This window comes from Gigantopelta aegis, chromosome 8 (assembly GCF_016097555.1).
Source record: "Gigantopelta aegis isolate Gae_Host chromosome 8, Gae_host_genome, whole genome shotgun sequence".
NCBI lineage: Eukaryota > Metazoa > Mollusca > Gastropoda > Neomphalida > Peltospiridae > Gigantopelta > Gigantopelta aegis.
In genome coordinates this window covers 67983815-68044961 of record NC_054706.1, presented here as the reverse complement: position 1 = coordinate 68044961, position 61147 = coordinate 67983815, and the positions used below count along the sequence as shown (strand labels likewise).

The window sequence follows — 61147 nt, the reverse complement described above, 5'->3', positions numbered from 1 at the left end:
TTATTGTGATACCATCTCGTATCCTCCGGAGTCGGGCCCGTCCGCACCACTATATCAACCCATGACGACTGGACTATACCCTAGTCTGATTCTCTCTCTCGTTCAGACGGATTCGGCTTCTCAAGATCTGTATTTCAGCACAGCACTACACCTTCAACGTCTATTGACTGTCAATCTAGGTGTTTTCTTGACGGGATGCAACCCATCTCGTCTCTAGAAGCTGTACACCCTAACGGCCTTAACGAGGCCACTCACGTGGACATATAGATCGGACTTTAAACTTTTAGACCTTCGTTCAAAAGTTTATGTCAAAATTACTCTCTTTTTTTAATATTATTAAATAGTCCGATCCTCTCTTCTTTCTCTCATTTATTTTTGGACTGTCCTTCTAAAATGCTCCAAATTATATAAACATTCGCCCGACCAGTCAATTCTTTTTATTTTTGGCTTGTAACTTTTCTTTCTTTTTTTTTAAATTCTATTAACTTTTATACTAATTGCTATTTTCAAAATTCTGCCCATTTTCAACAAATGTTAATATAAAATTTTATATAAATTTCGTTTCAAGACGAAAAAACCCAGTGATGAAATCTGTTTATACTAGTATACAATCCAGAGTTTATTACTGCACTGTTCCCCGTTTTTTAATGTTGAAATAGACCAACAAGTTCGCCTATTGCATAAAGAGTCTCGCCCGATATTTTTAGAATTTGTATGCTCCAGAATAACCTATAAAAGGCGAAGTGCAATTGGTCGATATTTAAATTATTATTTATAGATGAAATATCACCTGGACATGGGAGTCCACGCAATGCTGATAGATCTATTGATAGACCAGTAGAGCTAATTTTAATCAGATTGCCCGGGAAATAGAAGGGTCCAATTGATTTGCATGTTCTTCATTGCTGTATTATCCATGTTTTCTTTAACAACGAAATGAGGAAGCGTACTCGCATATTATTAGTAGCTACGGTTGTTTTTGTTTGTTTGTTTGTTTGTTTGTCATTGCTTTTTAGAATTACATTCGTGGTATCATTTGTGCTTGTGTCTGTGTTTTATTTTCTTTAGTTGTTGTTTTATTTACATTGCTCGTATTAGGCTCTGCAATTTGAATGTGAAATGTGGGTGCATTTACCATACAGTGTTACGTAGCCGTCATGGAACAAATATTCGAACAACTGCTGCATAAAGAAGCAACCTTACTCGATGTTACAAGGAGGATGAAAGTGACGAGGCTGAATATATGAAATGTAAATCATGAAAATTCTACTTTTAGAAAACGTATCGGTTTACCGTTAAAACTTAGCAGTTGCTTTCAAAGTGACTGTTTTAGATGACGCTAAATATAACGTTGTAATTTCTTTGTTTTAGCAGCCATTTTGGAATCTTGGATTCATGCATTTCTCTTCCCATAAAAAGGCCTGTATTTGAAGCAAAAAAATATTGTTTGTGGGAAATATTGCTATTTCTGACTCTTGACGGCCATTGTTCTTGTCACATTGGATCTAAAAGATGATACAATATCTCAGTTAGTTATTACCCCTTTCCCACTTATGCGGTTCAGACCGCGGTTTGACGCGGTTTGAAAACCGCAGGGAACCTCGAAGATGTTTCCGCAAGCTTCCGCAGGTTCCGTGAGTATCCGCGGGCACCGCCGAAAAAAATTAAACATGTTTAATTTTTCCGCCGAAATGCTGCGGAAAGCTCTAAAACGTAAGAAATCCGCGCGAACCGTGAATGCACCGTACTGACCGCAAGCAAACCGTTAACCTTCCGCGACCTTCCGCGAGACAACCGCAGCCTTCCGCCACAATTAACATTTACGGTCGCTACGGTTTCTTTGCGGAAGCTATACGGTTCCCTGGAATGCATTGGCGGTTTGCATGCGGTTTCTTGACGGTAACTACGGTTGTTACGTTATCCACACGGCTAATACGTTTAATTACGTTCTTCTCACGATCTGTAGCGGTTCTGGAGAAATATATAAAGCAGCCCATGACAAAGCTCCTCATTCCACGAAAAGCGACTGTCTTGAGAAAACCTATTACAAGACTGTACTGTCCATCATCTGATAACCAGGGACGAGGAAAGGGCAAACAGAAAAGACATAGGTCTGTCACTCCTCCTGTTGCACCTTCTCCACAACATGATCCTGCTACGGTAGAATCCGATGAAGAACAACAAACACATGAGACAATTGACATAGAAGTACAAACAAAAGACGCAGCTGCAACAACCGCAGCAATGAAAAACAACGAGAGCTGTTCCATTGACCTTGCAGCCAGAACAAGAACAAGAATTGGCTGACTGGTATAAAGAAAATGAATTCTTATACAACTTCAGGATGGCTGATTATAAAACCAGCACTCCAACCCATGGTCAGATACAATCTCCTAACAATTCCTTCTCCAGTCTTTTGGCGGCTCTTGGTACGATCGATGGCAATGATGACCAAAACAAAAATGGTGTTGATAGCAATGACAAGGAGTGAAAAAGCATTGGTGATTATGTTGCAAGTTTTTGGACATTAAAAACTCTATTTCTTTGTATTTTTTTACTTTTTAATTTCCAGCTGAAGGACTGGGTTTGTTGTTGTTGTTGTTGGACTTTTAACATGTATGTTTGTGATTATCCTAGACTTGTAAAACTTGATAAAGAATTTCTTTGAAGTTTAAAAGTGAGAATTTGAACTTTAATCACCTAAAAGCATAATTCTTGTTTTATACGCACTTTTAAAATAAAGTTCATACTAAAAACAAATCTTTAAAAAGTTAAACAAAACTTAATTTTTTAGTTTATATTTTTTATGAAGTATGAACTTTATGATTTCTTCATCATCCATAATTTTTTTATGTTCTTTTGTAAAAAAAAAATGAAAAATATTCATTTTTAAAATTGTAAAATAAATAGTATTACACACAAAATGTAAGGAATTTATTATCATTAAAAGTATTTTTTTCATGTATAAATTGTCTTTTACTTTTATAAGCAAGATTGTTTGATTGATTGTTCGGTGCAACAGCGGGGCTGAAATCATCAGGTCCCTCGCCGCCCAGGTTCGAATCCTGTCAGAGACGATCTATTTGTCATAAGGTGGATTGTTCAGCCTGGTGTGAGGAAGTTGCCATTTACTTGCTGCAGGTCGGTGGTTTACTCTGGGCACTCCGGTTTCCTTCACCACTAAAACTGACATGTCCACAGATGACCGATGTTGTGTTTATCGGACAATAAAACCTTTCCCTCTCTCCCTCCTTATAATAATTGCATTTTATACTTAAATGTGTTGATTATTTAAAGTACACATTATACTTCTCTCACAATTCACTTCATTTTCACTTGTCATTAAATCATGTTTTCGTGCCAAGGAACACTTCCTGCTTCAGAGTTCACATAGTCAATAAGATATTGTCTTTGCATCATGGCTGCCCTGCTTGTGTTCCCCCTGTAGAACTCTGCCATATCAGGGAGATTAGCATTTTGTCTCCATATGCCTGGGATGAGATCGTGAGTCTCTGGGGTTTCCTGGTCTACTGGGATGTCTGCATTAGGATGCCTCAATCTCAACAGGTTGTGAAGGATACAACAAGCCAAGGCAATGGTGCTAACCGTTGTTGGTTGCTGTGGCATTGTAGTAAGGAGGCATCGGAATCTGGAAGCCAAAATGCCAAAGGCATTAGGCATTTTCCACAACCCTCCTGACTCTGGAGAGTCTGTAGTTGTAGATTCGTTGCCCGACAGTCATGTTCCTCGGGGGTAGTGGCTTCATCATCCAGGGCTTTAATGCAAAGGCATCATCGCCAACAAGGAAGTATCCAATGGGCTGGTTATCATTTGGTAGAGGCTCAGGTGGTGGTAATCCAATTCTGCCATCTTCCAGTGCTCTTTTTAAGTCAGTGTCATTGAAGATTCCTGCACCAGAGCCAGCACCATTGGCTCCAATGTCCACATAAAGGAATTTGTAGTCTGCATCAACAACTGCAAGCAGAACTGTGGAGAAGAATCCCTTGTAGTTGTAGTAATACGATACACCTTGGATTGGTTTCCTGATTGCTATGTGCTTGCCATCAATCGCCCCTACACAATGTGGGAAGTTCCATGCGGTCTTGAATCCTTTCGCAACTTCCTTCCAGGCTTCAGGTGTGGTAGGACAAATCATGACCTCAGCAGTGTACTCATTAATGATGGCTTGGCAGATTTCAGGTATGAACTTACAGATGGTGTTGTGTGCAACTCTGAAGGAGTACTGAAGGGACTTGTAACTATTTCCAGTAGCCAAATATCTCAGGGTTATTGCTAATTTTAGACCTGGCTCCAAAGCTTTCCTAAAGAAAGTGTCTTTCTTCTGAATTCTGTGCGAAACACATTGCAGGATTTCTCTCAAGATATCTGGCTCCATTCTGAAATAGAAATGCAGAAATTTATATACATTATTGTAATGTGTAAAAAGTAACAAATTACTAGTAATTGGAATGATGACAGAAATGTGAAGTTACCTCAGAAAGAACTTGAAACTTACTTGCCGCAGGTCGGTGGTTTACTCCGGTTTCTCCCACCACTAAAACTGGCATGTGCGTAAATGTCCTATATTGTGCTAATCGGACTATAAGCCCTTTCCCTCCGTTCTCTTGAAAAACTTACATTTTAATTGGAATAATGACAGAAATGTGAAGTTACCTCAGAACGTTCTTGAAACTTGACTGGTCTTCTGCTCCCAATTCAACCATGAGTTGCTCATACTGTCCAAACCTGACCCTTCTCAGCAACCACTGTTTGACCCATACTCTTCTCTGTCTTTTCATTCTCCTTCTTTCTCTTGCAGCAACAATTTCAGCTTCTTTTTGCCTCCTCATTATTATAATGACCATAGCAGCTTCTGCAGTCAGAACCAGGAGCTCCATAGCACATTGTTGCAGTAATTTAGCTCTATTGTCTGGTGGAAAAAGCGTGTCTTCTTCAGACAGCATGTTATCTTCTTGAAATCAGCAGATGAAATGGCAGACAGCAGCATTGGAGGGACTTTTTATACCAAAACTTCTGCGGTTCTGCGCGGTTGCCCATTCCGCAGAGTCTCGCTGTTTTCCGCAGTTCCAGAACCGTCTACACACCGTGAGGAATCCGTGGTGTACGTATTCATCGTAGTTCTTCCGTGATTATCCGCAAAGCCACCGCGAACATCCGTGCATGTCCGCGAGCCCACCGCTTATATTCGTGAAGACAACGCACACATCCGCGAAACCACCGCGTATATCCGTGAGGACACCGTGTACATCCGTGAGAACACCGTGCATATCCATGTAAACAACGTGATCACCGTCTGCCATCCCCGGCGATCCGCTGAAAGACGACCTTCGACAAACCTACGCGAGCCGAAACGCATCGAACCGCAGGAATCGCTACACCGCCGTGATCAACCCGTGAGCACACCGCCTAGGTAATGAAATGTGCGCGTTGGTCATAAAAAAAAATGGCGGAAAACCGTACACTCCAGAACCGCGCGCACCGTACGATAACCGCATAAGTGGGAAAGGGATTGGATGACCCATAAACTTAAATCACTAACACAAATATCTCGTCCTTGTTGATGTAAACCGCGAATAAATTGTGATTTTCCTGTTCTAGCTGCTACAGAGGCGGCCGTCTTGGATTAAAATGATGTTGTAATGCATTAATAAGCTGGGAATGGTTCAAAATGAATTCCTGGTGCATTTCAGTTTTTATATTTAAAATTATAAAAAAAGCATAGTTATGTTTGGTGCCCTCGGATGGTACCAATTGGTCAAATTATGTGTCTCAGCTCATGGACTAATTATTTTATTTTATTTTATTTTATCTATTTTTTATTATTATTTTATTTATTATTAATACCCGCAGTGTAACCAGCCATATGAATTCATAGTATTAATATTTGTACTGTGATACAGCATAGTCTTGTGAACTGACGTTTCCCCGCACAGTTTAGCTATTTTGATTGCATATCTTGTGTTCTATGTTAACTATAGATACTTCTATGTTGACGCCTGTTCTTGTCGTATATTTTAATTATGTCACACATTCTAATGAGTGTTGTTAATCAATCTTGAAATCTACAACATGTCCACAAAGCAGTCGTAAGGTAATGATAAGTACCCCTCTCACAATTAAAATCTGCTGTACAAAGAAGGTAAATGACTCCTTATTTAATGGGGCCCAGGGGCCCGCTCCCTCACTAAATTTCGCGACAGTTCTTTTTTTTCTTCACAGTTCGTGAACATTTTCAGTAACAATAAAGTTCAGACAAGTAAGTGTCTCAATACAAAACGTTACAAACACTTAAAACCAATAATTTTGCTAAGTCTTACGATATCTGGAGAGGGGATACAAACAGGACAGAACAGTTGGAACTTGTCCAGGAGAGGTGAAAGGAACGCACCCCAAGTCTGTGCGCACTCTGTGAAATTTGTCGTGACGTAGACATTGTTGTGCTTCGAGCGACATCTACCGGTGACATCAGAATACTAACTTTCAAAATTATTTCAAGCAATTGGGACATGGGGATTCCCATGGTATTTATCGATATAAAACCTGCTTTATCACTCCATTTGATAAAAACGTGATCTAAGTGTGTTACAGGTTTGTAGATTAACCAAATTATAATTTATTTTCGCTGGATGGAACTAGGGCGTGCGGCTTTAAGGACCACACATATATAGAGAGAGGAAACCTGCTGTCGCCACTTCATGAGCGATTATATGCACCATCCCACAGACAGGATAGTACATACCACGGCCTTCGTTACACCAGTTGTGGAGCACTGGCTGGAACGAGAAATAGCCCAATGGGTCCACCGACGGGGATCGATCCCAGACCGACCACGCATCAAGCGAACGCTTTACCACTGGGCTACGTCCCGCTTCAGTAGTATAATATTGCAAAATGTAATCAGCACGTAACCCAATAATGCATATAACGTTAATATGCATGTAAGAACAGTATTGTTTTAAATCCATACCAACTCGCATAACACTTTTTTGTAAAATATATTGAGTAAATAAAAATATATTTCGTAACAAATTGCTATTAAATTGCATAGGTTAAATATATCTCTTTTTGACACAGGGGTGAACGCAACTAATAGAACAGCCAAGGTTTAGCTTTAGTCTCTGCACTGCATTATCGATAAAAGTAACAATCCAGGTGAAACTGCGTATTTTGGCTGTGCTTGTGTTTAAAAAATGAGATTTAATCTATACCACTTGCGTGTTTGGTAAAACATGTTATGAGAGTTGATAAGGGTTTAACGTTTAATAACGTTTTTATATGAGTTTTATCGATATTGAGTATATAGTTATCTATCAATTCATCTGTTTCATACAGATTTTTTTTTCAAATAAACGTTAAAAGGTTTTACCAAGTCTCTCTCAATGCAATAACGATTAATAGATTAAACAAAAAACACAACATGTTTGCATTGACTGACAGTGCCTGGCAATAACCAACATTGACGTACAAGAAATTATATTTTCCCAAAACAGTATAATTTGCGTATGGCACCTACCTTTAACTCAGGATCCCAAGCCAACCAGTGCTCCATGACTGATATATCAACGGTCGTGGTATGTATTGTTCTATTTGTGGAAAGGTGTATATACAGGTTTCTTTGCTGCTAATGAAAAGCATGTAGCGGGTTTACTTCGACTATTATATGTCATAATTATCACAAGTTTTACATCCAATCGCCGATGATTAATAAATCAATGTGCTCTACTGGTGTCTTTGAACAAAACACATTTTAACTTTAGAATTACTGCCCCATACTTACCACAGCCTTATTAATCCACTATCCACGTACAAATATTATCATTCTATAATACGATCATAGATTTGGAAGCAGGGGAAGGAGGGAGTGATGTTGTTTGTTTTTGTTTAACGACACCACTAGAGCACATTGATGTATTAATCATCGGATATTGGATGTAAAAACATTTGGTAATTTTGACTCGTAGTCTTCAGAGGAAATCCGCTACATTTTTTAATTAGCAACATTTGTTTTTAAATCTGAAATTTAAAACCTCTCCCTGTTCAAACGAAAATTTACTTTTTCTCAATATAATTTCCTGGGGAGTATGACTCGACACCCCCCTCCCATAAACTTCCGTCTCCACAGTCTAGAGCCACCTCCACCCCCCGATAATATTCCTGCACACACGTCGTCATAACTATAATTTCGGCTTATGCTACGAACATTTCGTATCTATCAATCCAATCTACTTCAAAGATTTATATATATCTTTCTGTTAGTAAGATGTTTAACATCAACAGCGCACGTAATCCGGCAGCTGCTGTTAGCGATTCCCGGGCTTAACTAGTCGTAACTATAACTTCAGCCTTGCAGTCACTGACAGCGAGCGAAGCTAAGAGCCGCGATCATTGTAACTGGTTCCAAGTGTGGTCATTCAGTTTCAGTCAACACGAAGCGCAAAAACCAGTTCAGCAAACATTTGCTTGCTTCTTCAGGTTGAACGCAGATATGGTTTCTAGTCCATGAGCCAGACCTCAAAATGTTTAGTTGGAGTACCAAATTGGTGAACAGATCCAATATGGATTTTCAGTTAGTCTGATATCTGAAGTGTCCAAAATCACTTGACGGACATTCTGGATCGATAGCTAAGTGCTATTTTGGCAGCCATCTTTAAAGACTACCGGGCTTAACTAGTCGTAACTATAACTTCAGCCTTGCGGTCACTGACAGCGAGCGAAGCTAAGAGCCGCGATCATTGTAACTGGTTCCAAGATGGCTGCCGCATTTTGGCCAAAATCCCACAAATCAGCAAAATGATGATAACTCACTAGTACAATTACCAATGGATATACAATTTGGCTCATTTTATTCGGTTTACAATTCTGTATTAGGTAATATATAGCTTTTAATATTAATTTTATAACGTCTTTACCAAAATCAAGGAAATATATGGAGAAAAAGCCATTTTTCTGAATTTCTAATCATAAACCAAGATGCTAACCATCTCACAACTATACGTAATAATCAGCAAAACCATACAAGCATTGGCATAGTCAGGATTTTGTATTGAGAGCAGGCAAGCATAAAAGGTGGTGGGTGAAAAGGTGCGATTGGGAAGGCCCATTCACCCCCTTATGCACCTCTGGCTTCGCCAGTGAAGACATCATGTAATTCACCAAATATGCTCAACCATTCTATAATTTTTGATTTTGGTAGCGAAAATGTTATGGCATCCCATTAGGGTAGTACCTAATGGGATACAGTTACCCCCCCCCCCCCCCACACACACACACACATACACACACACACACAATAAAAATAATAATAAAATAAAATAACAACACAAACAAACAAATGCCATTATAGTATTATGTTGTGGTGGTGTTTTTTGTTTTGGGGGGTGTTGGTTTGTTAGGGGTTTTTTTTGTGATGGTTATGTCGGCTGTTGTTTTTTGTTGTTGTTTGTTTTGTTTTTGTTTTTTGTAGTGTTTTTTGGTAGTGGGTTTTTTTTTTCGGGGAGGGGGGGGGTAGGTGGGTCTAGTTAGAGAAGACACTATATTATTGTGCTATATTTGTTTTTACTGCCCCTCTCCCCCCCCCCCCCTTCCTCTTCGTTGTTTTATGCTAGGCATGGCTCCGCCAACAACTGTAATTCTGATCACAGATTCACCTTTTGATTGCAAATGTAGCTAAATGGCAAAGCCTCCCAAGTGGACACCAGCGGGTTTCTGATCTAGCCACGGACGAGTCTCCACCCAGCCAGCACGACACGACTCGCCTGTAAATGTTTGGTATGACGTGGGTTGTTACGCAAATGCTTCTTCCCATGCCAATTCCACGGAAATAACCGAAATGCATGAATGATGAAATCACTTGTTTTTGTGTGCCGGCTATCTGCTTTTTATAAAGTAAACACGATCATGTTTAATAGGACTACCCTGAGTTTGTAGACAGTTAAACATAACGTTAATCTACTTCCACGTAATTGTAATAACTGAAATACAGGGGTCGAAAGACTGCTGAACCGACCGGTTTTTGCCGGTCAGCATCACCACGGGTAGGGGGATTTTTCGGCCTGTCGTCCCGTGGTACCGGTGTAATAGCCCAAACTATACCCGGGGTATAAACTGGACTAGCCCAGAATATACCCCGGGGTATAAAACAGGCTAGCCTAGAATATATCTCTCTAGTCCAGATTATATCCCCCTCCCCCCCCCCCCCCTTTTGTGGTTTTCATAAATAAGTTTGTATTTCAGTGATTTTTTCCATCATAATTTATATATTTTGGGCTAGAGAATATCGAAATATCTTCTAAAATGACTAATCTGTGATAGTTTTATTTTTATGAAAGCAATAGTTGCTTTTCTTTTAAAGCGTTTATTATTATTATTATTAATTATTATTATTATTATTATTATTATTATTATTATTATTATTATTATTATTATTATTTATTTATTTATTTATTTATTTTGTATACAGGTTACTAATTTAAAAAAACGAGGGTTAGGGTTAGGGGTATAAAATAGGCTAGCCCACTTTAACCCCGGGTATAGTTTGACGGGGGTATATTTTGGACTGTTACACCGGCAACTATTTGACTTTTATATTAAGACATTAGGTTTAGTCAATCGTGTTGTTGTTTTTTTATCTAGTAGGTTTTGATACGGGCCGGCAGATTTTCATCCAATTTCGACCCCTGTAATGCATGTAGATAATAAAAAAGAAACAATTTTTAAACTTTTAAATATTAATATTTGTATCGTCTAGCAGACTAATTGATTATTCATTTCAAATGTTCTCTGGTAATAAAATAGATTATTACGTACGGAATTAGTGCAGGCAAAAATCGATAATCGGTGATGAAATACTGGTAATATTAGGATGACCAGGAATGCATTAAGTATAATATGTAAAGATATTCATATTCTAGGCAAGACAAGAAGGAAGGACATGTTTTATTTAACGACGCACTCAACACATTTTATTTACGGTTATATGGCGTCGGACATACGGTTAAGGACCACAAAGATATTGAGGGAGGAAACCCGCTGTCGCCACTTCATGGGCTACTCTTTTCGATTAGCAGCAAGGGATCTTTTATATGCACCATCCCATAGACAGGATAGCACATACCACGGCCTTTGATGTACCAGTTGTGGTGCACTGGCTGGAGCGACAAATAATCCAATGGGCTCGCTGACGGGGATCGATCACAAACGGACCGCGCATCAAGAGAGCACTTTACCACTGGGCTACGTATCGCCCTTCTCGGCAAGACAAACCAGAGCCAGTTTATCCTAGTAGCACATGTAGCACGTGCTACGGGTCCCGCACTTCAGTGGGCCCGGCGGTGATATGTACATTTATTTTCCCCAGGCCATTTTTACCCTCTTCCCGAGGGGGTTGAAAAATATATATCCTGGGAATGGGGCCCCGCTGTTATTTGTGCTACAAGCCCCGCGGATCCTTAAACCGGCTCTAGACAAAGCAAGTATATTGTAATTTTAATAATTAACAAGCTTTCTGGGATTGCATATCCCATACAGGGCCCAACACCGTTTCGGTATCTCCTAAGTTCAAGGGCCAAAACTCTGTGAAAAAAATGGGTAAATCGCTATGATAGTCAACCTTAATCTGTAATAGTACATGTTAAACGTTATACACAAATATTAAATTCAATACCTTGGGGCATTGCGAAAAACAAAATCCGAAAACCAAATTTTGATATTTCCTAAGTTCAAGGGTCATAACTCTATGAAAAATGGGTAAATCTGTAACAGTAAATTGTAAAGTTATCTACACTTTTCAGCTCAATACCTTGAGGCATTGCAAAAAAACAAATCCGGTAAACAACTTTTACTATCTCCTAAGTTCGACGGCGATAACTATCAAAATGGGCAAATCGCTATGAAAGTCGAACTTGATCTGTAAGAGTAAATGATAAAGCAATACACAAAATTTCAGCTCAGTATCTTTAGACACTGCGAAGAGAGAAAAAAAAGTCCGGAAAGATATATGTGGGACAGACAGACAGAAAGACAGACAGACAGATGGACAGAAGGACGGTACAAACCTATAGTCTCCTCCGGTTGAACTGGTAGGGGATTAAAATGGCTTAATAAAAGCCGCTATATTGGAAGAACAGAATAGAACAGAACTTTATTCAATTCAGAACACCTACGGTGTTACATTTGAGGTGGTTTACAAACATTTTGGTGTACTGCTTAAAAGAATAATGCAATCGAAGACGAAATGGCAAGAATGTGAATTGAGAACCTATTAATGTGTCTTTACTTTCAAACTGTTCAGACACGACCCTCCAGGGCCAGCAAATGGGTGTGATGATGGTGGAAGAGGGGGATGAAATGGCCAGAATTTGCAATCATTATTAGAAAAAAGGGCAAGAAAAAAACTTCTCTTTTGTTAATTTTGTCACCAAAGATCGTCAGTTAGAGACCGTTTAGCGTGCAAATTAACTGACAAAATGCAATACTTTTACGAACACAATTACGAGAGCATTGACCATATGCCTAGGCTTAGTGTGTCGACTGGTTTAGTTGACGAACGAAATGAGTGTTACGACATGCCAGAAAACATTCTTACAACACTGAACGCTCATTAACACCTGTTTGTGGTTCGTGTGAGGATTTATACTTTTTATCTACAGTTCATTGAACTGGCAAAACAATAAGCATACTGTGAATCGTATTCCTGAACAAAATAAAATAACAGTTTCACACATTTATATAGGTAATTATAAGTATTTTTAAAAATATTTTTACACAATCGTTGTACAGAACATATTGTGGCATGTTTTTGGTATCATACGACGATTTTCCGTGTATGTGGGATATCAATTTAAAGAAATCTGATTGGTTGCTCCACGATGATGACCCGCACGCAAATGTCAGAGAATCCTATGCAATTAGTTCCACCGAAATTTATTGTTTTGTGACTAATAAATTAACATTGCATGTGCAATTTAGGCGTAAACACATTTTATTGGAAACGACATTTAAATATATTTATACTTGGTTGTTGTTGTGTGGTTGGGGTGGGTTTTTTGGTATTTCTTTGGTGGGGGGGGGGGGGGTTGGGGGGAAGGGGGTTAGTATATCTACACTCGAGTCTCTTCTATACTATTTATCTTGTAACTCGTAGTCTGAAAATTCGATTTCGCTCGTTGGATACCGTGGCAAAAATAATAATAATAACAATAAAAATAAAAAAACCTCGTTTTAAGATAAAGCCTAGAAAAAAATATGTTTCTGGGAACATACCGAAAAACAATTAGGCAGTGTCCATCGGCTTTTTTTAACTACATTTTCAATATTTTCATCTACATATATTTTTTTTGGGACTTATTATTATTTTTATTTTTTTTAAATATCGAACAAATAATACAATCAAAACAAAATAGGGTCGGCCCTTTTTAGGTAGGGTTGGGTTCCAGAAAACTCCCCATTTTGTGTTTACGCCTAAATGGTATCTAACAACCACCCATGTACTATTCTCTGTACCACGAGCTCCTGTAACCAAACTGATTTCTGTTTAAAGGGACTGTCCTGAGTTTGCAGCATTGTAAGATGTTTTGTAGCAACTAGCATTACATATTAAATGCATTCTCTTGTTTAGAATATCAGTGTCTGTATATTCAGTGTTTGTAATCGTCCTAATATTCTAAGTTTCCCAAACTGGATTTGGTATCCCGATGATTTCGTACGACAACACAATTTATTAGGAAATAAAAATGAACTTTGACCTAGTGCAAATACGAGGACGATTACAAACATGTTTAATATACCACTACTAATATTTTATTTCGAAAAATATATTTAATATGTAATTACAGTCGTTAAAACGTCTCTGTTGGTCGACATCATCCTAACAATCGCCGAAAAATCGGATAATCCCGTACGCCTTTAAAGATAATTTAGCATATTTTGAAAGAATGGTTATGAAGTGTCGTCGTGTGTTAAATCAAATTGCTACGGCATAGTTGGAGATGAACATTCAGTTTTTAACGGTGTAAATGCAGTTACAGTTCAGAAACCTAATTTACTAAACTCTCGCAGTTTTGCAATTTCACAGTGCAATTCAAAAACACATGGAAAGAAAATGCGATGTTTTGGGTGGGTTTTTTTAAGAGAGCCCTAAAGAGAGCTTTGTGAATTAGGCCCCCGATTGGTAGTGGAGAGGAACAGTCACTGGTGGACAGCCAGCAACTCTAACGTAATGCTAGGTTCAGAATACCAACTACTAGCACGAAGTTGGCCAACTTTCCGGTCGACATGCATTTGGGTCCAGGTCATCATCAGCAGTCGATCTAACTGCAAACAGTATCAAATGGGTAAAGGTTTCCCCAGTCGACCCTAGTAAAGGCGCATATAGATTGGATGCGGCGCGTGCGTGCGTGCGGTCCTACTGTTGCGTTTGCGGCTTGCGTTTGAGATACATACATACACCATATACGATTATTTCATTGCGGCTGACGCATGCGTGTTATAGGAGCACGCATCTAGTCTAGACGCTCTCATTGAAGCTATGTATTTCTATTTTTTTTTTTTTTTTTTTTTTTTTTTTTTTGCCGAAACGCACGCACGCGCCGCATCCTGTTTTCATGAAAAAAGATGTTTATGAAAGAAAGAAATGTTTTATTTAACGATGCACTAAATATTTTATTTACGCTTATTTGGCGTCAGACATATGGTTAAGGATCATACAGATATTGAGAGGAATAACCCGCTGTCGCCACTTCATGGGCTACTCTTTTCGATTAGCAGCAAGGGATCTTTTATATGCATTATCGTACAGACAGGATAGCACATACCACGGCCTTTGTTACACTAGTTGTGGAGCACTGGCTGGAACGAGAAATAGCCCAATGGGCCCACCGACGGGAATCGATCCTAGATCGATCGCGCATCAGCCGAGCGCTGTACCACTAAGCTAAGTCCCTGTCTACACGAGGCTCAATCTGATTAAAATTAGCTCCTCTGGTTAATAACTATTACCTGTGGATCTAACAGCACCCCGTTGGATCTCATGTCCAGCTGACCTTTCATGCCAGTGATTTAAAAAGAATTTGTAAACATTGGGAATTATGCTGAGGGTATACGAAATGCTTAGGGTGAATTACGATTTACACATTTTTACTGAATTATGGTCCTTGAACATAGGGGCTACGGAAATTTGTTTTCGGACCCCCCCCCCCCCCCCCCCCCCCTCCAATGCCTCAACATACTGAGCTGAAATTTTGCGTATAGCTTTATAATGTACCATACAGATCAAGTTTGACTTTCTTGACAATTTACCTATTTTTGACAGATATATGGTCTTTAAATTTAGGAGATACGGAAATTTGTTTTCCGGACTTTGTTCTTGCAATGCCTCAAGATTTTGAGCTGAAATTTTCTATATAGCTTTACAATATAATATTACAGATCAAGTTTGACTTTCATAACGATTTACCCATTTTCGACAGAGTTATATCTAAAATTCGCTTTTTTTTCTTTGTCTACAACTGTCTAGATCGTCTATAACTTCCTTTACATATAACAAACTATAAATGTTTTAAACAAACAATGGTTGTCAATATCGGATCCCTGACATGAAAAAAAAATGCAGGCGGCACTTAATTGGGGTAGGGTGGGTCTGAAGTAATGAATTGGTGGTTCTAAAATATGAACTTGTTTAAGACCAAGCTTTGAAATGTTATATACACAAAATTCCTTTCATATTAACTGGACACAAGTGATGGGTGAAGAGATTATGGGATCCATCCGATCCTTACATATGATGAATTATTATTTTTCTTCTGCAAGGGCGGATCCAGGAATGTTTTGACCTCCTTGGCTCCGCCCCTGGTTCACATAGCCATCTAGATTCGCCACTGATATTTATATCAACTTTTACAAAGTGCACTGGCCATACAAACATCAAAGAACGCTAAAAAAAATATCATTATGTAAATGATTAAAAAATTATTATAACTTACATGTAATATAAACTGGGGGAGTGCATATTATTCAGAGGGAGTGCATATTATACATATAATATAGACTGGGGGAGTGTATATTACATGTATAATATGCACTGGGAAGTGCTTATTCTACGTATAATCTTGACTGGGGAGTGCAAATCCAGGGGAGTGCAAATTATATGTGACATCGGAAACTGATTTCAATATAATATTTTAATGTTGAACTTCGTTTCAGGACGGAAAAAAACCGTAATAGTATTGTCATAAAATCTATTTATTCTAGTACACAATCCAGAGTATATTACTGCACTCCCCCACCCCCAATGTTTTTTTTAATGTTGAAACAGGCCAACGTGTTCGCCTTGAGCGACAATCTAACTGAATTGAAGTGGTTATATGAACTACGGCCGTAAACAGCCGGGGACTGCGTATATGAATTTAATTTAAAATGGTGACGATTATTATTTAATGTCTTTGCCACTGAAATGATGAACGTTCGGCCATACAGTGTCAAAATAACTATAATTATGTTAAACACCAGCAATTTAAAATGTACTGAGGCCTCAAACTTTCTTTTCATACAATCTACAAAATAAAAACACACCAAAAAATAAATAATCTGGTGGTATATTTAGGATACACCTTTTTTTTCTTACTTTTAAAGATACTGAACTTCGAGATAATTCTTTTTCAGTAGCAGCAAAAGATCTTTTATATGCACTTTGATAGGCCTTTGATATACCAGCCATGGGGTATTGGTTGGGACGGGGAAAACATTAAGAAAATGGAGATTCGTTCTGTTCACTCTATAACAGAGAGAGGCAACATATCTGGTCTGTGAGTACTACAATGGATGCCAAGCCGTGGGGCTCTGCAAAAGATCTACGCCTGACAGCCCTGTTTGCGGCTCTCACGGGACAAAGTATATAATACAACCAATCGAACACTGAAGAAGAAGAAGAAGAAGAAGAAGAAGAAGAAAAAGAAGAAGAAGGAGATTCGTTCACATAACCAAAGAACCTAAGGTGAGCAATCTACCAACAGCTAGATCCCGCTCCCTGGAGATAATAAGTCAAAACCAAGATAATAAGTCGAGAGTTTGAGATCTTAAAGTAACTATAGGGTTGTGTCATAAATATACCACCACTGTTGCGGGTAATCTGTAAACAAAAATATATGTCTTTGTAGTCGCTTTGTATCTCACTAGACCGATCTCGCCAATGCATGTATATTAAACGTGTTTCTGATCGTTCTAATATGTGTACGAGGTTAAATTTCATTTTATTTCCTAAAATATTTTCTTTCGTACGTATGAAATTATTTGAAGACAAAATCCAGTTTGGGCTTCTTGCAAATATTAAAACGACCAGAAACACATTGAATATACAGACAATGATATTCTATACAAGAAAATATATTTAATATGTAAGTTCTATCGTAGAAAAATCGGAAACATCTCAGGGGTCTACAATGCAGCAAACTCAGGAATGTCACTTTAAAACATGTTTTATTTTATAAAATAAATAATTTGTAATGTAAAAAAGAAGATTGATTTAGTTCAATTAAACACCTGGAGTTATATATGTCTATAATGTAATATATTGCAGTTCCCGTACGTACTGGTATGAATCGCGGTACGGCGGCCGCATAAATAGTCTAGCCCGATATTTTTAGAAACCGTATGTTCCCAAATAACGTTATAAAATGCGAAGTGTGATTGGTCGATATTTAAATTATTATTTACAGACGAAAGGTTGCCTGGACATGGGAGTCCACGCAATGCTGTCAGATCTACTGGTAGACAGTCAAATGTCACCTGGACATGGGAGTCCACGCAATGCTGTCAGATCTACTGGTACAGTCAAATGTCACCTGGACATTGGAGTCCACGCAATGCTGTCAGATCTACTGGTAGACAGTGAAATAACACCTGGATATGGGAGTGCACGCAATGCTGTCAGATCTACTGGTAGACAGTGAAATGACACCTGGATATGGGAGTGCATGCAATGCTGTCAGATCTACTGGTAGACAGTGAAATGTCACCTGGACATGGGAGTCCACGCAATGCTGTCAGATCTACTGGTAGACAGTGAAATGTCACCTGGACATGGGAGTCCACTCAATGCTGTCAAATATACTGGTAGATCAGTGAAATGACACCTGGACATGGGAGTCTACACAATGCTGTTAGATCTACTGGTAGACAGTGAAACGTCACCTGGACATGGCAGTCCACGCAATGCTGTCGGATCTACTAGTAGACAGTGAAACGTCACCTGGACATGGGAATCCACGCAATGCTGTCAGATACACTGGTAGACAGTGAAATGTCACCTGGACATGGGAGTCCACACAATGCTGTCAGATCTGCTGGTAGACAGTGAAATGTCACCTGGACATGGGAATCTACGCAATGCTCTCAGATCTACTGGTAGATCAGTGAAATGTCACCTGGACATGGGAGTCCACGCAATGCTGTCAGATCTGCTGGTAGACAGTGAAATGTCACCTGGACATGGGAGTCCACGCAATGCTGTCGGATCTACTAGTAGAGAGTGAAACGTCACCTGGACATGGGAGTCCACGCAATGCTGTCAGATCTGCGGGTAGACATTGAAATGTCACCTGGACATGGGAGTCCACGCAATGCTGTCAGATCTGTTGGTAGACAGTGAAATGTCACCTGGACATGGGAGTCCACGCAATGCTGTCGGATCTACTAGTAGAGAGTGAAACGTCACCTGGACATGGGAGTCCACGCAATGCTGTCGGATCTACTAGTAGAGAGTGAAACGTCACCTGGACATGGGAGTCCACGCAATGCTGTCAGATCTAGTGGTAGACAGTGAAATGACACCTGGATATGGGAGTGCACGCATGCTGTGAGATCTACTGGTAGACAGTGAAATGATACCTGGACATGGGAGTGCACGCAATGCTGTAAGATCTACTGGTAGACAGTGAAACGTCACCTGGACATGGCAGTCCACGCAATGCTGTCGGATCTACTAGTAGACAGTGAAACGTCACCTGGACATGGGAATCCACGCAATGCTGTCAGATATACTGGTAGACAGTGAAATGCCACCTGGACATGGGAATCCGCGCAATGCTGTCAGATCTGCTGGTAGACCAGTGAAATGTCACCTGGACATGGGAATGCATGCAATGCTGTCAGGTCTGTTGGTAGACCAGTTGAGCTGATTTTAATCAGACCAGTGTAAGTAGAGCTGTTTTTAATTACAGTGTTTGAGACTTATGCCCGGCCCAGACGAGCGTTTTTTAACGCATGCGTCTGCGTTCAAAAACGCAGACGGATGCGTCTCGTGTGCGCCTACCTGCGATGCGTTCCTGCGATCCACTGACGATTTCTTTTATTTATTAATTTATTTATACTTCACTCTAGGAAAAATAACAAAGATTAAATGTAATTTATTAATACATTTTAAAACATAATAAACTTTATTTAAAACATTATGTACAATATACTACTACGATATAAATCTTTCTTATTTCACAATTGTTTGTTTTAATTATTATTATTATTAGGCATAGTACAATGAATGCAATAATTTATATTTTTTAATTTCATCTATTTAGAAATGTCATTAATTACACATGCCTAGTCTTTGTTTCAAAGATGAGCAGTTGGAAATTATTTGTGTTGAAACATTTACATGTTAGTCATTTTTAATGGTCGGGTCTGTTTTCACAGTTCATCACTGAAACCAGTAATTGCTAATTGTTAAACTGTCAGTTGGAGAGGCCATTTCGAAAGGCATGATTGGTCAGTATAAAAAATTTGAACGCAACGCAGACGCAAGTAGGCGCACACGTGCGTTTTTAGACGGATGCGGCAGGAGACGGATGCGTTTGTGCGTCTAAAATCAAACATGTTTGATATTTGAAAAATCGACGCAGCGCTAAAAAACGCAACGCAGAGGGGGTCGCACACGGTGCGTTTTTACTGCGTTAGTACGGGTGCGTTTTTTAACGCAAGACGAATGCGTTAAAAAACGCTCGTCTGCGCCGGGCATTAAGTTTCTGGTCCACCCATAGATGTACGTCTACCTGATTTGCGCGACACAACTCATTTATAAAGGTACGACATGATACATGTTTATAAGGAAGAAGAAGGAAATGTTTTATTTAACGACGCACTCGACACATTTTATTTACGGTTATAGGGCGTCGGAAATATGGTTACGGACCACACAGATACTGAGGGAGGAAGCCCGCTGTCGCCACTCCATGGGCTACTCTTTTCCATTAGCAGCAAGGAATAGACAGGATAGCACATACCACGGCCTTTGATGTACCAGTCGTGGTGCACTGGCTGGAGCGAAAAATAGCCCTATGGGCCCACTGACAGGGATCGATCCAAAACCGACCGTGCATCAAGCAAGCGCTTTACCACTGATACATGTTTATAATGAACTGCACATGCTTACAATGTATTTCAAGCGAGTGACTGCGGTCTTTCGCAGGGCCGTACCTAGCGGGGGGGGGGGGGGGGGGGGGGGGCAAAAACACATACGGAAATAATTATAGAAACTTAAAGAAAATTCTCTTCTTAACCGTTTAAGGTATTTTAGACTATTAACTACTTTGTTACCCCACACACCCCAAACAAAAAATCCTAGCTACGGCCCTGTATCGGGTATAATGTTTCTTGGTACCTCATTTGTCTGTGTGGATGTTTTTCATCTACCATAGAATTATTTTCGGGATCAAAAGGTAAAACAAACTAATGAATGACTGACATGACCGTAGTACATATTTCATTAAAGGACAGCTGTTAGTGACAGACCAGCGTGCAAAATAGCCTAGAAGAAAAAAAAAACTATTGGGAAGAATGACTATAATCAAGCGTTGACCGTGTGTTTAGGTTTCGCGTGACAATTGGTACCACGGTCTCGGAGAAATTGTGGTCATCTGCGTGTCAAACGTCAGATCACGTCGTCTCGAGTGGAAAAAAAAATCAAGAAAAAACCTAGAAAAATACCCAAACAGCAACAGGTGATCTTCAATTTAGGTGATCTTCAATTTAAATTTATTTTAGTTTTTTAGTTGTTGGGTTTTCTGTCTTTTTTTTTTTTGGGGGAGCGGCGGGGGTCGGCTAGCTTTGTTTTTAATTCATTTAAAATTTATTTAGGTATTTTTTTTTTTTTAGTTATTTAGTTTTTTTATTTTAGGAAAGGGGGTAGGATGTTAATAGGGTTTTCTGTGGGGTTTTTCCCTTCTATTTTGTTTTTGGGGGAGCGGCGGGGGGGGGGGGGGTGTTTTGTCGGCTAGCCGTTGTTGTTGTTTTTAATTCATTTTGTAAAATATATTGTTTTCATTTGTTGGGGTTTTGTTTTATTTTTTATCGTTTTGTATTTTTTTTTTTTTTTATTTATTTAGGTATTTAGTTATTTAGTTATTTTAGGAAAGGGGGTAGGATGTTAATAGGGTTTTCTGTGGGGTTTTTCCCTTCTATTTGTTGTTTTGTTTTCGGGTTGTTAGGGTTTTGGTTGTGGTTTGGGGGGGTTTCGGGGGTGTAGATTTTTTTATGCCATATGTTGTTGTTTGCGTGCAATAAACTACGAACAACGTGTATAATAGATTCTGCGAGGAATGGTCATTGTAGCCAGATCTTAAATATTACGAATATAGACCTAACCAAAACGCCTCAAATTTAACATATCTGTAAATTAATTAATAATGTTTTTCACGTAAACAAAAAACCGTTTTTTTTCTTAGAATGTCTGCTATATCCGTCTAAAACATATTTTTAAAAAGTATTATTAATCATCGGCTATTGGAAAGCAAATTTCTAGAAATTCTTTGTTGTATTTTACAAAAGAAACCCATTAAATGTTTCATTAGTAACAATGGATCTTTCCAACAAATAGGGTAGCACATAACACAGCCGTTGTTTTACTAGTATAATATCATTTGTTCGTTTTAACTTGCATATACATTTCTTCACAGACAGAACAACACATAGCATTGTCTTTGATATACCAGTCGTGGCGCACGGGTTACGACAGGGGAAAAGCCAATAAATGAGTATGTCCACAGTGGGGGTTCGATCCTGCCTTCAACACACCTCAAAGGAGTGTTCTACCGTCTAATGGAGATCACGCCCCCTGCTCTTAAACGATACTTGTATAGACGATATAATTGATACGTTTACTTCCGTCTTTTATTAATTTTGCAAGCGATGATTTTCCGTAATTAACACCGTTTTCGTATTTTCGAGAACGCTTCCGAGTTAGTAAACTAAACACATTAAGTACTATTATATTTTGACACACCATCGCTTGTATTCATCATTTTAGATAAGTGGGTTTCAGAATCAATACTTAGTTAAGCTCAGTTACTAATTATTCTTGACAGGTGTTTTCGCTTCTAGTTTTGTACACGAGGCTTTCTTGAAACGGAAATCTTGAGACAATGTATTGAAATGGTTATGACAATGTTCCATCAAATGCATCATGCAAACAGTATCGAAGAAATATCTTGTTTGGTCTTATTCGGGTGAAATAAACCATTGATAGAGTAGAAAAAAACTTCGGCAATCTCTCTCTCTCTCTCTCTCTCTCTCTCTCTCTCTCTCTCTCTCTCTCTCTCTCTCTCTCTCTCTCTCTCTCCATACCACTGGTAAATAGTTTGTGGTCAATCCTTTATAAAACTATTAAATATTCTGTGGTCAGTCCTTCATAACACCGACCGGCCTCGGTGGCGTCGTGGTTAGGCCATCGGTCAACAGGCTGGTAGGTACTGGGTTCGGATCCCAGTCGAGGCATGTTTTTTTTAATCCAGACTCCAAACCTTGAGTGAGTGCTCCGCAAGGCTCAGTGGGTAGGTGTAAACCACTTGCACCGACCAGTGATCCATAACTGTTTCAACAAAGGCCATGGTTTGTGCTATCCTGCCTGTGGGAAGCGCAAATAAAAGATCCCTTGCTGCTAATCGGAAAGAGTAGCCTATGAAGTGGGGACAGCGGGTTTCCTCTAACCGCAATATAACCGTAACTAAAATGTGTTGAGTGCTTCGTTAAATAAAACATTTCTTTCTTTCTTTCTTTCATAACACCGTAAAACATCGTTAAATAGTGTGTGTTCTGTTGAATATTGTGTGCTCAGCTATTTACAATACACTTACTGTAAGACGTTTTGTGTTCAATCCCTCATAACACGCTGTTAAATGTTTTGTGTTCCATCCCTTACAACACAGTGTTAAACATTTGTATTCAATCCCTTACAACACAATGCTAAACGTTTTATATTCAATCATTTACAACACAGTGTTAAACATTTTGTGCTCAATCCCTTACAACACAGTGTTAAACGTTTTATGTTCAATCATTTACAACACAGTGTTAAACATTTTGTGCTCAATCCCTAACAACATAATGTTAAAAATTTTGTGCTCAATCCCTAACAACATAATGTTAAACATTTTGTGCTCAATCCCTTACAACATAATGTTAAACATTTTGTGTTTAATCCCTTACAACATACTTTTAAACGTTTTTATTCCATCCCTTACAACATACTGTTAAACATTTGTGATCAATCCCTTACAACACATTGTTAAACATTTGTATTAAATCCCTTACAACGCAGTGTTAAACATTTGTATTCAATCCCTTACAAGGCAGTGTTAAACGTTTGTATTCAATTCCTTACAACGCAGTGTTAAACGTTTGTATTCAATTCCTTACAACACAGTGTTAATGGTTTGTATTCAATCGCTTACAACATACTGTTAAACATCTGTATTCAATCCCTTACAACATACTTTTAAACGTTTGTATTCCATCCGTTACAACATACTGTTAAACATTTGTGATCAATCCCTTACAACACATTGTTAAACATTTGTATTAAATCCCTTACAACGCAGTGTTAAACATTTGTATTCAATCCCTTACAACGCAGTGTTAAACGTTTGTATTCAATTCCTTACAACACAGTGTTAATGGTTTGTATTCAATCGCTTACAACATACTGTTAAACATCTGTTTTCAGTCCCTTACAAAACAGTGTTAAACGTTTTGTGTTCAATCATTTACAACACACTGTTAAACAGTTTGTGTTCAATCCCTTACAACATACTGTTAAACATTTGTGATCAATCCCTTACAACATACTGTAAAACATTTGTATTCCATCCCTTACAACATACTGTTAAACATTTGTATTTAATCCCTTACAACATATTGTTAAACATTTGTATTCAATCCCTTACAACACAGTGTTAAACATTTGTATTTAATCCCTTACAACACAGTGTTAAACGTTTCTATTCAATCCCTTACAACATACTGTTAAACGTCTGTGTTCAATCCCTTACAGCATACTGTTAACCGTCTGTATTCCATCCCTTACAACATACTGTTAAACGTCTGTATTCCATCCCTTACAACACACTGTTAAACATTTGTATTCAATCCCTTACAACATACTGTTAAACGTTTGTATTCAATCCCTTACAACATACTGTTAAACGTCTGTATTCCATCCCTTACAACATACTGTTAAACGTTTGTATTCCATCCCTTACAACATACTGTTAAACGTTTGTATTCCATCCCTTACAACATACTGTTAAACGTTTGTATTCCATCCCTTACAACATACTGTTAAACGTTTGTATTCCTTCCCTTACAACATACTGTTAAACGTCTGTATTCCATCCCTTACAACATACTGTTAAACGTCTGTATTCAATCCCTTACAACACACTGTTAAACGTTTGTATTCAATCCCTTACAACACAGTGTTAAACGTTTGTATTCAATCCCTTACAACACAGTGTTAAACGTTTGTATTCAATCCCTTACAACACAGTGTTAAACGTTTATATTCAATCCCTTACAACACAGTGTTAAACGTTTGTATTCAATCCCTTACAACGTACTGTTAAACGTTTGTATTCAATCCCTTACAACACAATGTTAAACATTTGTATTCAGTCCCTTACAACATACTGTTAAACATCTGTATTCCATCCCTTACAACATACTGTTAAACGTCTGTATTCCATCCCTTACAACATACTGTTAAACATTTGTATTCAATCCCTTACAACACACTGTTAAACGTTTGTATTCAATCCCTTACAACACAGTGTTAAACGTTTGTATTCAATCCCTTACAACACAGTGTTAAACGTTTGTATTCAATCCCTTACAACACAGTGTTAAACGTTTATATTCAATCCCTTACAACACAGTGTTAAACGTTTGTATTCAATCCCTTACAACACAATGTTAAACATTTTGTGTTCAATCCCTTACAACACAGTGTTAAACGTTTGTATTCAATCCCTTACAACACAGTGTTAAACGTTTATATTCAATCCCTTACAACATACTGTTAAACGTTTTGTGTTCAATCACTTACAACACAATGTTACAACACAATGTTAAACATTGTGTATTCAATCCCTTACAACATACTGTTAAATATTTGTATTCAATCCCTTACAACATGCTGTTAATCATTTGTATTCAATCCCTTACAACGTACTTTTAAACATTTGTATTCAATCCGTTACAACATACTGTTAAACATTTGTATTCCATCCCTTACAACATACTGTTAAATATTTGTATTCAATCCCTTACAACACAGTGTTAAACATTTGTATTCAATCCCTTACAACATACTTTTAAACATTTGTATTCAATCCGTTACAACATACTGTTAAACATTTGTATTCCATCCCTTACAACATACTGTTAAACATTTGTATTCAATCCCTTACAACATATTGTTAAACATTGTATTCAATCCCTTACAACACAGTGTTAAACATTTGTATTCAATCCCTTACAACACAGTGTTAAACGTTTGTATTCAATCCCTTACAACACAGTGTTAAACGTTTGTATTCAATCCCTTACAACGTACTGTTAAACGTTTGTATTCAATCCCTTACAACACAATGTTAAACATTTGTATTCAGTCCCTTACAACATACTGTTAAACATCTGTATTCAATCCCTTATAACATACTGTTAAACACCTGTGTTCAATCCCTTACAACATACTGTTAAACTTTTGTATTCCATCCCTTACAACATACTGTTAAACATTTGTATTCAATCCCTTACAACATACTGTTAAACATTTTTATTCAATCCCTTACAACACACTGTTAAACGTTTGTATTCAATCCTTTACAACACAGTGTTAAACGTTTGTATTCAATCACTTACAACACAGTGTTAAACGTTTGTATTCAATCCCTTACAACACAGTGTTAAACGTTTGTATTCAATCCCTTATAACACAGTGTTAAACGTTTGTATTCAATCCCTAACATACTGTTAAACGTTTGTATTCAATCCCTTACAACACAATGTTAAACATTTTGTGTTCAATCAGTTACAACATACTGTTAAACGTTTGTATTCAATCCCTTACAACACGATGTTAAACATTTTGTGTTCAATCACTTACAACATACTGTTAAACGTTTGTGTTCAATCCCTTACAACACAGTGTTAAACATTTGTATTCAATCCTTTACAACACACTGTTAAACGTTTGTATTCAATCCTTTACAACACAGTGTTAAACGTTTGTATTCAATCCCTTACAACAGTGTTAAACATTTTTATTCAATCCCTTACAACACACTGTTAAACGTTTGTATTCAATCCTTTACAACACAGTGTTAAACGTTTGTATTCAATCCCTTACAACACAGTGTTAAACGTTTGTATTCAATGCTTTACAACACAATGTTAAACGTTTGTATTCAATCCCTTACAATATACTGTTAAACATTTTGTGTTCAATCCCTTACAACATACTGTTAAACATTTGTAATGCAATCCCTTACAACATACTGTTAAACGTTTTGTGTTCAATCATTACAACACACTGTTAAACATTTTGTTTTTAGTCCCTCACAAAACACTGTAAAACATTTTGTTTTCAGTCCCTCACAACACACTGTTAAACATTTTGTTTTCAGTCCCTCACAACACACTGTTAAACATTTTGTTTTCAATCCCTCACAACACACTGTTAAACATTTTGTTTCCAGTTCCTCACAACACACTGTTAAACATTTTGTTTTCAATCCCTCACAACACACTGTTAAACATTTTGTGTTCAATCCATTGTGGGGGAAAACAAATTCAAAGGCGTGGGGGGTTTTCCATTGTATTTTATTTTAAATTTCTTCAACGTCTTGGATTTCCTTCTTTGTTCTGTTGTGTTCAAGTGCAGCATGGCAACTGAATGCCCCAGGGAGGATACGGAAATGTTATTGGGTTTTAAGTAGAACCTGTGTGTTTCTGACAAGTGAAATAAATGTGTATTCTTGGTAGCGACTTTTTTTCAGTTCAGAGAACACAGATATACAATCACTCTTCCCTTGTGGTTTGAACTTTATTTTTCTCTGTTTAGCAGTGTTTTGAGGTGAGATAAATTAGTGTGTATCTTCCGTATGCTATTTGTGTCGATTCTCTTTTGTGTAACAGTAAAAACGTCATGAATACATTACATATAATCACTAATTAGTTTGTTCTATTTTAGATCCAACTTTCGGAACTAATTAAAAGGAAACTGGTGCGGAAGTAGTACACTCGTACTGGAAAGATCTGAAAAGCAAAAAAGGAAAGGAAAGTTTGTTTGGTGACATCGCAACATATTTTAAAGTGACATAGGCACTCTGTTTTAGAAACACTAATAGAAGAAGGAAATGTTTTATTTAACGACGCACTCAACACATTTTATTTACGATTATATGGTTAAGGACCACACATATATTGAGAGAGGAAACCCGCTGTCGCCACTTCATGGGCTACTCTTTTCGATTAGCAGCGAGGGCTCTTTTATATGCACCATCCGATAAACAGGATAGCACATACCACGGCCTTTGATGTACCAGTCGTGGTGCACTGGCTGGTGCGAGAAATAGAAACACTGATAGAACCGTTTCTGAAAAAATGAAATCACCCATTACTATATTGTTTATTTTATTAATTGCCGTACATCCGAAGTGTTTCAGGTGTTTTAGTCATCCTGTTGTTTCTACTACCACAACATACATTTTTTATATTTTTAAAAACGCACGTATCTTTGAGAAGTAACGATTATGGAGACGAGCTCTGGTCTTTTTAACGTCACAGACTCTTGTTTCACTCTGTTGTAACTTTATTAAAATGTGTTATATGTTTGTAGATTAACCACATATAGTGTCCATTTTCACGGGTTAAAACTAGGTTCTGCGACTTTAAAAGTGCGGCGGTTTGGTATCTATGTGACTATTGTGGCTATAACAGAATGGCCAGAATACATATGTACCTATCTCAGATGGAGATACGATGACGAGAATGTAGAGTTGATAGATATTACGATAAGTTGAAAGATAGGTGTCTGTCAAAAACGGATATTTTAAAAATAAAAAAAAATTGAAAACAGCCAGAGATATAGGATGATAGGATGGGTATAAAAAATATAGAACCAGAGCAATCTAGGCCCCCGCCCGCTACCGACCCTGGTTGGGCTGCTTGAACTCTCTTGTACTTGCCAAGCGCGATGCAATATGTTTACTTCATTTTATATCTCTTTTGTTCTGTTTCGTTTTGTTTGGTTCTTGTGTTATTTTTCTTTTCTTTTTTTCTTGTTTGTTTTGTTATTAGTAGTATTAATAGTTATTTATTTAACATTTATTTATTTATTTATTTATATTTATATTTATATTTATATTTATATTTATTTATTTTTATTTATTTATTTATATTTATTCATTCATTCATTCATTCATTCATTCATGGTATTTAATTATGTTGCCTGTCAGTCAGATAACAGAACTGGCGGTAATAACTGTATTAATTCCTGGAACTGTGACGTTTACTTCTAAGACCACGCAAAACTGAGATAAAGGGATAGAAAAAATATGCTGGACTGTGCAAATCTGTTGTTTGCGGACCTGCCTCTGTGGCGTCGTGGTTAGGCCATCGGTCTACAGGCAGGTAGGTACTGGGTTCGGATCCCAATCGAGGCATGGGATTTTTAATCCAGATACCGACTCCAAACCCTGAGTGAGTGCACCGCAAGGCTCAATGGGTAGGTGTAAACCACTTGCACCGACCAGTGATCCATAACTGGTTCAACAAAGGCCATGGTTTATGTTATCCTGCCTGTGGGAAGCGCAAATAAAAGATCCCTTGCTGCTAATCGGAAAGAGTAGCCCATGTAGTGGTGACAGCGGGTTTCCTCTCAAAATCTGTGTGGTCCTTAACCAGCCTGGAAGTAAAATTGCACCAACTGGATGGTCACTGGCGAGCTCCGGCACGAAAACGCAAATACCGCACTATCGATGCCAGAATCCGCTCTCTGAAAGACGAGCTGATCAACAACCACATCACCGACATGGAGTACACAGATCACATAGGAGAACTTCTACATTTCAACTGATCACTGCGAGAATAAAATATGTTTTTAACTACGAACTACAAATACAAATATTGTTATAACTAAAATTTATTTTAAAAAGAATTCTATCTATGTAATATTCTTTCTATGGGAAAATGTATATAAAAGATCCCTTGCTGGGGTTTTTTTTGGGGGGTAAGAGTAGCCCATTCAGCGGGTTTCTTATTATTATCTCCGTGATCCTTAACCATATGTGTGACGCCAATATATTTATTTAATTAATTTATTTATTTATTTATTAGTACTGTAATACCCACAACGTAACCAGCGATATGAATTCGTACTAGTAGGTGCGGGATTAAGCTCGATCGGTAGAGCGTTCGCGTGGGATACTTGACACATAGGATCGAACCTCCTTAGTGGACCCATTGGTTTTTTGTTTGTGTGTGTGTGTGTGTGTGTGTGTGTGTGTGTGTGTGTGTGTGTGTGTGTGTGTGTGTGTGTGTGTGTGTGACAGTGGAGGCATTGAAGATGAATTCCATTTTGTATCAAAAAAATTATTTTATAATGATATTAGAGTATCATATTTAAAGAAATATTTGTATACAAGACCATCTACTTTTAACATAATCAATCTTTTGTCTTCAGAAAATATAAAAACTTTAAGGAATCTTGATAAATATGTAATTTAATTTGTAACTACATATATATAACAACTATATGTTTATATTTTTATTATCCTAATTCTTACGTTTAAATTTTTTCCCCTGTATTTGTATACTGTAACCTATTACATAACTGTTTCTGTTTTATAACTGTATTCTTGTCTGTTTTGTGTTTATAGTCATGCTGACTTTGGCAAATAAATAAATTGAACTGAAATTGAATTGTAGTAATAGTAGTAGTAGTAGTAGTAATAGCTGCGGTACAGTATCATTCGTTGTTACCTTTTGACTGCGCACACCGTCAACCAGGTAAAACGGCAATTAATGAGTACCGGGAAATCGACAGATCATCACTGGTACATTTCAGCTTGTCCCGCTAAGTAGACACAATTTTAAGATCATTTATACAAGTTGTCGACTTCGCGGGCCATAACCCTTTTTATTTGCCTTATTTGAACATTTGACAGTAATTTTCTTTGTTTGTGCCATGAAAAGAAAGAAAAAGAAAATGAAACGTTCAGCGTGTTGTGTCTTCTCTACGGGTGAATTAAACCATTGATAGTGTAAGAAAAACTTCGGCAATCTCTCTCTCTCTCTCTCTCTCTCTCTCTCTCTCTCTCTCTCTCTCTCTCTCTCTCTCTCTCTCTCTCTCTCTCTCCCTCTCTCTCTCTCTCTCCTCCCTCTCTCTCTCTCTCCCTCTCTCTCTCTCTCTCTCTCTCTCTCTCTCTCTCTCTCTCTCTCTCTCTCTCTCTCTCTCTCTCTCTCTCTCTCTCTCTCTCTCTCTCTCTGTCTCTCTCTCTCGCTTTCTTTCTTTTTCTATCTCTCTCGCTCTCTCTCTCTCTCTCTCTCTCTCTCTCTCTCTCTCTCGCTTTCTTTCTGTTTCTATCTCTCTCGCCCCCCCCTCTCTTTCTCTCGTTTTCTCTCTCTCTTGTTTTCTCTCTCGCTTTCTTTCTTTCTTTCTCTCTCGCTTTCTCTCTCTCTCTCTCTCTCTCTCTCTCTCTCTCTCTCTCTCTCTCTCTCTCTCTCTCTCTCGCTTTCTTTCTTTTTCTATCTCTCTCGCTCTCTCGCTTTCTTTCTTTTTCTATCTCTCTCGCCCCCCCCTTCTCTCTCTCTCTCTCTCTCTCTCTCTCTCTCTCTCTCTCTCTCTCTCTCTCTCTCTCTCTCTCTCTCTCTCTCACTCTCTCTCACAACCTTTGTATCTGTCTTTCTCCTTCCATATCTCTGTCTCTCTGAGTGTCTGCTTCCTTTCTCTCTCCCTCTACCTCTTTCTTTACGTCTGTCTCTGTCTGTATCACACTCTCTCTCTCTCTCTCTCTCTCTCTCTCTCTCTCTCTCTCTCACACACACATACGGACGGACAGACGGACGGACGGACAGACAGACAGACAGGGTTAGGGTTTGATAGATAGATAGATAGATAGATACATATACAAATATTATATAAAACACCAACAACAGTAACAGTTCAGTAGTTGCCTTTTTCAAATTAACAATAAGATGACGTAACGTCATCCTGACGTCGTTGAGACGAACAGATTAATTATACTGAATGAATGAATGAATGAATGAATGAATGAATGTTTAACGACACCTTAGCACGAAATATAATCGGCTATTGGGTGTCAAACTATGGTAAATGCAAACAGTAAATGATGATCAACATCAACAGCTAAATTAAAACACAGTGTAAAGAATTGTGCAAAAAATACAAATATCACAGATAGATAATATTAAAATGTACAATAAAAGTCAGTATCACGTAGAAACTGTAAAATAAGTTCTGGATGGAATCGAAAGGATTCCATCACATTTCGTGGTCCAAATATATCTTTACGAGTTTCTGTAAGATGTTTACACTCCACCAAAATGTGGCGCACCGTCAGAGTAAACTGACAGCGCTCACACTGAGGCGGAGGATCTTTCTTTAAGATAAATGAGTGGGTCAATTATGTATGACCGATGCGAGCACGACACAAGTTTATTTCATCCTTCCTGCACTGTTTATAGGAGGACTGCCACTCTCCCAAGACTGGCTTGTTCGCAACCGCACCGTCCCAATCACGTCACGTCGAAAAGATAAATAGATTAATTATACATAAATCTCATTTCTATTAATATCATTTTATCATTATGTTCAGGATCTGTAGTAGATATCAAAGGAGTCTAAAATTAGCAGGTTAATGCATAGAAAAATTGCACATAATGAAACTTTTAAAGTACCAAGCCACATTTCAAGTAGAAAAAGATAATAATAGTTGTGCATAAATGTATTTCTTAGTAATTTTATTAAATTACTATAAAGACAAGATTATTGAATGATTATATTTATATATATATATATATATATATATATATATATATATATATATATATATATATATATATATATATATATAATCTGCTATTTCTAACTATATTTAATTTTACAGAAATGCGACTCCAAATGACTACATAGGGGCGGGATGTAGTCCAGTGGTAAAGCGTTTGCTTGATGCGCGGTCGGTCTAGAATCGATCCCCGTCGGTGGGCCCATTGGGCTATTTCTCGTTCCAGTCAGTGCACCACGACTGGTATATCAAAAGCTGTGGTATGTGCTATCATGTCTGTGGGATGGTGCATATAAAAGATCCCTTGTTGTTAATCGAAAAGAGTAGCCCATGAAGTGGCGACGGCGGGTTTCCTATCTCAATATATGTGTGGTCCTCAACCATATAACCGTAAATAAAATGTGTTGAATGCATCGTTAAATAAATCATTTCCTTTCCAAATGACTATATAGCGTGTAACAACACGTTAGAGGTGTTATTGATCGAGTGCATGCTTAACACATGGTTATCCATTACAGTATTTCATAGATAGGAATTTATATTCATAAGACAAAGTTAAATCAACGCTCTGGTCGATATCCTTTTGATTTAACGTCGCCGGATCTCAGTGTCACTTCAACGGCGTCACATTGGTCAAAATAATTATGATTCTAGCGACGAATCAGAAACGCTAAAAAGTGATTCCTTGTCAAAGTTTTGTCAACTTCTATACCATCACATCCGTTGATTGATGTCTAGCTATTCTCGTGATTATAACAATTCACCTAGTGTATAAACACGCTGTTCAGCCAGACCGAACAGATTAAACGTTCGCTAGACTGGTTTATGCGCTTCAAGTTAAACCAAATTTAATGACCACACCTGGGACCAGTCAAAGAGTTCGCGAACGTTAGCGTCGGTCGTTGTCACTGAACACGAGAGGATTGGCACACATCTCGGTTAATAACGGGGCTGCCCGTCCGGGTTTTAGTGATTAGTGAAAACCTACGGTTACACACCACCATTAATTACTCTGATGCTGTACAATACAATGTCTATGTCAGAATATATTCTGTAAAAAACGCAGCACTATCCTGTAGCTCATGTGACTAGTAATTTACTTTAGGGAGTGCTCTCAACTGAGAAGTATCATGTAAAAAAAAAAAAAAAGTCGACCACAATTGTTTTCAGTTAGCTACCCTCATGACTGAACACAGCTTCCTGGTGCTGTTAGTAGTACACAGTTGTTATCAGTTAGTACTACATGTACATATAACAATTCACTTCAAACCAATGGATTATATAAATACTACATAGGTCAACCTACTTGTAATAATAAAAACAAAATCAAAAGGCATATCAGAATTTTGTAGCATTTATTTATGAAAAACTATTTATTTTTTAAATCTACGATTAAACTTACATATTAAATATATTTTCTTGTTTAGAATATCAGTGTCTGTATATGCAATGTGTTTCTGGTCGTCTTGATATTTGTAAGAAGCCCAAACTGGAAAAAAAATATATATTTTAGGAAATAAAGTGAAATTTAAACTCGTACAAATATTAGAACGATCAGAAACACGTTTAATATGCAGCCACTAATATTTTATGCAGAAAAATATATTTGATATGTAATTACAATCGTTAAAAAGTCTCTGTTAGTCAATCACATCTTAAAAATTGCAGCAAACTCAGGAATGTCCCTTTAAGTGCTACCACAAGTAACGACACGACAAATGGTGGTGTGGTACCTTAAAGTCGGTGTAATGCCTTACATCCTCGATTGGTAGGTATGTAGGTCAGTTGTAGAGTGCTCGTCTGAGGTTGTACAATCCACTGCCCTCGGGGAATCAACAGACCTGCCTACTGTCACGTTTTGGCCGTGAGACTCAAGTTCTTTTGTTCAAAATCATGTTCTCGCGTTCAAGTTGTCAACTGTCACATCCTTGACAAATATTTCTGTACAATAAACATAGTTAACAATATGTCGGAACCTTAGTACATTCTGAACGTTCTCGTCTGTTGTTAACATATAACGATATAATTGTTTGAATAGTGTTCTCGTTACATGAAATCAATGTTCATGGTTACCTAGCGATTAGGAACGCACTCAACACATTTGATTTAAGGTGTCGGACATATGGTTAAGGACCACACATATATTGAGAGGAAACCCGTTGTCGCCACTTCATGGGCTACTCTCTTCGATTAGCAGCAAAGGATCTTTTATATGCACCAAAAGTAAAGTAAAGTGTGTTTTATTTAACGACGCCACTAGAGCACATTGATTTTTTTATCTTATCATCGGCTATTGGACGTCAAACATATGGTCATTCTGTCACTGTTTTATAGAGGAAACCCGCTGTCGCCACATAGGCTACTCTTTTTACGACAGGCAGCAAGAGATCTTTTATTTGCGCTTCCCACAGGCAGGATAGCACAAACCATGGAATCTGTTGAACCAGTTATGGATCACTGGTCGGTGCAAGTGGTTTACACCTACCCATTGACCCATTGAGCCTTGCGGAGCACTCACTCAGGGTTTGGAGTCGGTATCTGGATTAAAAATCCCATGCCTCGACTGGGATCCGAACCCAGTACCTACCAGCCTGTAGACCGATGGCCTGCCACGACGCCACCGAGGCCGGTCTTATATGCACCATTCCACAGGCAGAATAGTACATACCACGCCTTTGTTACACCAGTTGTGGAGCACTGGATGGAACAAGAAATAGCACAATGGGGCCACCGACGAAGATCGATCCTAGACCGACGACGCATCAAGCGAGCGCTGTACCATAGGGCTACGTCCCGCCCCAACTAGCGATTAGAGTCAAAACATCTTAGACATGTTGTTCATAAATGTCATTTGTAAAACCTATTGCTACTAGAGGACTTAAAATATATTCAGTAAATAATAATTGGGACAGCACATACCACGGTTTTGGATAAACCAATTGTGGGGCATTGGCTTTGCCACTCTGCCACTGAAGTCTGTTACATGCACGGTTAGTGTGTTAAGAAGTTAAAGTTTGTTTTGTTTAACGACACCACTAGAGCACCCCTACATGTTTCCATTACATGTACTATCCCACAGACAGGACAGCACAGATCGTTTATATATATGTGTGTGTGTGTGTGTTTGCGTGTCTGTGTCTGTGCGTGTGTGTTTGCGTGTGTCTGTGTATGTGCGTGTGTGTGTGTGATTGCGTGTGTCTGTGCGTGTGTATGTGTGTTTGTGTGTCTGTGTGTGTGCGTGTGCGTGTATGTGTGTGTGTCTGTCTCTATCTCTGTGTGTGTGAGTGTGTGTGTGTGCGTGTGCGTGTATCTGGGTGTGTCTGTCTGTGTGTGTGTGTGTGTGTGTGTGTGTGTGTGTGTGTGTGTGTGTTAGTGTGTGTGTTTGTTTGTTATGAAGCAAGAAACCCTGCATTAACTAGTCATTATCTTCACATACAAGTGCTAAGCCAGAGTCAGCTAATGCAATAAACGGTATAATTTATAAACCACTCTCTGCCGGCATTTGCCTCAAGGCAGTCTTAAACAACATCTTCTCTGAAACCTGTAATGCCGTTGTTGGGTTGTTTTTTTGAACACTCGGGTCACGGGAAACAAACTTCACACACAGACGTCTAACAAGACAGACAAACCATAGCAACGTTCATCTGCATCCTGATAATGTCCTAGCAACGGTGGATCAACAAGAAGTATTATGTCATTGGATAAAGATACCATCTTGCATTCCCATAACTCTATGTGCGTCATCACTATTGTTATTACATAGCCGAGCATACAAACATTACTCTGGTAAACAAGGTCTAACTTTCTACTGTGGAAGAAAACTAACACCCGAAACGTCATTGTACTCAAAATAATAATAATTAAAATTATAACAAGTTCGTCACCTATAGTCCATCCCATCCTCCTACAAAAAAAAAATTTGTGGTAAATAATTTCAGATTGGTTTGACTAAGAACAAAAGTAAACGTGTTTTTGGAAATAACAAAAACAAATACTGTTTTTGTGTGCAATTTAGAAAACAATCGGCTCAGAAATAAATAACTTGTAGTAAGTTCCATAGTGTGAAAAAAAGGCGTTACCTGTTCGTTACTATAGAATTTGAGAGGTGCAAAAAGGGAACTATATCCTCAGTAAACAGGCAACATACTACATAATATGACATTCAAGGCATACTGTCACGGATTTAAGGACCTTATTTCTCTAAAAATGGATAATAAATAAAAATTACATTAAATGTTGCAAACCAAATCTACCTATCGCATCACCTTAATTGAACCATGATGGAGTGAAATCCATGTCAACGCTCTCGGCAATTTTAGTTTTTTAATTATGGACCATTGCCATAATTCAATTATTTTTACAAAATATAATTAATAAATGGAGTACGGTAGTTATGAAGATGGTTGAATAAAGTACATTTATTGACAAATCAAATTATTTTTGTTCAGGTAATAATTGTTAGACCATTAAATAGGTAAAAGGTCTGTGACAATATGCCATTCAGTTTTTGATGCGGGAAATCCATAAGCGTGTGAGACGGAGAAAATTATCAAATTTGGCCAAAAACGATAGACAGGAAATGTTTTATTTAATGACGCACTCAACACATTTTATTTACGGTTATATGGCGTCGGACGATAGACAGATTCGGGCAAAATTAGCTGGCATGAACACCATGTATTTCCATCAATATTAGTTGTAATCCATGTGGTGATTCGTCAATCTAATTAAAATTAGCTCCACTGTTACATGTGGATCTAACAGCAGCCAGTTGGAGCTAATGTCCACCAATCAAAACCTTACGTGCAGAACCATGCCAGTAATTTAAAAATAATTTGAAAACATTCCGAATTATCCTTCAGGAGGGTATACGATAAATAATTTGTAATGTAAAACTGAAGACTGATTTAGTTTTGTTTTTTTAAATAAATAAATAAATAATTTGTAATGTAAAATTGAAGACTGATAACCCATCCCGTACGTATTGGTATGGTTCGCTGTACTGCCGCCACTAAAATAGACTCGCCCGATATTTTTAGAATTTGTATGTTCCCAAATAACGTTATAAAAGGTGAAGTGTGATTGGTCAATATTTAAATTATTATTTAATGGCGAAATGTTACCTGGACATTGGAGTCTACGCAGTGTTGTTAGCAATCTGATTAAAATTAGTTCTACTGGTCTAAATAAGGCATTTGTAATTCACATGAAACATGTCGTATACCCTCAGGATAATTCGGAATGTTTTCAAATTATTTTCAAATCACTGGCATGATTCTGCAAGTACGGTTTTGATTGGTATGAGCTCCAACTGGCTGCTGTTAGATCCACATGTAATAGTGGAGCTAATTTTAATTAGATTGGTGATTCGTTTGTAACGCTACATAGCTGTTTGACAGTAATGCTAATATGAATAAATGTGGTTATCCAGATTCGGGCAGTTCAATCTGGGCAAAAATGAGCCTGCCGTCTCCCCCCCCCCCCCCCCCCTACAAAAATGGAAGCCCGTACGCCTATGGGGAAATTAAGTCTCTTTTTGCACCACAATTATTGGAGTTGACCCTCTTTCAAACATCGTATAACATAACGTTAACAACAATATAAAGAAAATGGGTACTATTTTCAATGGAACTTAATTCGTACACCTGGCTTTATGCTGCTGGTTGGCTGCATTAGTTGTGTGATCCGTATAGATAGTAGTACAGCGATTAGCACCTGACCGGGTCAAAGTTCAAAGTGTTCCTAATTTAAAACAGATTATTAAATACCGCCATTCCTTCCATTGGTGATGCATGTGGCAGGTCATAATGTCTAGGTTCGCCCAACCAGTAAATTTGAGTTGAACAATCATCAGTGGACCAGTGACTGTTGTGCTGGAAACATGTGAGAGGTGTAACAAAATCAAGGTGAAACGATTGTGTTGAACTAAAGTAGTCACAGAGCTTTTCTGTGGAATCTGAAACTAAAATTAAGTTTGTTTTGTTTAACGACACCACGAAAGCACATTGATTTATTAATCATCGGCTACTGGATGTCAAACATGTGGTCATTTTGACACAGTCGTAGAGAGGAAACCCGCTACATTTCTCCATTAGTAGCAAGGGATCTTTTATATGCACCATCCCACAGACATGATAGCACATACCACGGCATTTGATACCAGTCAGATGGTGCACTGGCTGGAACGAGAAATAGCTCAATGGGCCCACCGACAGGGATCTATCCTAGACCGACTGCGCATCAGGCGTGCACTTTACCACTGGGCTACGTCCCGCCCCATAATCTAAAACTAGTAGAATGAATCATTAAATGATTCTAACAAACACAAAATGAATGTGGCGATTCGAACCATAGGCTTTCGGTACTGTAGTCAATAGCTCTACCAACTGACCTACTGCCAGTAGAAACACACTATACCAACACTGCTGTATGATGACATCTACCCATCACCATTCTTTCTGCATTTTGTTTAAAGGGACATTCCTGAGTTTGCTGCATTGTAAGATGTTTCCAACTAATAAAATATTTCTACGATCAAACTTACATTTTAAATATATTTTCTTGTTTAGAATATCAGTGTCTGTATATTCAATGTATTTGTTGTCGTACACATATAAGAACGATCAGAAACACATTTAATATACAGCCACTAATATTATGCAGAAAAATATATTTGATATGTAATTACAATCGTTAAAAAGTCTCTGTTAGTCGATAACATCTTAAACATCGCAGCAAACTCAGCAGCCACTGTTTGTAAGATTTGTAACCGCTTTAGACGTTACATATTATGCTAATGGCGACGAAACGTCTTTCGCTAAACAGTTTAGCAACAAGATGCAGTCTGGCAAAGAGGGAAATATATTTTTCATGTCTTTGTGCGTGCGGGTTCACGTGGTTTGTTACAGACAGGAATTCCGTTGTGACTGGAATCCATATCGCAAGACGTGTCGCCTGGAGGTGTCGATTTCATTTAACCTGTCTTTGAGTGAGAACTAAATTATAAATAAGATCTAGAGGCAATCGAAGAAAGGCGCGCCATAGGGTGAAAACGCTTCGGAATGTTGTAGATATAGTGTTCACATATTTTGAATATAAAATACGCACGCCTCAACACCTGTTTGAAGCTATCGTGTAGACTACCAGAATCACAGATAATGTACTGCATTAATAATCGAAACAACAAACGTTTAATCCCAAAAGTGTTATAATATATGCCATACCAACCCCTGCAATTAACACAATGTCCACAGCAAAGAAAATATAGTCCACGGTACAAAAAGTGCCGCGGTGAATAAAAACTTCCTCCGCGGCAGTCTCCAAAGTCTCCATTGCCGATTACCGTGGGCAATTACATGGGCTGCATCAAAAGTGTCAAAATATTTGAAAAGACAGTGTCAATCGGCAGGGTTTGAACCTACTGCACTGATAAGCATGAAATTTGACAGTCCAGCGTCCTATCCACTCGGCCAAAGTGACTTCTACATCAAATACGTTTTAGTAATGAAATATGGAATCTGTGCTTTTAAACTGAGATTGTATACAATCGGAATAAAGGGATTTGTCAAAGAAACAGTCTGTTTTTATATTAGAACATTTCTGACGTGCGTTCCTTTAAAAGAAACATTTCATTTCTGGTATTAACAAGACATGTGAATTGATCTTCTTGAGAACCGTGTCAAAAAATAATCTGTTAAAGGACATGCCCCCGAGTCTATTTATCTTGCACTACACATCCTCACTGTTTTAATATGTGCTGCTATTATTGGCGTCATTGACCCATTTTACGCATACCAACAAAACATTGACCTGCTATTTTTAGAGACTATTTTGAATTTAAAGAGTCAAAATAGTCTCTGAAAATAGCAGGTCAATGTTTTGGTGTTTAAAAGTCTCATCTATTTTAAAATAATTTAATGTATTTTTATTAACGTAAAAACAAAATACCACTGCAGTTTTCACTAATAAATTGATTTTTTTTTTTTCTTCTGTATGGTTTGTTCACATTTGCTACTAATACCTTTCAATAACTGTTCCATTTCAAAATATAATTTCTATAAATTAATCACACAAAAAACTGCAAGGTAAGGAAAGAGATGAGTTACATAAATAGCCTTCTGAACATATCGTGAACGATCGTTTCGTTCGCGCATCGTTCACGCAAACCTAATTTTACGTAAACTATTTTTCGTTCGCACAATCAATTTAGGACGTCATTTACAAGGATATTATGGGTTACGCTAAAAAAAATAATTTTAAAAAGGAAATGGGTTACCTGAATTTTTGTTTTTGCGTAACCCATTTCATTTCTTTGTGGTCTGTAAAACATTTATCTCGCTGCTGTTTATGAACGTTAGCATACAGAGCTATCACAAGCAAAAGAAGAAAATAACCCATGTTACAGGAAATATGCTGCTCAAATGGAGATGTTATCATTGTGTGTTTTGCGCTTACCTATTAGTAAAAGACTGTTTTTTTCATATGACGTGCACGTTGTATCGCTGGAAGCTACAGAAGGCTGACAAGAGAGCAGGGACGGATCTAGAATTTTGTCGGGGGAGGTGTCGTAAACTTTTTATAAGGGTGATTTGAGTTTGTCGAAGACAAATGAGCCGAGCTCCCAAAGGGAACCAGATAGGGGGAGGGGGAGGGGGAGGGGGAGGGCAAGCTCTCCGGAAAATGTTAAAGATACTCGGAGACATTTTTGCAAGGCAATTTAGAGTTATATGTTGTGGATGATGATTTTTTTAAAGTCATTAAAATTAAACTTTAAATAAATAAATAAACAACATTAACAATGTTGTAGCTTTCATTTTAACTTAGAGTTATGAATAAAGATTGCATTGTTTTTAACAATCAGTCAAAGGGTGAACATACATGAAACTGTTTTAGTACATAAAATATAATAATGGATAATGATCATTCCTTCACTTAAAAAATAATGGCGCTCGTTTCTTCAAGTACTAAGTGAAGAATATACCTTGAGGCATAAACATATATAAACCATCTCAATACAAAGGACACATAAACACACACGTACACGCACGCACGCACACACACACACACACACACACATACATACACAATCTGTCCAAGGGTGAACACACATGAAACTGTTTATATGCATAAAATATAATGTATAATGACAATTTTTTTACTTTAAAAATAATGACCATTGTTGCTTCTAGTACTAAGTGTAGAATATACCTTGAGACACACAATACACACACACACACACACACACACACACACACACACACACACACACACACACACACACAAACACAAACACAAACACACACATACAATACAACACGAAGTCTTACCGTGAGCAAACGAGTTGATTCGACAGAAGAACGCACCCAGACTCCACCCTTCCGTGACGTCATCGACGACATGCACCCACGTGCACGACATGGCCACCATGAGGTCGGCGACGCCCAGGTTGACGATGTAGTAGTTGGTGGCGGTGTGCATCCGCTTATTCCGGAACACCACGACGATGAGGAGAACGTTGCCGATCAACGACGCCACGATGATGACGCCATACAGTATGACCTTGATGACGATCTCCCACACCGGAAGTGACTTCATCTCCACGGGATAATCCGTTGTGTAGTAGTCATCGAACCCGTTGTCGTAATTATTCACAGAGAGGTTGGAGGAGAGAAGAACGGTAACCGCGGGACGGTGGTAATCCGTAGCCATGTCTGTTCGCCAGTGTGCCTCTGGAATCACGCGTGAGCATCAGGAACACGCGCTACACAACTCGTTTGGGCAAAAACCCTTGAAGTTTCTGACCAGAACGATTCTTTCTTTCGCGAAAGCGCCAGGGACACACGTTACAACTCTTTTGAACAAAAAGTTTCGAAATATCTGACCAGAACGCTCTAGAACGATCCTTCCGTTCGCGAGAGCGCCAAGGACACACGCTACAACTCCTTTGGGTAAAAAGCCTTCAAATATCTGACCAGAACGCTCTAGAACGATTCTTCGTTTCGCGAGAGCATTACGGACGCACCATATACAACTCTTTTGGGCAAAATGCCCCGAAGTCGAGCTAACCAGAACACCTCTAGAACAATTCTTTTCTTGGATGCTGGTATCAAATGTCAAATGACGAATGGACTTTTCAAACCAAGAGCAACTCTCCGGCTATATGAGTGACTAGCTGACTGAATGTACATCAAAAGACTTTAATACCGGTCGTCTTCACTCGAGCCAAACATCCTCATGTGTCTCCCCGAGTAGAAAAATAGCGCGTTAGTTATTAGCCAGCAGTGTTAAGTCACTGTCTGTCTACACGAGTGGTACGCATTTCACGGGGTAATGATTCCGCTTATAGTGTGATAGCAACGCGTGTAATAAATATATTTACGGCCAGTATCAGGAAGCGTGGTTGTGTATGTCATCATCGTTGCATCAAGAACCAGAAACCACGGAACCTAGCCCGTTGAGACACACCGAGTCTTTTGTTTTCATTTAAGCGAACATTGCCACGTAATCGAAGTTATTAGTTTGCCATAGCGTTACATGGGTAGCGACAAATGCGTTGCCAATACCCATTAGTCGAGGGTTACGTATCGTGGCACAAAATATCGACTTCCATCTAAACCATCTGTGGCAGGACAACTGCATAAGAGCTCTAAAGATGCCGCAGTTGACTTTGCTTTGCTTTTCTTTTCTTCGTTTTTGTTCTCTCTTTTTTGCGAAGCTACACAATGGTAGAGTTTATTGGCTTTTAGAGAATTATGTTGGTTTGAGAAATTTAATAACATTAATTTAGGAATGAAGATCTTTCTCCTTTTTTTCTTTTTCTTTTTTCACAACACTTCCAGATCAATGCAAATCATAATTTGTCACGTTCTAATTTAAAAATAGCTTATGTAATGAAACCAAGCATGTTGTACTTTTTTAAATTTCATTTACCGAAGAAAAAAACCTGAACTAATTGTTTGGCTTTATTTCTTACCCTTGAGGTATTATTAGTTGTCTTCTTTTTTTTTCTTGTTCTAACATATTATTTTCAGAACGATTCTAATACATTTGTTTATTACATATCTGTTTAATATGGCCAATTTCATATCGTATCTTTCTTCAAACCATGAACGTTCTTTTTGTATTAGGATACTATTTGAAACTCTACAGTGTTTTCTAAATATATATAGTTTTTGTTTAACGACACCACTAGAGCACATTGATTTTTTTGTATTAAATATTGGCTATTGGATTTCATATATATATATATATATATATATATATATATATATATATATATATACTCTTCAAAAAAAGTAGGCGAACTTTAATACGAATTTACAATTGCCAGAATTGTAAAGCATATTAGCTGTGGGGAATGGCTATATGATAATAGTGAATTAATTGGGCAAGCATTACAATCGGTAGTTCAGTATTACCGTAGGTTTTATAACCACCAAAGATCTTGAAGGAAGATTGGGGTCAGAAGTGAAACTTGAAAGTTGACGTTTTTTTATCAGTAAATCGCAAATTCAAACAATAAACATTACTAAAAACAAAACAATAACAACTGCATGATCAACAGAATGAAAAAGATTGACAGAAATAATGTTCCACAGTGATCAATCGACCTTCTTGGAAATTGTCAAAATCGAGAATGACACTCCACGCACGTGTATGGGGCAACTGCGTGATGTGCATGTACGTACAAACTATGGAATGTGTTTCGGTGTGTTGATAAACAGACCTGAACGTTCTTTACTAGGATGTCTGTGGTCAAAACGTATGTTCGGTCTAATAGTTGATATTAACATTAATATTTCAGGTTCCCCTACTTTCCATTGCAGACTAAATATTCACTACGCTTTGAAGTAAAAAAAAAGAAAGAAATTTAATTGTTATAGTTAATATATCTCATGAGGGCGAAATTACAAAGAAGATAAAGAATTTTGAAAATAATATTTTGCTTGTGTATATTGTCGCTAAATTAATAATTATTTCGAGACAATTTCACAAAATAACTTACAATCGCCCTGTCTAGACGAATTTAAAATAGAATTTGAGTCATTTAAAACGGAACACATTTTAACGCCATAATTTAGCAACTTCCTTCCACAAAGGGCGGGATGTCGCCTAGTAGTAAAGTGGTCGCCTGATGAGATGTCGATCTGAAATCGATCCCCGTTGGTGGGCCCATTAGGCTGTTACTCGCTTCAGCCAGTGGTCCAAACTGGTGTAACAAGTCTATGCTATGTACTATCCTGTCTGCCTGATGCTGCTAATCGGAAAAAGAAGCCCATTGCGTGGCGGCAGCGGGTTTCTTCTCTCATTATCTGTGTAGTCCTTAACCTTACGTCTGACGTCATATAACGGTAATTAAAATGTGTTGAGATCGTCATTAACAATTCCTTCCTCCCCATTCTTCAGTCTCATAATATCGTTTCCTAATTCAAAATATAAACACGAGTATGGTTTTAAAGGGACATTCATGAGTTTGCTGCAACTTTTAGATGTTATTGACCAACAAAGACTTTTTAACGATTGTAATTACATATCAAATATATTTTTCTGCATAAAATATTAGTGGCTGTATATTAAACGTGTTTCTGATCGTTGTAATATTTGTACTAGGTTAAATTTCATTTATTTCCTCAATTGTTTTTTCGTACGTACAAAATTATTTGAAGACAAAATCCAGTTTGGGCTTCTTACAAATATCAAGACGACCAGAAACACATTGATTATACAGACATTGATATTCTAGACAAGAAAATATATTTAATATGTAAGTTTAATCGTAGAAATATTTTATTAGTCGGAAACATTTTACAATGCAGCAAACTCGGGAATGTCCCTTCAATAAAAGTGTTTATTTTTTCTATCATGATAAATGCGGTCAGCTCTCAGCTCGCCCAACGTCACACTTTGTAATATGCTGACGGAAAGCAACAAGGGATCACAGCAACACTATAACAGCCAAGAATGACCGCAAAACAAAAACCTTCATCCATAGTGTGAGCAGTGGCGGATCCAGAAAATCCATTTAGGGGGGCCTCAGTGACATGAGGTGGAATGCCAAGGGAACTTTGGGGGAGGTTTGGAGGGGGATCGCAAAAAGATAAAAATTAATGTATAATAAAAATTTTACTATCGCAAGATTTAGGGGGCCCGGGCCCCTGGACACCCCCCCCCCCCCCCTACCACCATCACCACCTGATCCGCCTCTGGCGAGGAAGTTAACCACGTTACTGACATTCAGTCTCATATTACTGATAATCCCGTACTGTTACATCGTTATACTTTACAAGAGACATTACGTCGCTAAAGGCGACACCATACTATACGAGTGTCTCGTACGATAACAGCACCGGGAATAGCCCGATTGACAAGACGAACATTACGATTTCACGGGTTGCTCTGCTATCGGATATTCTCGTGGCTACTCTCATGTGAAGCACTCGTTTCGTGACTGAACTTTGGTCTAGAATGCCACGGGTTCCCTTATTTCTTTCTCTTAGTGTACCTTAGTAAATAAAGTCTCTCATCTTTCTTTCGCTCACAAGCGGGACGTAGCCCAGTGGTAAAGCGTTCGCGTGATGAGCGGTCTCTTTGGGATCGATCCATGTCGGTGGGCTCATTGGGCTATTTCTCGTTCCAACCAGTGCACCACAACTGTACAAAGGCATGTGGTATGTGTTTTCTTGTCTGCGGGAAAGTGCATATAAAAGATCCCTTTCTGCCTTTCTCCTGATGACTACGAGTCAGAATAACTATATGTTTGACATCCGATAGCCGATGATTAATTAATCAATGTGATCCAGTTGTGTCGTTAAACAAAAAAACCTCTAAGACTATAGCATGCAACTAAACTTGCTCTGATCAAACATGTTTGATTTTACAATCTAATTAAAATTAGCTCCACTATTACATGTGGATCTAACAGCAGCCAGTTGGAGCTCATGTCCACCAATCAAAACCTTACTTGCAGAATCATGCCAGTGATTTGAAAATAATTTCAAAATATTCCGAATTATCCTGAGGATATACGATATGTTTCATGTGAATTACGAATGCCTTATTTAGACCAGTAGAACTAATTTTAATCAGATTGCTAACAACACTGCGTAGTCGCCAATGTCTAGGTAACATTTCGTCTGTAAATAATAATTTAAATATTGACCAATCACACTTCGCCTTTTATAACGTTATTTGGGAGTGTACAAATTCTAAAAATATCGGGCGAGTCTATTTTAGTGGCCGCAGTACAGCGAACAATACCAATACGTACGGGATGGGTTATCAGTCTTCAATTTTACATTAAAAATTATTTATTTATTTATAAAAAAACAAACTAAATCAGTCTTCAGTTTTACATTACAAATTATTTATTTTATAAAATAAAACATGTTTTAAGGCATTCGTAATTTACACGAAACATGTATACCCTCAGGATAATTCGGAATGTTTTCAAATTATTTTTAAATCACTGGCATGATTCTGCAAGTAAGGTTTTGATTGGTGGACATGAGCTACAACTGGCTGCTGTTAGATCCACATGTAATAGTGGAGCTAATTTTAATTAGATTGTTTGATTTTATTGCTTGTAATTGCATCTAATTGAACGCTGTCGCAAATGTGTGCGCCTTCATTGCAACAAAACGTTGACGCAATAATTTTAAACTGTCAGTGAACGGATAGATAACCGATGACTAAGACATCAATGTGCTCTAGTGGTGTCGTTAAACAAAACGCATGTTTTGGATTAACAACTTGAAGTAAAAGATGAAGAATGGTGTCCTTGGGTAGGCGATTTAACGCCAATAATCCAATCTTTATGGCTAAATAACAACAATATATTTGTCGAGTTCGCAGCTTTTACAATATTATGACGTTTCTGAACAAAAATTATGAGTGGGACGGTTTATTACAAATACAGAGAAGAGATGTTTGTTTAATGACAAAGCGGCCCTTCTGCGATCAATAGCTATTGGGTCGCTTAAAGATACAATCTCACGTTTCCATACTATAAAGTTAAGTTTGTTTTGTTTAACGACACCACTAGATCACATTGATTTATTAATCATCGGCTTTTGGATATGAAACATTTGGTAATTTTGACATATAGTCTAAGAGAGGAAACCCGCTACATTTTTTCGTTAGTAGCAAGGGATCTTTTATATACACCATCCCACAGACAGGATAGTACATACCAATATAATGTTGGTTATACTACGAAAATATTAATACATCTAGTTTTAGTGTCTCTCGGCGTTTGTTTGTTTGGGGTGGGATTTTTGGGGTGGATTGTTGTTGTGGGTGGCTGGGGGGTTGTTATTTTCTTTGTTTATATTTTGTCTTGTTGGGGATTTTCGGAGGGTTTGTTTGTTTGTTTGGGGGTTGGGGAAGGGGATTGAGTAAAACTAAACGTTTGGCTATATAACCTGGCTGGGGAAGATATTATTTTGGAAAAGGAAACTTAATTTTCATTAGTCTCCTAATCAACTTTACCCTTCTTGTTTTGCTGTTGAAACAAACTGGCTTATATACCAGTAGCTTTGTGTATTATTATTATTTTTTTATATTTTTATTTTTATTTTTTTATTATTATTTTTTTTATTGTTTACGACAGTTCTTTACATTGTGTTTTAGAAATTTAATTGGATAATTTAATAGTGATCAATTGATTATATGTTATATTTATTATATGTTATCGTTTTTTCGATGTTAAATCTTTATTTGATACTCAAATAGCCGATTGTTTAGTTTTCTCTCATTATAACACCAGTAATGTATGCTGAACCATTGACGGTGATTGTTCTGAATATCTGTTACAGGTGAAACAGATAATTATGGGTTTTTCTTATTCTGTCTCAGCACATCAGATGGTGCAGTATTTGTATTTGCTTTCATCGGAAGAATATTAAGCCGGTGATACAAAGACGTTTTCTAGTGAGTCGTTAACCTATAAAATAAAATACGAAAAAATATATTAATGAGAAAATCTTTATCGTGACTTGACCTATTTTAAAGGTGCAGTACCACAGTGCCATAACTCATTATATTTATATTATTTGTGATAAATTAGATAATTATAAATTAATCAATACTACACATATTTTTTGTATAATTAACGCGGGAAAATTAAAATTGCAATGTGTAAACAGGGTCGCGTTCAGTATAAATAATAGATTCCAGTCTTATCATGTCGTAACAAATCTTTGGGAATCGGCGAATCCACAAACAGGGCAAGTTAACTAACGGCAGCGATATCATGTTAGAGACAGATGGATTGCACAAAGACAGCAAACGTGTCCGCTTGGCATAACGTCACGGTGTGTTCGACTCAACTGAACGCGCACAATTCGTTGGCCGTCCTGTAAAGATTCTCCAATAATTGTTCTGCTAGTAAATTAAATTATTTGGTTGTAAAGTTTGTGTGGCATATAGACGAAGGTATTATGTTTACACTCAATGCAAAGGTTAATAAATAAATACGTTAATAACTAGGGTTAATCTGTTTAAAAAAAAAAAAAAAAAAAAAGTTTTATTTAAACAAAACAAAATATAATAAAAATAAATTAATAACCTAATATGTTGGCTCCCATTACCCCAACTCCTCATTTATGTCCAGTTCATTTTCAGTTATGCTGTCTTAGGCACAAGTCGTTTTTCATTACAGACTTGCTACACATCGACAAAGTTTAGCTGGATTTTGCAGTTTAGCAGTGTTCTAGCAGGCTAGTTAACACTTCTGCAACTTAGGCGATGTTCGTTAACAGGAAAAACAATATCACTCATTGTTTGTTTGGTAGGTGTGACTGAAAACGTATTTGATTGCGTAAAACGCACGTAGTATCAAACCTACAAGACGTTCTCCTTGTAGGTTACAACTAGCCCGAGTACTCTGACTGTACGCGAGCCAGACGGACATTTAGACTGTTAGACGATGTTCGTCTAGCTCTCTTACAGGCAGAGTACTCTGGCTAGGTTACAACGTGCTTATAACCCGAGGGTCCAAACACAGTGCATCACCGTTACTATATTTGGACCATTGAAAGGATATTTTACTACTTGCTTTATCTGTGCGCACGAAACTCTGCAGATTTGATCTAGTCTATAATACAATACGCAGCGGTTATCAATCGTTCTGATCGCTTCTCCTCTTTTGACTTATACTTCGACAGCCTTCTTTGTACTTACTTAAGCGATGGAGTCCAGCTGCAACCGATGTTGCACTTCGCACTCAGTTCCAGATGACTACCGTACAAACATCGTGCTAAATATTGCGTTCAATAAATACAACGACAATGGAAGCCGCCAACTTCAACATAGAAGTTGCTATATATACACGTTGACCGTGTGTATAGCCTCGGTTAATGATGGCTGGTTATCTACACGGCAGTCGTATTTCGGGGAAAACGCCCAGAGTAAGGCCAACAAACCCTTCTAATCGTCTAATCAAGTCATCATATTCTACGGCAGCCACAAAACAAAATACAAACACAATACTGTAGACATACTGCCTCAATACTCCTGACGTATTGCCTCAATACACCTGACGTGCTGCCTCAATACTCCTGACGTGTTGCCTCAATACTCCTGACGTGTTGCCTCAATACTCCTGAGTAGATCATCACTTCATGTTTTGACTTACCATAGTTTGACACCCAGTAGCCGATGTATTTTTCGTGCTGGGGTGTCGTTAAACATTCATTCAATACTCCTGACGTGTTGCCTCAATACTGCTAAAGCGACGTTGTAGTATGTCACATCCTTTATTTAGATGTCAGCCTGTTACGCGTCTGCAAGTATTAACACGAGATATCTGGAAATAAAACTACTCGCGTTAAGTTTTCATAAGTAATACTCTGAAAATACTAGTCTTATAGTTGTATGGGTAACTTCTGTATAAATGAAATATCCAATGTCATGTTCTGTTGAACTACTGTAACAGAGATTTCAGTACCTGCATGATCAAAGGCCTGATGTATGATAAAAAGACATTCGAGAGAAGACAAAATCAACTGGATGCTATCCTGTTTACCTCTAAACCAGCATAAACCGCCACTTGTATTTGTTTGTTTGAGATTACTTTATGGAAACATGTGTGTATATAGGTATAATTAGTTCTTGCCCGTCAAATGTTGCTCTCAAAGTAAATATTTAACTCTTCTGTCTGTAACCTTGACCCTGGAATGCAGGGGATCGGAAGATCGATCTCGCTACTGCCTGGCCTTGCTGATTATTAGTGGTAACGTATTTTGATGACCACTGGATTCAGTCTTTCTTAATTGGTGAGATGGGTTTCTTGTTTGTGTTTTGCATATGAAAAGAATACTTCCCAGGTTTGCTACTCCCATTACTGAGTTCAGGAGGGCGAGTGATCGCGGTAGCTAGCCAGTCTGGTTTTTGCGTCTAACGTCGGATGAGGGCGGGATGTAGCCCAGTGGTAAAGCGCTCGCTTGATACGCGGTCGGAATAGGATCGATCCCCGTCGGTGGGCCTATTGAGCTATTTCTCATCCTAGCCAGTCTCAATACGACTGGTATATCAAAGGCCGTGGTATGTATTATCCTGTCTATGAGATGGTGCGTATAAAATATCCCTTGCTACTAATGGTAAATGTAGCAGGTTTCCTCTCTAAGACTATATGTCAAATTACCAAACGTATCACATCCAATAGCCGATGATTAATAAATAAATGTGCTATAGTGGTGTCGTTAAACAAACAAAAACTTCTTCTTCTAACGTCAGTTGAATGTGATGAGATAGAAGACGATGGTACAAATCAAATTGTTTTTTTCTGACAGGATAGGGTAGAATTCTACCAAGGGATCTATTGAACTCGAGGTCAACTTCCATACTGATAATCTAATACATTCGGATGTTCACGCGAGACACAAAAACTCGATGTGTGTTCGCTAGGCAGTGCTTTAATGAAAATGAATGAACCCTGAAAAAAAGAGACAGACCCATGGTACCTACCTCAGACTAGATTCGTTCCGTGTATTATTAAAGAAAATGGAATTACAGTGAGACCTTGATATTCAGGACGGTATGTTTTTGTCCTTAAAGTGACCGGTTTGACGAATGTCCGTAGTACTGAATCAAACCTGAAGACTTATTTCCCTTGTATATGTATTTCATTTCATTTGTTATTTTTGTATTTATATCCAATTAAGTTTCAAGCACGCTGTTCTGGGCACACACTTCAGCTGTCTGTCCAGAACAGTAGGTTAGTGATTAGTTGTTAGAATTTAGTGAGAGAGAAGTCGGTGCAGTGGTCTTGCATCTACCCAGTGAGTCGTTAAAACTCGCTCTGTGTGGTAGTCGATACCATGGGGCAAACCTAGTACCCACTAGCCTTAAATCTGATGTCTTAACCACTACACCACCGAGACGAGTCACTTTTTTTTATTGAAGTAAACTGACTCTTTTTCCGTAAAAAATGAAGTTAAATTTTTTTTTTAAAGGGACCGGGGGTCAGTATTCTATGGGGGTCAAAATACAATTTACACCGGTCTGGAATGATTTTTGTCCACGTAGATTTTATGAGGATCTGCCCAAGTTCAGCCAGCAAACGTACCGCTAACGTTCGCGAACTATTTGATTGGTTCCCAACGTGGCCATTTGGTTTAACGTGAAGCGCATAAACCAGTCTAGCGGACGTTTTTTCCGCTCTTTCTGCCTGAACGCTGCTCTGGTTCTAGCTGAACTGCTTCTGACACTGACGGTCTTGACATCTTTACGGAAGACACGCTATACAGGTGGGATTGTTTGTCGTTAGGCGGCTTATATCAAAGGAACTCATCTTTACTAATGACTTGGTATCAGCGCCAAGTAATTGGCTTGGGTTTCAGAGGACCTGGACAAGATAATAAAGGCGCACTTGTTTTGTTCTCTATTCTAACGGAATTCTTAACGGCTGGCACTAACAAAAAGACATTAGTTCTGACATTTTTCTTTCAGTTATTAAATCATTGAAACAAAAATCGTTAGCATAAATTGTCTATTAATGAACACAAAAATGATGGAGGTTTTTTTATTACTTTTAGAAATGTTATTGAAGTCTTCGAACGCATATAAAGCAATAAATTAGATGTTTTTTGTCAAAGATCCTAACAGAGGATGACAGTACACTATTACTGTATTCTGTTATTATGTGTCATAGTGTTGCACTTTATAAATAACATAAATATTATTTTTTTAAATGTCATGAAATTTTGCGGATATAATAATCTGTCAGAAGTAAAAATAAAATGGTAGGAATTTAGCTCAGTTGGTTGAGCGCTCGCCTGAGGTGCATGCGTAGCAGGATCGAATCACATTGGTGGATCCATTCAACTGATTGGATTTTTTTTCTCGTTCCAACCAGTGCACCACAACTTGTATGTGTTTTCTTGTTTGTGGGAAAGTACATATAAAAGATCGTTTGCTGGATTAGGGAAAATGTAGCGGGTTTCCTCTGATGACTACGTGTCCGAATTACCAAACGTTTGACATCCAATAACCGATGATTAATTAATTAATGTGCTCTAGTGGTGAGTTAAACAAAACAAGCTTTTAAAAGAATGAATATTAGTATTCTCAATGGAAGCTAAAAGACAATGCTTGTGTAATGAAAGTCTTAAAATAATACATGATATATTTGTGGCTAATCTCTCTAGTAATACTATACCGGTAACCGATAGGTATGTAATTTTAGTTTCTTTTGTGTCTCCGAACAATACTGATTATGTGTTTCATTACTTACAAGGGTAATACAATATGCTATTACTAACTGTAAATAGAGCATATTAAATATATTCTTTTGATCTTGATACGTTTTTGTCTAATGCTTGAGGGCGTGTGTATTTTGTGGAGATTTTGTTGTTATTTTGGTTTGGTTTTGTTTTGGTTTGTGGGCGTTGTTGTTAAGGTTGAGTTTTTAATATTGTGATGTTGTTTTGAAGAGTCTGTCGTTGCTGTTGTTGCTGCTGCTGCTACTGTTGCTGCTGTTTGTTTTGTTTGTGTTGTTTGTTTTTGTTTTGTTGTTAGTTTTGTTGTGTATCGTTTTTAATTTTTTCTCTTTCATTTTTTTTTTTTTTTGTTGGGGGGGGGGTGTGTTTAGGTTTTTGGTTTTGGTTTTGGTACGGGCGGAGTTTGGTTGGGGGTATTTTGGTGGGTGTGTGGCGGTTGTTGTTATTGTCGTTGTTGTTGTTGTTGTTGTTGTTTCTTCTTCTGTCTAAGTGATCGATTATTCCTTTCCAGTCTTTACTGTTGAGGGTTTGCATTTAACTGCTCTGTGACAACTCGTACGACATAAGATAAGAGTGATGCTGCTTTGAAGCCATAGAACTTGGTTATAGAGGGCAGTAAGTGGCACTTCAAGGTCGTTTAACGAGTGTTTTCGTCCTAAAAAAAATTCTGCTACGTGTATTTTTATTTGTTTCCCACTAATATATAACGAGGCTGTCAAAATGACAGCTTTGTTTCGCCGACAAGTTAACTTGACACAATGCGAGATGAACATAGACGCATGAAGCGAAGAATTTAACCGTTTTAGATAGCGTAAGCGTTAAAACATATGGAAACTGAGAAAAGTGGTTTTAACACCGTACAATGTGACGAAACTGTCAGGCAGGTCCGTATCTAGCGGGGGTGCAAGGGGAGGGGTATTTCCACACGCACGGATATATATATATATATATATATATATATATATATATATAGATAGATAGATAGATAGATAGATAGATAGATAGACAGACAGACAGACAGACAGACAGACAGACAGACACACACACACACACACTCTCTCTCTCTCTCTCTCTCTCTCTCTCTCTCTCTCTCTCTCTCTCTCTCAGAAGCACACACACATACATAAACAAAAAAACATCGAAATAGATATATATACATGTGTATATACATGTATATATATATATATATATATATATATATATATATATATATGTATGCACCAACCCATAGACAGAATAGCACATGCCACATCCTTTGATATACCAGTCGTTTTAGGTAAATGTTCGCTTTTTGTCTGTCTGGAGAAGATTCTCTATTACTGTGCCCTGATTATTTGTGTACTGCCACCCTACATGTTTTAGGGTAGGTACGGTCCTGGCAAGTTTTTGTTCCTGCGTACACAAGCTCAAACCTGGCATATGCACACGAAAAAATAGTTAAGCATTTCTGGAATACATTTTTAAGTATTCTTGAATTTAGAACACTGCTATAAAACAAAATACCATGACCTCTTATTTAGTTCTACGACTGTATAGTTTGCATTTTTGGGCATGTGCAACATTGTAACAACTGAAAAAAAAGAGCTGAAATACATTTTCACCACGCATCTGGCTTGGGACATAATGGGAAGAGGAATTGGGCTAACTAATCCCAGTACCCCACAATATCAACTGAGATGGAAGTTTCCCTATATCGACAATGACAAGGAAGATATATGTTATTGGATTTCGATGAGTGGGAAGGGTTACTTCTTCCATTCAGTCTAACTTCAGTCACACCAGAAAATGAAATAAAAACCGATGCTGTCAGTTCCAGTTCTTAAGATTGTATTTAAAATGTATTCAACGTACCGGCCTCAGTGACGTCGTGGTTAGGTCATCAGTCTACAGGCTGGCAGGTACTGGGTTCGGATCCCAGTCGAGGCATGGGATTTTTAATCCAGATACCGACTCCAAGCCCTGCGTGAGTGCTCCGCAAGGCTCAGTGGGTAGGTGTAAACCACTTGCACTGACCAGTGATCCATAACTGGTTCAAGAAAGGCCATGGTTTGTGCTATCCTGCCTGTGGGAAGCGCAAATAAAAGATCCCTTGCTGCCTGTCGTGAAAGACTAGTCTATGTGGCGACAGCGGGTTTCCTCTAAAAAACAGTGTCAGAATGACCATATGTTTGACGTCCACTAGCCGATGATAAGATAAAAAAAAATCAATGTGCTCTAGTGGCGTCGTTAAATAAAACAAACTTTACTGTATTCAGCGTGACATTCAGTGAAATAGGATGGTATTTCGTAATCCATATACATGTACAAACAGCTACTGTTTATTACCCACATGGCATGGCTCCGTTTTACGAAGCGATCCTAGCGCTAGAGTTAAGATGATAGTTGGGTGATCTTAGCGTTAAAGAAAGTGACAATCAAGGCATTTGACCTGGTATGCATATTCAACGATATATAATACACATTATTGCTTAATATCAACAAGTATAATCGTATAGTTAATTAATAAAACGGTTAAATGTGACGGCTATTATATATAACGGGCGCAGCCATTTTGTATCATCCCAGTGAATACGCCCTCTGGCGAGCTGGTTACGTAATACCTAACGTGTCACGTCAGGAATTAGTCTTCGAACTGAAGAAACAAAACATACCTGAATTTTGCGGATGCATCGCAATATTCTGTAATAATAGTCATCCCAGTAAGCCAGCAACAATTATATATTTATGTTTAATACAAAATAAGCCACCATTATCAAAGTGTTGAAATAACTATTATGGTTTGTACATAAATTAACCCACGTACTGAAATAATAATTGGAGTGTTTTCTTAGTTAATTGGTATTTTCTTTACGTGGCCTGTACCTGTGGTTCCTGATTGACAGGTGTATATTTTGACGGTCCCCAGACACTGTGTCTAGACACACTAAAAATACTTGCCTCTTTTATTAAGATCACAGGGTATTGTGTGTTAACTGTACACCCCTCTAATCGTAATCTATCAGCCGTCCTGCTTTATTACTGTAAGTAATTCTGTAAAACCCTTGATTAAGTAGACTTTCCCATCTAAAATCACAAAACTGACCAATTACGTAGTCCCAAAGAAAAGAAAATTATCACTTGGGTATCGTGAGTGGTCGTTTTTGCTCGAACGTAGCATACCAATAGGCCTAATAATATGATTTTTTTTTCTTTGGCTTTTTAAAAAAAGAAAAATACTGTAACTCCATTTCGTTTTATTGATGCAAATTGAAATATATTTAGTTAAATAGTTTATTATACTATCAAGTCATTTATGTTGTTTTACAAGTCAGGTTGATGAATGCGAAGCGTCTTGTCGTAAATTAGAGCGTTTGTTTACACTGTGCATAGAGCAGATGGACGGAGCTGACGTCACTTCGCCCCAAGCTATACCACCGGACGTCACAAAAACGAAACAAAATGGCTGCCCCCAGTTAGCAGGAATAATCATGTTTTTTATTAACTCTAAAATTACGCGTTTTTCATTTGTTAAAATGTCAGTATGTGTTGGTGGTCCGGGTATGCATCTTTCCAACACATAAATATCTTGTTTGAGTTTACTCTACCTATCTCAGTAAAGCGCGGACATGGTTTACAATAAACGGTTATCTTATTTCCCCACGCTATGTTTATGGCATAGAAATACCTCGACTACTGTTTTATACACTTCTGACCTCACTAGTCACTATAACAAATACAAGCTTATGTCATGACAGTCGCGGCTGTAAAATTGACGTCATTCAGGGTCAGTGTACCTGGCCTCGTTAACAACTTCCATTTTGTATCATGTTTATGTCCCGAGTGAAATAATTTTTAGTTTGTCACGAGCTTTAGCAAGTGACAATGAAAATTATTTCACGAGGGACATAAATATGATACGAAATGGTAGAGAGTTTAATATCCTATTTATTACCCATAATCGATCTTAATTTATATCACTGAATCCGTTTGGTTGACGTTACTATAAGTTTGTAGTGCGTCAATCGATGACGTCGACGTGTTACGTCCCACTTGGCTTTTTAATGGGACGTATCATTTAGATATATTTTTAACCATATGGGTAATAAACAATCATACTTAAAGTTTTTTTTATAAATACCAGTTTATCACACTTGCACAAGTCACACGAAATTCATGGAACCAGTTTGGGAAGTGTTTTATTCCCCTCTGGGAATAAAATAATTTCCAAATATGTACCCTCTGTGTGCTCTTTTACCCCCTCGCCTTCGGCTCGGGGTAAAAGAACACAGAGGGTACATAAAAAGGCATATACCCCTCGTGATGCTTCTACAACTTATAATAACCCCGCATCTACATACAACCAGCATGTGTTAGTATACTGGTGATAAGTATATTTATCAAACAACTTCTTCTTTAATTGTTTTTATGTTCGAATCCAGAATGTCAGCAAACTAATAGTAATAGCAGCAGCAGCATTATTATTAGTAGTAGTACTAATAATACTAATAGCATAATTAGGCCATAATAAAATAAAAGCTATATTTTCATTCAATTGTTTTTCTATGTGAAATTTAAAAATAATTAATTCCCAGGACATTATAAATACATCACGTCGAGTATCATATATGTATATTTAAAGTTCAATATTTTATTTTATTTTATTTTTAATTTATTTTATTTTATTTTTATCAATACAAATAAACTTTGGTGGAGTTTTATCCTCAGTGTGGGAGGGGAAGAACTTTGACCTATGACCTATGGTATATACCTATTGTATTTGCGATTGGCCTTACACAACAGTTGTGTTTGTATTTTACACCACCAAAAAAACAAGAATCGATTTGATAAGATTGAGAGACCACATTTAACCTTTAAATAAACAGTTGTGAGGGTTTTCAAATGTTTATACAACACATGATCGCATAAGAGACGAGTGCATTCAAACAACTTTCAAGCCTGGATAATTTTAATAAAATCGGCTCTTTTTGCATGTTGGAATTACGAGCAACAGATCAGCCGGTGTATTCCAGTAGTTATTGCTTGATTTACATGGTCTAATTACATTGGGGGGGGGGGGGGGGGGCTGACTCAGATAGAGGGCGCAAAACTATTTTCTAGGGGGTTCGGGGTATGCTCCCTCGTAACATTTTAAAAGCTAGATGTCCTGAAATGCAATTTCCTGCATTCCACAAGTAAAATTCATTTCTGCCTTAACATTTGCTACCAATCATATTTTTAATTCAGAATTATTGGGGGCTGCCCCCGTCCCCTGCCTCCCAGCCCCACTGCTCTGCCGTGCCTGAATTAATAAAAGGATTTGATCATTTCAATAACCGTCCTAACGTTATACACTGCAGCGGTTCACAATGCATCCCCAGTCTAGTTTAGTGGTTCGTGACACGGACTGTTATAAACATAGCCTGGTTCACTAATGTGGCCAATGATTCAATGAAAAACACCTCCCTGGTCGTCGCTTCCGCTTGGTCATCCATCGTCAGTAATGGAATTATTCCTAGTCGCCAAGTAATCTCCACGTCGTATATTGGATCGGGCAGACTGTCGGGTTTCTATAGCACGTTGCGGGTCTGATGGTCTTGAGGACACTGGGTCAAACGACATTGAATAATTTCAGACCTTCCACTCGTTCATATCTCTCAAGTGTGACGGCTATGCGCAATATTGCGAAGTTCGGCAGTTGATTCTGAACAACAAAAAACCATTGCATATTATCCCTCACGGTTATTTTTTGTTGTTACTTTAGAATTAAGTGAAAGCCTTTTAATATTAATTGTGTGGTGCGGAATGTAGCCCAGTGTTAAAGCGTTATCCTAAAGTGCAGTCTGTCTAGGATCGATCCTTGTCGGTGGGCCCATTGGGCTTTTTCTCATTACAGTCAGTGCACCAAATGAATGAATGAATGTTTAACGACACCCCAGCACGAAAAAGACATCGGCTATTGGGTGTCAAACTATGGTTAAGGCAAAACATTAAGTGATTATAAAAATCCAAAAGTTAAATAAAAACACAGTGTGTGTCAGTGCACCACGACAGGTATATCAAAGGCCGTGGTATGTGTTATCCTGTCTGTGGGGTGGTGCATATAAAAGATCCCTTACTACTAATAAAAACCAAATGTAGCGGGTTTCCTCCAAGACTGTATGTCAAAATTACCAAATATTTGATATCCAATAGCCGATGTTTAATAAATTAATGTGCTCTAATGGCGTCGTTAAAAAAAAAAAAATTTAATTATAAAGTATGGAAACGTGAGATTGTATCTTTAAACGACTCAGTAGCTATGACTTAAAGTTTTATAAGAATGGGGCTGGAGGGGGGGGGGGGGGTCAGCGTCACGTAGTCAGCCCCTAAACAACGGACCGTTGTCGACAGTATTGTATATACCGCTGGCAACGGATTTTTCTTAAGCAACGAGCCACTAATGTCGTTATTGTTCTGACATTGATTAATGTGCAGAAGCAATCGTGTCTTTGTCGGAAATGTTCCTTGTACAAATAAAACAGACAAAACCATTAGCTTGTCTAAATCTGTGTGTCTAAATAATAAAACAGTTCAGTGGATATTTATGTTGAGACATGAACTGACCTTAGAAATCAATGCAAATGTTTCCAACTCTCAAAGCAACACGATCAGAATGTAGTGGTATAAATTACCATTCAGAGATTTATTAAAAGCAAGGTTTGTTTTACTAAATTTCCATCACAATTATTGTAAAAATGTTTTTACTTTTTTTGTTAAATTTTATCAATCAAAGTTTCACATGGAAATATTGATACCGGAGGGAAAGTAAATTTGAAGGGGTCAGAGTAAATCAAGGACAATTCCATTTTTATTAATATTCAGGTGGGGATTTTTGGATTTTTTTGGGTTTTTTTTTTTTTTGGGGGGGGGGGGGGGGGGGGGGGGGGGTTAATTAAAAAAAATAATAATAATAAATAGAATAAAAAAATATTCAGGTGTTTTTGTTTTTGTTTTTGTTGTTGTTGATGTTGTTGTTGTTTTTGTTGTTGTTGTTGTTGATGTTGTTGTTGAGTTTGTTTTGGGGGGGTTTTGGGGGGTGTTGCTTTTTATTTGTTTATTGTTGTTGGTTTTTGTTTGTATTTTTGTTGTTGCTTTTCTGGGGGTGTTGTTGGGATTTGGGGTTTTCGGGGTGGTTGTTTTTTTTACTTTGTCTTATACATGTTCTCTGTTTTGTGCGGCTCATCACTACAATGTACTTCATAAGCATCAAGCAATCGAGTTTGTAACGAAATATCACAGTAAAACTAACTCCATGGAGGATTTAAATTTAATTTTACATTTTACAATGTGGATGAGAGACCAGTAACACGTCAGAAAATTTATGACTTGTTGTATTTACACAATCGTTGTAGAATATGTATAGTTTCTGTTTTGTTGCAGGATCGATCGACCTCACTGGACGCAATTTTTTTCCCGTCCCAACCAGTGTGTATATAAAAACACATATAAAAGATAGCTTGCTGCGGTTTTGGCACTAATAGACTATATCGCGGCAGCGGGTTTCCTTTGTTTTAGCGCTTTTCTGTCTGTGGGAAAGTATAAATAAAACATTCCTTGCTGCATGACGACTATGTGTCAGAATTATCAAATGTTTGACATCCAATAGCCGATGATTAATTAATCAATGTGCTCTAGTGGTGCCGTTAAACAAAACAAACTTTTCCTCTGTTTTACTCTTCACCAAATGTCGAGATAAGCAAAATATTATGTTGGACGCCAAATAGTTGTAATCATATATCCGACGCCATATAACTGTGGTTAAATTTGTTTTGAGTGCTTCGTTAAATAAAAACGAACGACAAAACCGATTTCCGCGATCAAGACCGTATCTCTGCACAGTGCAGAGTCGAATGGGCATTTGGCAAAATAGTGGTTGATTCTGGGAGGATAGCCATTCCCGAGGAGAGTGTTTATATCTTTCTTGGACTGTAACTCCCATGTAATGTTTACTAAATTAAAGCGACATACCCTAGTTTCAACCGTTAAAATTAACACTAAGTTTAGTTAATCTTCAAACCTGTAACACATTTGGATAAAGTTACAATT

The 61147-nt window shown here is 37.8% G+C and overlaps 1 protein-coding gene across 1 annotated transcript; it reads right to left on the bottom strand.

Moving 5' to 3' along the window:
• Positions 1–3673: 3673 nt before the first annotated feature.
• On the bottom strand, positions 3674–4964 carry LOC121379791 (protein ALP1-like). Its single transcript, XM_041508443.1, has 2 exons — positions 4675–4964; positions 3674–4397 (listed from the first exon to the last, which is right to left on the bottom strand). The coding sequence occupies exons 1-2, from the start codon at positions 4962–4964 to the stop codon at positions 3674–3676; spliced, it is 1014 nt and encodes a 337-aa protein (XP_041364377.1).
• Between the last annotated feature and the right edge of the window lie 56183 nt (positions 4965–61147).

Bases quoted from the DNA above. Each gene is read 5' to 3' on its own strand.
- LOC121379791 (XM_041508443.1), bottom strand. From the start codon at position 4,964: ATGCTGTCTGAAGAAGACACGCTTTTTCCACCAGACAATAGAGCTAAA. The intron at 4,398-4,674 runs GTAACTTCACAT...TTTCTATTTCAG, and splicing joins AGTTTCAAGAACGTTCTGAG to AATGGAGCCAGATATCTTGA.